This window comes from Ptychodera flava, chromosome 9, assembly GCF_041260155.1.
Source record: "Ptychodera flava strain L36383 chromosome 9, AS_Pfla_20210202, whole genome shotgun sequence".
Classification (NCBI taxonomy): domain Eukaryota; kingdom Metazoa; phylum Hemichordata; class Enteropneusta; family Ptychoderidae; genus Ptychodera; species Ptychodera flava.
In genome coordinates, this window is record NC_091936.1 from 12018610 (window position 1) to 12083801 (window position 65192).

The window sequence follows — 65192 nt, forward strand, 5'->3', positions numbered from 1 at the left end:
ATCATTCTCTTTCAAAATCAAGAATAAAAATACGGGGTCACCGTGCAAATTTTGGTACTAGAGAAACAAATTACCCAAGATTTACCGATATTAGAAATTCAAAATGGCCGTCATCCCTGTGTTAATCTACGGAGAAAAATAAAAACATTCGAATTTCGAAAAACTAAGCCTGTGAAAAGTTTTCTTTCACCAAGAGCTTTAAAATGAACCCCCACATGTGGTATATCAGAAGAGAATTGTAAAAGTTTGAGAGTCCGAATGTCTGTCCCCGAGGTGCGTCTTCTGGCGATTTTTCCGTTAGTTTTGATTGAAATGATCACTGGCTCATGTTGAATAGCCTGTCAAATAACAGAGAATCGCATATTATTCGGAAACATTACGTGCCTACAACTAAAAACATGTGATTTTACAAGAAAATTTCAATTTTGTCCGGACAGAAATACAAACTCTGTTGACACGCGGATTGCAACGTAGGCATTCTTCTGCACCTGCGCGAGCCATTTACAGCAATTTCAAAATAAATATTCATTACTTATGCCCGGTACTTACGTCGTAGTCCATTGTCCGAGCAGGTTGCGTAGCCAGATATCTGGCAATCCACGACGCGAAGTTGTTTTGATCCCGCAATAAACGTGAACTTGTACATCTCGCATTCTCCCCAGCACGCTGAGCATGCCAGACGTCAACAAACGAGCTCGGAAGGGCAACACGTTTGAACAAAAATTAGCAGTTTTATAACATCACTAATCATCACTATCATTTTTTTTTTCTTCGTAAAATACCATTTTGCAACAAATATGAGCCTCCAACATGGAATTTTCCGAGGTAAAAAATGGTCAAAAGTTACAAATAATGGCCCTTTATGGTGATCTCCATCGCTATTCACAATTTTCGTTCGTACTCTGACAGTATGTCAAGTGAAGGCTGTGTAACTGAAATTGACTGCCTGACATTGTTGACTTTCGCCTGCGTTGCTTATGGAAAGTTGTTTGCCGTCTTGTTTGTTCACTCCAAGAAAACTCTTGTTGCTCGGGGTTGTGTAAGCTGTGCCTTTTACATACTTGTGAATTTTCCTGTCCACTAACATTCTGAAGCGAACTCTCTCCTTGCTTACCCACACCTTGGCGACTTCTGATTTCAGATCGGGAAGACGCTTGCTGTGGTGTGTGTCTGGCGTTGACGTTTCTCCGCTTTGGTATGGCTCCCTGAAGACCCACTTCTTGCCGTTGGCTTCCTGCTAGACCGTTCGGGGATTGTTGTGGAGCAGACCCGACGCGTGGATCGTTGTCACTGCCTGGGAAAATATTCGTCTTTTCTCGCCTGTTTTTCGAAACGTCGAATCCTTGTCGAAGATTAAACCAGCCGTAAATGTTGTCGCTAAGCAAACCCTGGTTTTCCTGAACGCACTGCAAGGAGAGCTGAGAATTCATTGGCGGATGCCATGGTAACTGGTATATTTCTTCCTCCGCACCATAGAAAGTTTCTCTTTGACTTTGACGAAAGTGCGATCTTAAAAGCCTTGAGTCTTCAGTTGCTGCTGATAAATCACGTGGTGCCCTTTCTCGTCTCCGTCTCTGCGGATCAGCCTGTTTCTTGAGATCATCTTCAATAATGGTAGCAGCATCATCTCTTCTCTTCTTTCTTAACAACGTGGCAAGGTCTTGAAGTGATCTCCCATCTTCTTTCCAAAGCTGTATGACGATTTTCGTCGGGCTGCCATTGTTCTGTTGCGCTTGGTGTCGAATCCAGTCCAGTTGAGTAGGCTTCAAATCCAGTTCCGCTGCAACTTGCTGCCAATCATTCGACATTGCATTTGGTACATCAAGTAGCATTTGAACAGCAGCAAGAGCACCATACGTCAGTTCATCACCGCAGTAACTTGCTGGTGTTTCAAATTCTGCGGGACGCGTCACGACTGCAGTACAGCCCTGTAAAGCCAGACTGGCGCATTCATTCTCCAATGTTTGGTGCCAGGAGGGTTGTAGGGAAGATGATTGAATACAGTGTACGTTAACACTTTTCTGCATCAGCTGACGATTGTACACAGGAACATCTGGCACCAATGCTGGCATCGGCAACAGCTTTTTACTGTAATTTTCCTGCAAGTGCTAAAAAGGGAAAACATGTTGAATTCCTCTATATACTATGGTAAATAGCAAAACTAAGTATGTTCTCCTTTGTCGATATTTTTCGAGTTACATGTAGATCACAGTTCCGAGAACTTCTAAGTAGGCAAATACGAGAACAGTGTTTTTGGATTTTTGAAGGGTATGCGATTCTCACTGTTATTCTGTTTCATCCTCCAACTTACCTGTCACTGTTACCTTCGGGTTATCTCATTTCCTGCCTTCCAGAACGAGGCAAAATTTTAAATATACGTGATCTCATCCCAGGCGGAAACCGCCATGAGATTCCATATTCAAACAGTTCTCATTTGCCTACTCGGTATGTGTAAACACACCGGTTTTCAGCCTTCCAGTATATGGTATTTTGACGTCCGGGTTTTGCTCTACTGTTCCTTCCTGGGAGTCTATTATTGTTCATTTATTCTTTTTTAGCAGTCACTTTGGTTTGACGGTAGTTTTTCAGGCCGTTTGAAGTACTGCTTTGAGTTTATGTAGCACGTGTGTTGCTATTGACAATTGTTTGCTTTGCACGTTTTTGAATGCAGTGACGTCTTCATGAAGGCGCGACATAGGCTTTTTCTTTATTATCGGATAATATCGTCTAAAATGTCTAAGTTAGAGAGTTCCAGGAACATGAGACAGAAGTGATCTAACATGGATAATATAATCGACATTATCCGATAAAACAGCGTTTTTAGAATTTTCCACCCATCCGCTTCTAATATTAGACGCTAACTTAGAAGTTAGACGATATTATCGATTTCATCGGATATTATCCGATAAAACAGCATGTCGGGCATCTGCCACTTCACCACTCGTCTAATATTAGACTCTAACTTAGACGTTAGACGATATTGTTGATTTTATCCGATACTATCCGATAAAACAGCATGTCGAGCATCTGCCTCTTCCCCATCCTTCTAATCTTAAACTCTAACTTAGATAACTTAGATAATATTATCTGATAATGCCTATAGTGCCAATGTCGCGGTATCTTCGACGTCTTTGGTCAGTCTACAGCTCGTGCATCGTGTATTGTAGTTTATGGTATTTATCGCGTTGGTTTTTGTGTACTGTAGGTTTACCGGTTCTGCTTGTATCATGGACCTCCTGTGAGTGACAGTTCTAAGGTTTGCACTGCACCAAGATGTAAGTAAGTTTATTCCTGCTGACAGCCATGACAAGTGTCTTGCATGTCGTAAGTGTTCAAAGGTTATAGGCCTTGTGATATTTGCAAGGATTGGTCATATGAACTATGGCGCATTTTTACTAATCCTGAGTTGCCGCAAAGTAAGCAAACTTCAAAAGGAAGAAGAAGGACAAGTCCAGGAAGTCGGCTAGTACTAGTAGTGCAGCTGTTAGTTTGCCCTCTGACGAGTCGTAAATGTTCCCAAGGACGAGATTGAGGGTATTCTTGACACTAGATTTGAGCAATTTTCGGAGGTTTCTTCTTTGTTGGCTGGTTTTCTTGCTCAATCTCAGAGTGCTATGGTAACAGAGGGCAATCATGTGGAGCCCCAACACCAAAAGCACAGTCTGAATAGGGATTTACATGTAAACCCTACAGAGGTGATAAGTAATCAGGAGACGGCAGCTTTGTCGGGAGTTGTTCCACAGCTGCCTTACAAGTATAGAGTTCCTGATTCTGTTTCTTTGTTTGCTCCGAGTCTTCTTGATGAGAGCACAGATGGAGACAGTCATTCTATGTCTAGGTCACAGGATTATATGCGAAGTGACATTGCTCATTCCGATACTCATTCAGAAATTTCTACTACTGATGCTGACATGTCAGAAGCTTTGTCTGGGAAATGGCATGACATTATTAAGCCATATTTGGTATACCAATGTGAGGTTATCGTATAAGCTGAAGTCGGTGGCGTCTGTATGTATGTATGTATGTATGTATGTATGTCTGTCTGTCTGTCTGTATGTATGTCTGTCTGTCTGTCTGTCTGTATGTATGGATGTCTGTCTGTATGTATGTATGTCTGTATGTCTGTATGTATGTATGTATGTATGTATGTATGTATGTATGTATGTATGTATGTCTGTATGTCTGTATGTATGTATGTATGTATGTATGTATGTATGTATGTATGTATGTATGTATGTATGTATGTATGTATGTATGTACAGTATGTCCATCAACATCAAAAACACGCAAACCGCTACACGTTTCAGCTTGGTATTTGGTGTGTGGATGCATCCTGGGCTAGAATTTATTCAAATGAAGTCTCCATTGCCAAAATTCTGCAAATGAGCTTATAAAATGTGAAAATGGTCAAAAATTAACAACTCAAGAACCGCTGTTTTGATTGCTTTGAAAATTTTTGTGCAAGTACCTTAGGGGAACCTTATACAGTTTTATGAATATTGTGAAGATATCTTTAATTTTGTATTTTTCCTGAATTTTTTGGTGATTTTTCTCATTTTAAGTAAAAATTCTTCTTCTCTGAAACCACCTGCTCAATCGCTCTCAAATGTGGGTTGGATGTTTGCGAGGGTGTCACTCTTCTAATTTGTTGAAATTATGACAAAATTGGGATAATTGCTATTTTGGGGCAATTTTTGTCATTTTTGGTCAAACAAGTCATCGTTGATGACCCAGTCCCCGCTTGCTAATGGGTACTTTGATTACAGGTTCTGTGATAAAAATACTTTGATACAGATGGCACTCAATGGCCAAGAATGAGTTCCATGGTGATGAAAAACATAAAACCAATGTAGGCCACTATCCTAAAGGTCATTAAATGAGTCAACTGGGAATTAGTTGACAGGATGTTGCAAAACATTTTTTCATTCTATCCTAACACTAATAGATAACCGGTACCATATTTCATAAAGTTTAATGTAGTATTTACAACACTATGAGATCAACATCTGTATCAAGTTTCATCAAATTTGACGTTGTATTTGTGGATATATCACTCTAATTAGGAAAGTTCATTACATATGCAATTACAAATTAATTAAAATGACACTGATAAATGTCTTTTTCACTGTTAAAGCAATGTGAGCTTAACATCTGTACAAAGTTTCATGAAATTTGATGCAGTATTTCTGACATATCAACCTAATTATGAAACTTCAATAATTGACATGATACTGCTACATGACGTGAAACAACTGACGAGCATGTATGAAATAGGTCAATGTCCTTGTACCAACTTTGAATGATACTGGTGGAAATACCGGTATGTCTGAGTTATGGCTCAGTACATGAGAAAATCGTAACAAATTTGCCGCCACGCAGCGATATTTGATCTTACTGTTTAAAAAATCAACACATATATTAAAGTCAATGTCCAGGTACAAACTTTGAATAAAATCAGTTGAGACTTGCTAGAGTTATGGCTCTCGACATGAAAAAAATCATAACAAAATTGCTACCATGTGGCCATATCAGACCATATCGAGAAACAAATCAATGTACTTATGTATACTATAAGTCAATGTCCTTGTACCAACTTTGAATAAATTTGCTTGATACATGTCTGAGTTATTGTTCAGGACATGGAAAGTCGTAAAAAAAAATGGCCACAAGGCGGCCATATTGGATCGTATCACAAAACAATTCAATGTGCATAAGTATAACATAGGTCAATGTCCTTGTACCAACTTTGAATAAAATCAGTTGAGATATGCCTGAATTATGGCTTTGTACACGAAAAATCATAACAAAATGGCCGCCTGGCGGCCATATTGGATCATATCACAAAACAAATCCACATGCATATATATGACATTGGTCAATGTCCTTGTACCAACTTTGAATAAAATCTGTTGAAACATGTCTGAGTTATGGCGCTGTACATGAAAAAATCGTAATAAAATGGCCGCCTGGTGGCCATATTGGATCGTATCACAAAACAAATCGACATGCATATATATGACATAGGTCAATGTCCTTGTACCAAATTTGAATAAAATCGGTTGAGATATGCCTGAGTTATGGCACTGTACATGAAAAAATCGAAACTAAATGGCCGCCTGGCGGCCATATTGGATCGTATCACAAAACAAATCAATGTGCATATGTATAACATTGGTCATTGTCCTTGTACCAACTTTGAATAAAATCGGTTGAAACATGCCTGAGTTATGGCGCTGTACATGAAAAAAATCGTAATAAAATGGCCGCCTGGTGGCCATATTGGATCGTATCACAAAACAAATCGACATGCATATATATGACATAGGTCAATGTCCTTGTACCAAGTTTGAATAAAATCGGTTGAGATATGCCTGAGTTATGGCACTGTACATGAAAAAATCGAAACTAAATGGCCGCCTGGCGGCCATATTGGATCGTATCACAAAACAAATCAATGTGCATATGTATGACATTGGTCATTGTCCTTGTACCAACTTTGAATAAAATCGGTTGAAACATGCCTGAGTTATGGCTCTGTACATGAAAAAATCGTAATAAAATGGCCGCCTGGCGGCCATATTGGATCATATCACAAAACAAATTGACATGCATATCTATGACATTGGTCAATGTCCTTGTACCAACTTTGAATAAAATCGGTTGAAACATGTCTGAGTTATGGCTCCGTACATGAAAAAATTGTAATAAAATGGCCGCCTGGCGGCCATATTGGATCGTATCGCATAATAAATCGATGTGCATCTGTAGGTCATAGTGCTATGCCTTTGTGCCAAGTTTGAACAAAATTGGTTTGGCAGTGTCTGAGAAACTGTTGATGACGGACGGACGGACGGACGGACGGACGGACGGACACACGGACGGGACCCAATCTATAAGTCTCCGCCGGACTTCGTCCGCGGGGACTAAAAATCTTAAAAAGTATTCTCTTTTTAAAGCCCCTGGACAGACAGCTTTTATATTTGGTACACAGATGTCCAGAGATGACAAGCTAGATATGTGGAAATTGTCCTGAAATATACAAATTTGTATTTTTCAGACAATTTTGTCATTTTTGGCCAAGAAAACTTGTTCTCAAAATTACTTGTCTGATAGCTTTGTAATTTGGTATAAAAGTCCCGAGGGATGTTATAAGATAAATTTTCTGCTCAAAGTGTTGAGAAGATGCCAATTTGTATATTTTGAGGTAATTTTCTCAGTTTGTGACCTTAAATGACCCACACAACCCAGGATATGTTGTGAGACAGTTTCGAAGACTGTGAACATAATTTTGTCATATATGGTATCAATTTGTAGGAAAATTGGATCCAGAAAACAAAGCTGAGGTGAATTTTTTCATTGCGGACCAATTTTTGCAACTTTTCTATGTAAGACACACAAGAACTGATCAGAAATTTGGATCCAGGATAATTCCAGATGTCGTAATCACCCCCCCAGGCATTTCACTATCTGTAACTAACTTAAGTGCTGTTTACATTAGAATGATAGCACTCATAGCATTAATTAAAAAATCCCCAAGGTTGTAAACACATTTCCTGCCATCTGGCCTTATGTAATACCAAGGGGTGGAACATTTGATATTCAGGAGGGGGTAAGGTCTAGTAGATTGCTGAGGTAGCATTGCTTTTTTACCAGATCCCTTGTACATTTTCCCCACTCCAACCTTTTCTTTTTATCAAGCCTTCTCTTGCTATTTTTTGTTGTTGGCATTTGCTTATGTATTTAGGATCTGCTTGTCCCATTGCTATAAAAGTTGATATGCATGTTCCTAAAGATGACCTCCGGTACCTAAGTTGGAGACCTTATTTGCTTTTGTCATTCTTGTTTTTCTGGTTTAAATATTTCTCGAATGGACCAATTCAAACCGAATCTGAGCACATAGTGTCCTTGACGGCATTTTTAACATTATTGGCAATGTACTTTGCTGTACAAAAGATGACAGCAATCATAGTCAACGTCAGTCTTTTTACTCGGTGGAGATAGTACAGTTACAGGTGCTCCTAGTTTGCCCATTGAGGGACTGATTGCACAAAGATGGACAGCTATTGAGAAGAGTTTGCCCAGAGTGTCCAAGTACACAAAGTCTGTAGACAAGAATTTCAGGTTCCTTGAAAAAGACTGAGAGAAGTTTGCTAGAGCGCCTAGTGTAGAAAGGTTTGTCCACACTAAATTGGTAGCTGATAAGAAACATTTTTCAGCTAAGGATTTGAGAATTTTTACTCATAAGGCTGATCTTGGACATCTTATGGTAGATAAAGCTCTCAGAGTTTTACTGAGATGCATTTCACATTCATTTTTGGCAACCGCTTTTGTACATACGGCAGTTTCGCCAGGTTCTAATATTCTTGATGACCAATTGTCTGAGGGTTTGGAATTTTTGCAGTTTTTTCTAACTTCTTCAGCAGATCAACAGAAGGGAATTATTCCTTGACCAGATGGATTTTCCTACAAGATCAACTAGAAATCAGTTTACTAAGCTTCCTATTTGTGGTGATAAACTTTTCCATGGAGAAGTCTCAGATATTTTTCTCCAGGAAGCTGAAGCAGCTAGAGATGTTAGAGAAATAGTCTCCCTTTCTACACCACGTCAGGGAGTTAAGCGACCTGCTTCATTTCAGCCCAAGTCGCAGCCGTCCGCTAAACTTAACATACTGTCTGTAAAGAGTTCTGTTTCTGCTACACTTAGTAATTACTTTAAGGGTAAAAGGGATAAGAGATTTAGATTACCAGTGCCGCCCTTTCCGGATAAGCCCAGAGACCGTTCTTTTAAACAATGACGGTTTACCAAGGGCTCAGTGTGTATATGTAGCACAATTAAATATTCAGGTTCCTTTTCCAGAGGTGCCAGGAGGGAGAAGATTATCTCTTTTCAGTCAGCACTGGGCCAAGATAACCAACGACCCGTGGGTTTTAGGGGTGGTTTCAGAAGGTTATCGCTTGGATTTTCTTCAAGTTCCCCCACTTACAAGCAAGGTTATGAATTTTCCTCTTCCGGGGGATTTAGGGAAGAGAAATGCAATCCTCCAGGAAATAGAACCATAGATCTCATAGAGGGCCATAGAACCTGTCATGGGCAGATCAAATTTTTTTTTACAGCTCAATGTTTCTAATTCCAAAGAGATCAGGGGGCTGGAGACCAATTTTAAATCTCCGCCCGTTAAACCATTTTCTCAAAAAGAAACACTTCAAGATGGAAACTCTACGTTCAGTTTTATCAGATCTGTCAAAAGGGGATTATGCAGTTTAAATTGATCTAACAGACGCTTATCAACATATCCTTATATACCCAGACTGCAGACATTTTCTCAGGTTTGCAGAGCAGGGCAGGGTATTTCAGTTTCGGACACTGCCTTTTGGTCTGTCGTCAGCACCCGGTGTGTTACCAAGGTCACAGCAGTTTTGGGTGCCTTTCTTCGAAAGCAACAAATTTATGTCAACATGTATCTGGACAATTAGCTAGCCAGGCAGACGCAGATCAGGTTATTGCAGCAGGATACAGCACATTAAGGACAGCTGTCAGTCTAGGCTGGCTACCAAATGAAAAGAAGTCAGATCTTTGCCCCAGTCAGAGTATTCATTATATAGGGGCGAAAACAGATTTGGAGGAAGGGATTGCTACTCCAATGCCAGAGGGTTTTCAAGCTATTTGCAAAATGGTAAATCACCTCTTGCCCGGGAGTTTTCAGACGGCTGAGTATTTTCTTCGCCTCCTAGGTCTTATGGCATCGTGCGTTCAGATCATACTGTGGGGAATATTTAGTGTAGAGATATTGGCCGCCGATCATTCCCAGTGACACTGAAGAAACTCACAGTTCTCGATGAACAAAAACATTGGTTTATTACGTTTAAACTCACGGTACAGAGCAGCACGCCGCATCCATGTGCGTTGCCGTTGTAGGTTTTAAAAAGCATGATGGGAAATCTGGTAGTAATGAGAATTTAACCCCAGAATCACGACAAAATAACACGAATAAATTAAACTATGAAGCAACTGTTGCCGGAAACTTTGTGACAAATATGTCCATGTTAACACAGTCCGCGCAAATAAATCATTGTACATGCACGGTGATGAGTGTCCTGAAAAATGTGCATTTCGGTCAAAGTTCAGCCATCGCCTGTACATAGATTCTCAAAGCTGTGTCCAAGCTCTAGAAAAGTCTCTGTTGAGCAAAGTTTTTATGTCATGCGCAGTATGTGTTCAAAGCATCGACTGTAGTATGTCATATTTTGCCAAATTTCTGGAATCATGATAAACACGGTAAACAACAATAAACAAAATTAAGTTTTGGTCTAAACAACAACAAATACAAATAATAAAGTTGGGAGGTTTTCCACACCCTCCCCCTATTAAAGTTACTTAAACTTTAATATAGAGGTTTCCTAATCATCCTCATTCTCTTTAGCAATGACACCAACTAGGCGATCTACCGCAGCAGTCTTTGCTCTCCTAGTACGGCGTCTAAAATCTTGGTTGGTTTGATCTCTTTCCTCTTCGTCAGCTGAAGTGCGTGTCTGGTTAATCACAGGGTCAGCTTCTGGTTCAGCTATAGTGCCAACCCCTGTTGCGTCGTTAGTTCCGCTAACTTCCAGATCACACACCAACTGGAGTGGCCTCTCAACAACATAGCCACTGCCTGTCCGGATCTTGTATCCTCTTATCACTCCATCCTTACCCACTATGTTGTCTACAATCCGTCCTATCTTCCAATTTGCTCGATTCTTGGTCGTGTCCTTGAGTAGAACAACCGAGTTCTTTCTTGGTAACTCCTGATCCTTGTCCTCAGCTCTCTTACTGCAACGTTCCTGCAAGGCGTGAAGGTACTCATTCAACCAACGTTTACGAACGTTCTCTCTGCACGATTGTAAGTACTTCAGCCGCTTACTCATCACATCTCTCGAGTCATCCATGTCATCGATATTCTCCTCCAGAAACCGTGCTGGTTGTCCACGCAACAGCAGGTTTGGGGTGATCACTACTTGCTCGAAGTCTTCTTCCATATAGCACAATGGTATGTTGTTCATGAACGTCTCTACATCGAGTAGAACTTCCTCGAGCTCTTCAAATTTCAGTAGTGCTCTTCCTATAGCTTTCGACAGACTTCTCTTCATGATGCCGATGAGTCGTTCAAAGAATCCACCCCACCATGGAGAACGTGTCATGTTGAACTTCCACTCTATGTTATGTGAAGTCAAATAGTTGAACAAATCTTCATCCTTTTGCAACGTCGACAACCACCGTTTGGTCGCGATGAAGGTCTTGGCATTGTCGCTCACCATGACACTTGGTGATCCTCTCCGTGAAACAAACTCCTTCAACTGTCGCTTGAATTCATTCACAGACAGGTCTCTGCAAAGTTTGAGATGCACAGCTCTGGTGCTGGCACATGTGAAGAGGGCAATATAAGCCTTTCTGGTCTCATGCTTTTCTGATTTGTACATGAGTGGCCCTGCAAAGTCACACTCACATCGAATGGCTCAGTGAATTCCGTTCTGTAGGAGGGCAAGGCCAATGTAGCTGGAGCATCCAACACCTTTGCACGATACTTCGCACAGTAGCTGCATTCATGTCGTATAGATTTGACTATGGATCGTAGCTTTGGGATCCAGTATTTCTCTCTGACCTTACTCATTGTTGTTGCAACTCCCCCGTGCAATGTCTGAAGATGGCAGTGCTCAATGATACGTCTTGCCAGGGCAGATCTTCTTGGGATGAAGATAGGGTTGTAACCTGGAACTCTGCCATGACACCTCAGTATTCCATCTTCATCTGCTGCTAATGTGACATCTGAAGTCATGTCGTTTGTTTGCTGTGTTATGTGGATCCATATCTTCTCTGATGCTGTGATCTCTGATTTAGTGAGTGGGCCAACTCGTCTCATCCCCTTACAGCCATCTATGAAACGCTTCATATATGACGTTATGCGTAGAAGCTTCCAGAATTTGAACTTGCTCAGAAGCTCTTGTGACCATGCTTTCATCTCATTCTGAGTTGCATCTTCCAGTAGAAGCATCACTTCTCTTTTCTTCATTGATTTTTTCTCTGACTTGGCTCCCTCTGACTCGGAAATCTCTGGTTGAACTGGTCTGTCACCTTCACTTGAGAGCAAGCTAGGCCCTTGAAACCGCATCGTCCCGAGTCGACTTGGTGCTGACCCTCTAGTTCCCAGGTCGCTTGGATTTTCTGCTGTTGGCACATATCTCCACTTAGACTCTGTCAGCTCGCCAATCTTCTTGACCCGATTGCGCACAAATGTTGACCATTCTCCACGGTTAGACAGCCAGTATAAAACAGTGGTGCTGTCTACCCAACTGTGACAAGCTGTGATGGGGAAATTGGCCAAGGCTTTGCTGACGTTATTCTGTAGTTTGGCTAGGGTATGTGCAGCAATCAACTCCAACCTTGGAATGCTCATGTGTTTAGGAGCTATTCTTGCTTTAGCTGTGAGTAGATTCTGGCTGACCGGTGTTGAGTTCTCATACGCAACGATGTATATTGCAGCACAAACCGCAGTCTTGCTTGCGTCAGCAAATCCATGCATCTCATAATGTGTTGGGTTGTCAGTGAACACACAGCGTGGTACAGTTATGGTTGGTGTACGCTGCAAGCTGTTTAATATCCACATCTGCCATTTCCGTTGAATTTCATCTGGAATTTCCTCATCCCAATGTAGCTGAAGAAGGCACACTTCACTGAAGATCAACTTCGCAGTGATAGTAACTGGAGAACTCCATCCAAGTATGTCAAAGATGCTGTTGATATCAGCTAACATCTTCCGTTTAGTGATTAGTTCACTGCTCTTCTGACATGATTCAAAACTGATCGTCAATGTGTCCTCCTCCTTGTTCCATGGAATACCTAAAATCTTTGTCTCGTCGCTAGATGTGTTGTCAAGAAACCTTGTTGTGTAAGTATCTTCTTCCTGCTTGTCGTTCTCTGCGCTGAGGTGATCGATGTTGTTATGCCATTTGTGAAGATTGAAACCACCCTCTGACAGTATTTTGGTGGACTCCGCCTTGAAAGTCGCAACATCATCTTCTTGATCTCCACCTCCTTGAATATCATCAACATATGTATCTTCCAGCAAGCTGTGTACTGTTGCTGGATATTCCTGTTCATAGTCCTCAATGTGCTTCTGCAATGTTACACCAAGAATATATGGACTTGACGTCGCTCCAAAAATCACCCGTGTGAATCTGTACTCCATCACCTCACGATCTTGTAGATTGTTGTACAACAAAACTCGCAGTGCATCCCTGTCTTGTTCATGCACTCTAATTTGCAGGAAAGCTTTCTGAATATCTCCTGTGATGCAAAACTTTCGCATGCGATTTCTTGCAATGATGTCAAACAAAAGTGGTTGCAGTGGTGGCCCCGTATCTAGGCAGTCGTTGAGTGAAGGGCTTCTCACATTGGCTCTCGCTGAGCAGTCATATACTATTCTCATCTTCGTTGTTTCTGCTTATCTCGAATGACGGCTTGATGTGGGACATAAAGTACTGTCTCCCCTGTTTGATTGGCTGGTACAGGCTCAATCACTCCCATGTTGATTTGTTCTCTCATGATTTTGTCGTACTCTTCTAATCTCCCGATTCTCTCTAGTCTCTTTGTTGTGCTGTATAGTCGAGCTGTTACTACACAAGCTCTTATTTGTAGGAAGTGGAACATGATCTTCTTTCCAGGGTAGTTTTGTTTCATAGTATCCACTCTCTGCCCTAGTCAACTGTTTCTTGAACTCTTTGTGAATTGCTGCACTTTCCTTTATATCTACGTCTTCGATTCCAAGAACATCCAGTGAGCACAGCTTCTCAAATTCTTCTTGGCTGGATCTCAGAAAGAACTGTTTCTCTGTCTGACTCTCTCTCCCTGACTGCCGTCCAGAAATTGTCCAACCAAGCATCGTGAACTCTGCTCCTGGATCCTTATCTGGGTGGGTTCCAAGGACTAGAGGTTCTGTTGTGCGAATCCTCTGGTAGTCTGCGACTCCCAATATAATGTGAACTGGCATTGAAACATTCGCTGTCTCTTCGTCGCTGAAATGTAACCGGCTGAGTCGTCTGTGTTGTTTCTTCAATGCAGGAATGCCTGGGTTAGGTAGGTGGGTTAATATACCTTTCTCAGCATTCACACACTCCACATTGAATGAGAAACCATCAACTGCTAAGGACTGTAATGTGATACTGTAAACCTCAACAATCTTCCTTACAGTGCCATACATCTGTTCAATACAACGCTGTTCTGTCTTCGCTGGCTTCACACGAAATTTTGTGATCAAGTCTGAGCATATGTATGAACTCCATGCACCCGTGTCAAACATGACTCGAACTTTCTCTTTTCCCACTTTGGCGATAACAGTGGCATGTAATGATGAGGCATGATCCATCACTGAGCTCAATCCCTTTTCCACTTTGGTATTGTCTGACACATCGAGAGTTGATTTCCCTTTGTCACAAATTGATGTATGATGCTTTCCTTTAGGGACTGGTCAGTTTCTTCGGCCTGGGGGGGGGCCGGTGGATTATTTTTTGCCGACGTCAAAAAGTGGCTGACCCCCCCTATTCCAAATTTTGAAAACAGGGTGACCCCCCCTATTCCAAATTTCGAAAACAGGGTGACCCCCCCCCCCCGGGGCGCGACATAGGTAAAATAAAAGGTGGACATAACGTCATATATATATATATATATATATATATATATATATATATATATATATATATATGTATTATATTTTACATTTTACATACCGGTATATTTATATTTTAAATAGTCATTCTATGTTTTAATGAAATTGTTGACATGTCAGTTGTAAGATAGGACTTTCAAAGTGTCAATCTTAAAGTTTGAATACAGTACATTTTGAATGAGCTGTATTTTGAATGAGCTGTGAATGTATTTCACACTTTCTATGCTTAACCAGATGTCCTGAACTGTTGTACAGAAATGGATGTCAATCATTAATATCAAAGAGGAAAAAGCAGTGAATCAAAACTTTGATGGGTGTTAAGACTTGCCAACCATCCAATTAGATTTCCTGAGGAGCCATAGAGAGCTTTTTTAGCCAAATCTGATGTGTACAGTGTCTGAGAGGATCTTTTCTTGTAACATTGAAACCATAAAAGCACAGCTAATAATGACAAAAGCCTGCCTTTTTTAACTGTTATTTTGTTCATAAAAAAGCATTTTTCTACAGAAAACCTGTGAAACAAAGGAAAATAATTGTATCAATGAGAAGGAAAGATATCTTGTCATTTTTCTATCTCTAAAATAAGTCACTGTATCAAATATATATATTGTGAAATATTTGTGCAAGTTGCTTTCTCATACTGAATTCTCATAGAGAAAACAGAATTTGTCATCCTTTTCATATGAAATGCAGATTTCATAATGGTACACTTTCACTTAGCAAACATCAAGATATCTCTGATTTATTCAAGTATGGCGCCCGAAGGGCGCGCCGAAAAATATGAAACATCCTGATATCTCTGATATATATGCCTGGTATATTAAAGTCATGTACCTGAAGGGCATGCTGAAAATGTCTGATATATTAAAGTAATGCGCTTGAAGAGCACGGTGAAAAATATTGAACATACAGATATCTCTGATGTATGTATGCTTGATATGTTAAAGTTGGGGGTGCTGAAAAATATGACTGATTATTATAGTTACGCGCCCGAAGGGCGCGCCGAAAAATACAACTGAATGATGAAATTTGTGGCTGACACTAGCATTTTAGGCCATGATGAGCCTGTGTCAAAATTCAAAAACACACTGACCCCCCCCCTATTGGGCATTTCAAAAACATGGTGACCCCCCCTATCACCAAAGTCAAAAACAGGGTGACCCCCCCCCCCCATGAATCCACCGGCCCCCCCAGGCTGAAGAAACTGACCAGTCCTTTACAGTTCTTGCATCCCCGGGATCTACAGTTGACTGCAAGATGACCAAATCCTGTACAGTTGAAACACATCCTGTTTCTTCTCTTGGTGGCCACATCCAGTACTTTGTAGGGCTCTTAAGGTGACTGCACAACTTCGTGGTAATACAGAACAGTTGTTCATTAAGGTGTCCCCATGTCAACATGGACCAGCGTCCAAGGACACTATTTCTAGATGGTTAAGGGATACAATCCAACTTGCCTATGATTCTTCCTATGGCATTGTAGACTTGTGCATGAATTCCAGCAGAGCACATATGATACGCGAGCTATGGCTACCTCGTGGGTATCGTGTAAAGGTGTGTCAGTTGATGACATTTGTAAAGCTGGTATTTGGGTTTCTCCTAATACCTTTATTAACTTTACCTCAAGGATGTGCCTATGGAAGCTGGTTTTGCTTTAGGTTCTTTGAGGTTTGACATACCCTCCATCATTTAAGCTTTGGATTCTGTGTAACCCAAAAGTATCAGTGACAGGTAAGTAGGAGGATGAAGCAGAATGAAAGTTTCCCCCCTTAGGAAACATCTTTCTGCGAGAACTCCTACTTACCTGTCACTTCTCCCCCCCTCCTCCCCAGTGTTTTTATAGTCTATTATGGAGGTTGAGAACTGTTTGAATATAGAATCTCATGGCCGTTTCCGCCTGGGATGAGATCACGTGTATTTAAAATGTTTGCATCGTTCTGGAAGGCAGCAAATGAGATAACCCAAAGCTAACAGTGACAGGTTAGTAGTAGTTCTCACAGAAAGATGTTTCCTGGGGGAAAATTTTCAAAAAACAAATAAGATCACGCTGTAAAAAATCCACGCCGCGTCACTAAACTTCTTAAAGGGGTGAAATAGTGAAATGAGCGTGTGGGCGCTCGGTGAAACAACATACCATTGTGACGGATAGTTCAATTGGAATGCTATTTTCTTGCTTCACTTCTATCGTTGCCCAGATATCTTCAACTGTCTGATCTGTTTTCAAGATGACAAAACAACAGTTCGCTACGTTGGAGTTTCCATCAGCCCACAGAACCTCTGGATCAACAACCTGGCATGACAACAATAGAAATTCTTCAGAATGCAGCAAAATTACTCGGACATAGATAATGATATGCCGATCACTGAAAGAAGTTTGTGTATCACATGAAGTTAAATTAGCAATTTCCCTATGTATATTCTTCACTATCATTCAGTGTATTCAAATTTGATACCAATACCGTCAATACATCCTGATTATCATGCTGAATGCTGCTTTTCAACTCTGAAAAACATTGACCAAATTTAAAGTACTGGGTGTATGTTTTTCACCAATAAGCACCAACTTTGTGCTTTTCATGCAGAATCATGAGGCTATCCTCACGCCTCCTAGAGTATCTTATGTCAAAGAAATACAAAGTGATTTTTAAACAAAGAAATACCTAGTTATATTTATTATTAGCTACTATTATTATACTGTAATACTTTATCTTTATTGAAGAAATTTTAACTTATTTTTGTATCACACTTTTATTGCCACAAATGTGATGTAAATCCTATATTTACAAGTAAGCAATAAAATATATTATATTATTTATTATGTCATGTTATGTTTTATGGTATGTTGTATTCAAAATGCATTATTTTTCTACAGTAAATGAAAAAATGTTGATTGAAAATGTCTTATTTTCGAGGCAGTCAGTGTAGTCCAGTTAAAATGATGACGTTATATATACTGACTTAAACCAGGATACAAGATCACTGGGGTCCATGAAGTGAATGGGCACCTGTTGAATTTCTTTGTACTTACTGTATATTATGAAACGAATATTCTAGACGATAATTCTCAAAATCAATGCTCTGCTTCACGTCCAAAGTGATCAAACGTGGAAACATGCTTTGACCCATCTTACAGGAAGTACATAGGTGACGAGTCACAGCCTTACATACTGAATTTAATCTACGCATAAGTTTCAATCACCTTCTCATTGCGTCCAATGACCTTCCACTTCTCCACAGGTTCAAAACTACCAAGCACTATCTTGACCGGACCACCACTCCTTTTGACCATGATCTGTCGGGGTCCATCGCATCGGGATCCGGGCTGTCTAACTTTCTTTTCCAATGCGGACATGAGCTGGAAAATAGTAGAGAATTGCACGTTACATGTCACTATTAGCGAAAAATGACTTTGTACATTTCGTGCAACGACAATTTTTTATACAGGAATGTTCTTAAATATTCCATATAAAAGATTGGATATTTCCAGAGATGATAAGATATCGTGTTCTGCTTACTTCGTCAGAGTCCTGGGCATCACTATGTAGCAGGTACAATCTCATTGTTATTTCCTTTGCCGATGATAAGAGCGGGGAGCAGTAGGTGAATGCATTACAACAAACGCTACTCGGTTTAATGCAACCATCGAAGTGCATTTCTCGTACTTTTAGGATTTGCGCCTTTCGTTCCCTTTCCGTTATGTCTGCGTAGATCATAGAGCTTGATGAGCTTATTCCACTTGTTGACGACGAGAGGTAAGGATAGGGATAGTACAGATCATCGTCTTGATCAGTTTCATTGTCAAAGTCTTTCGATGAACGAAGACATTTGTTGCTTCCTGCGGCGGGAACATACGTATTTCAAGTTATGAAAATTTAGTTAATGTACTACCAATCCATCTGGGGTATGTGTGGACAAATGTAAAATATATGACAGATAAATAATCAATTTCCATACTTGAACAAGAATATGATTTAGTTTTTGTTATTTTATGCTTTTTTGTGTGATGAATCAAGTATAGTATTTTAGCATTAGCCACAACCAAACGCTATATAGAGGAACATAATTCATTGATGAGCAAAATTAATGATTACTGATTTGTAATCTTAACATTTTGCGAAGGCTGCTACTGCCGTTAAATAAATTATTATTATTATTATTATTATTATTATTATTATTATCTTCTACAGCTAATTTCATTTTATTTCGTCGATAACAACAGTACGTACACGCAGCCACTTCAAGATAAGCTGATCAGTCAAAATAATCTGATCAAAACGACAAACAAAAGAGAAAAAAGTATTACACTACAGTATAAGTTTACTAAAATCACAGCGATAAAAAACTAAAGATGCAAATTTCGAAAAGGTCAGTGGTCATAAAAGGTTAGTATTCTTGTCATGAAAATAGGATCGGTGGGAAATGCGTACTGACACAAAAAGAGATTGGTACTACAAACCTCGTGATATGCACACTGGTGGTATGCGCCTCGAAAGTAAAAGAGTCAGTATTGCTCAAACTTTCCTCAACGAAACGTTCAATCATTTTCATACCAAATTAAGACTAAAAATCATTTCCACTTAGTATTGTCATTGTCATCGTCATTGTCATTGTCACTTCAATAACTGTAGCCCTTGTGTTGGCTGTTATTCGCCGGTCAAAAGGCACAGCACAACCAAGAAGATCCAACGAACGGCCGAAGGCAGCGAAGGGCTACAATTATTGTAGATAGGGTCACCTTGCTTAGAGAAACAGATTAGCTAACATTTACCGATATTTATAATTCAAAATGGTGGCCATCTCTGTTTTTACCCTTTTGAGATAATGAAAATTTTCGATTTTCAAAAGAGGAAGACTGATTTCTTTCGCTCCAAAAGCACCAAAATGAGCTCCCTTCCCAAAGCGGCTGACCAGAAAAGTATTTTAAAATTTGAGCTCCTGAACATCTGTCCCCGGGGCGCATTCTGCCTTAAATCCCTATTCCTTGCACGCAAAATGAGATGTATTCTAAAATTTAACGAAATTTAATGAAACAAAAGTCTTCACACCTAAAACTGCAATGAAATAAGTTGGTTAAGTAACACAAGAACAGAAACGCTGAACAGACATGTTTTGCACATAAGGTGTAAAAGCTATTATTTCGTAAAGTTTGCTCGTAAATAATTTAGAAACAAAGAATAACCCATAATGTCTATAAAGTCGTCTGTAAATATGACATCACCTTTGAATCCACTGTACCAAACAACAGTATTCCCGCGATCACTCGCACCTTTAAGTCTGTTTTCTTCACCAAGATCGTCATTGTTCCTACCAGTGTCACCGGACATTTGATCGCCCCCACCGGCATCTTCTTTCTCGTCATAACCACTGCTCTTGTCATCCTCTGTCTCCTCCGTGCATTCTTCATCTTCCGAGTTGTCTGGACTAGGTGTTGTTTCCATAGTAACGGTATACCAGGTAAAGTGCTGCATGAGCAGCAAGGTGTACGCAGGTTTTATCACACAGAGTAAATTGTCAGACACCAAAGGCATCTTCTTCCAAGATTTCGGTTGTCCTTGGTTTCCAAAAACAAGGGAAAGCAACATATATTACCTGTTTTAAATTTTGTGTGTAAAAAGTGGACAACACGATGAAAGATACCAGCACACAGAGATATACGCACACACAGGGCCGGAGAGTGACAGGAGAATTTAAGCTTGTGCACATTCTTAGTGGTTGATAAATGATTCGTGAATGTGACTTGATGAATCGAGCATTGTACCAAAGTCGTAACGTTGATTGTAAACCTTTTGATCTACGTGTATTACCTGGAGGTTATCTGAGTATATATCGCACAGTGAGTGAGCCTACCCACAATTCCCCTTGATTTGTTCACTCAGACATTTTTTGCTAAAGGCTTTTTCAATTTTATCAGTTTCTTAACAATTTTTAAGTTACAATTTAAGTTCAGGATTATTTGTTAAAACTATGTTCCAAAATTATTGATTATGTTTAAAATTCAAGAGTAAATTGAATGAGAAGTCGATGTTTAGAGGTGCTAAAAATTGTACACTTGTCAAGGTAAAGATATCAGCAACTAAGATGGTCTCATCATACCACCTGTCATACATGCAAATTTCCTTTGTTACGAACATTAAAAAAAATCAATATCCTTTCTTTTGCCAACACAGATGCAACTTATTCCCTTAGTTTCCTTGAAAATATTATGTATGGCTGTCAAAAATCTATGTCGACAAAATTACAAAATTACTATCTCCTCCGCGAAAAAGGGGTTGATCTTCTCATTATTCACAGTGAGTAATCAAAAAATTATGATTATCAGAACAATGTTGCCAGAATTTTGAAATATGGACCGAGTTGTTCAGTGTACAGAAGAAATTTGCTTCAGTTCAGTGAGTGATCTCCGTGTGTACAGATCATGGAGAATTGTGGGTAGCCTCACTTACTGTGTATCGGCCCGAGGCGGGTAAACCGTGAGATTTGGACCAATCCATATCGTCCCGTATTAATAGCTTTTGCAAATTTCATCGTGGGCAACATTGTAGATGAAGAGCAACGGCTGTGTTGTTGTTTAGTTTACAACTACCAAGTGTAATTGGGAACTTGCTTAAGGTAGAACGCGCCTCGGGGACAGATATTCGGACTCTCAAACTTTTTCAATTCTTTTCTGATCTACCACTTGTGGGGATTCATTTAAAGGTCTTGGTGTAAGAAAACTTCACCAGCTTAGTTTTTTGAACTCAAAATCAAAACTTTTATTTTTTCCTCCATAGAGTTAACACAGGGATGGCGGCCATTTTGAATTTCAAATATACGTAAATCTTGAGTAATTGGTTTCTCTAGTTCCAAAATTTGCACGGTAACCCCCGATTTTTATTCTTGATTTTGAAAGAGAAAGATTGAAATATTCTTTGAGGAAAGTTTGAGCAAAAGTTTAAGTATATCACTTTCGAGACACATACTACCTTAAAGGGAGGCTTCGTTGGAACTGTGCCTGTGCAATTTCTTGTTCATTAACCATGAATCCCATGCATGATATCCAGATGCATCACGTCAACATAGCCGCAACATTTAAATTTTACGATATTCATTGTTAACATGCATTAACTATAGGTAAGCGGACGAGTAGGAGGCGGTTTACGGAATTTAACGGTACAGTTTGCCAGTAAAACTCCGAGGCCCGCAGGGCCGAGGAGTTTTATGGAAAACTGTACCGTTAAATTCCGTAAACCGCCTCCTACGAGTTCGCTGACCGTGTTATACCACGAATTTGCCGAGTTTTAGAGCCTTGTTTGCACGCCGAAAGTTTTTATTTGTAATTTTAGTGCAGTGCAAGTTGAAACTTTGGCAGGAAAACATTGACGCGTTTTGACACCTTGTTGAACGAAAGTATAAAAAAATAACCCATGATTGAAAGAACAAATAAAGTTGACATGTGTTGCTATTGTAGTGCGATGACGTGGTTGAGCACCTGGTTTGATTTGAATTGTATGAATAAGTTTGATTGATTGGTTGGTTGAATGAAGTGAAAAGGTGTTTGCAGATCGACGTTAGAGTCACGCTTTGCTCATTTGGGTCGAAAACTTTGAGCAGCATACACGCAATTGCCGAGTCGCTCTACCTATATCGATATGGCGGATGAAGTTGTACAAATGAAAGCTGTATCCGGTGCACTTCAACTACCAAAGCCAAAGATGGAAAAGAAAAGTCCCCCTGTCATGCCAGTGCTAACGGCCACAATCGGAAGACCAAGCTACACAGCCACGTCAGAGAAAGGCGCAACAGAAACTGCAAGTACAAAAAACAAGTCATCGTTGATGACACAGTCCCCGCTTGTCCATTTTGTTATAATCTTTGGTGTCTAGGTAGCTGTGGTCTAGGTAGCTGTGGAATGACATTGATGCAACGGGTGCATCAGGCCTGTGACTTGCATAATAAAGTAATCTGAGGAACGTTCAATAAATGACTCATCTCTGCCGGTAATGACCACTCAAGGAACTTTTGATTACATCACACATAACGATGCCCTTACTGCCTCCAGTGTCATGATGGCACATACTATACACATGGTTTGGTGGAATTTTTGAAATCGTATGGGATCGGGTGTGTTGTTGTAATCAGCCATTTCGGATCATATAATGAAACAAATTATATGCACAAAAATGCAGCCATAGTATTTTATCTTCTTATCACGTTTGAACAAAATCAGTCCTTCGAGGGACAGTGACCTATGTTTATGTTTCAAAGGCATAAAAAAATCACACCAAAATTGAAATCAAATGGCTGTCTATTGACCATATGGATCATAGCACAAAATTAGTAGACATGCATATGTATGCCATAGTACTTTATCTTTGTACCAAGTCTCAACAACATTGGTTAAAGAATACTTGCATATGATTAAGCCTCAAAGACATGAAAAAATCCAAAAATGACCATCTGACAGCGATATTGGAAGAAAATGACAATCTGGCAGCCATATTGGAACATGTCACAAAGTAAATTGACATGTATATGTATGCCATAGTGCTTGATCTTTGTGCCAAGTTTGGACAAAATGGGTGTAATGACCTTTGAATTACAATTCAAAGACATGCAAAATTCCAACAAAATGGCAGTTCTGCAGCCATATTGGATCCTATCGCAAGCTTAATTGATACATGCATATGTATGCCATAGTGCTTTGCCTTTGTACCAAGTTTGAACCAAATCGGTTCAAGGATGTTTGAGTTATGGTTCAAAGACATGAAAAAATCGCAAAAAAATGGCCGCCTGTCGGCCATATTGGATCATATCACGAAATAAATTGGTGTTCATATGAAGGGCATAATGTTTTGCTTTTGTGCCAAATTTGAACAGAATCGGTTCAAGGATGTCTGAGTTATGGTTCAAAGACATAAAAAATCGCAACAAAATGGCTGCCTCACGCCCATATTGGATTGTATCGTAATATAATTCGACATGCATATGTGGGCCATAGTGTTATACCTTTGTGTCAAGTTTGAACAGAATCGGTTTAAGGATCTTTGAGTTATAGTTCAAAGACACGAAAAATTGCAAACAAAATGGCCGCCTCGTGGCCGTATTGGATTGTATCACAAAATAATTTGACATGCATATGTAAGCCATAGTGTTATACCTTTGTGGCAAGTTTGAACAGAATCGGTTTAAGGATCTTTGAGTTATAGTTCAAAGACACGAAAAATCGCAAACAAAATGGCCGCCTCGTGGCCGTATTGGATTGTATCACAAAATAATTTGACATGCATATGTAAGCCATAGTATTATACCTTTGTGGCAAGTTTGAACAGAATTTATTCAAGGATGTCTGAGTTATGGTCCAAAAACATGAAAAATCGCAACAAAATGGCCGCCACGTGCCCTTATTGAAACATATCGCGAAATAATTTGACATGGCTATGAAAGCCATAGTGTTATGCCTTTGTGCCAAGTTTGAGCAGAATGTGCTCAAGGATGTCTGAGTTATGGTCCAAAGACATGAAAAATCGCAACAAAATGGCCGCCACGCGCCCATATTGAAACATATCGCGAAATAATTTGACATGGATATGAAAGCCATAGTGTTATGCCTTTGTGCCAAGTTTGAGCAGAATGTGCTCAAGGATGTCTGAGTTATGGTCTAAAGACATGAAAAATCGCAACAAAATGGCCGCCACGCGCCCATATTGAAACATATCGTGAAATAATTTGACATGGATATGAAAGCCATTATGTTATGCCTTTGTGCCAAGTTTGAGCAGAATGTGCTCAAGGATGTCTGAGTTATGGTCCAAAGACATGAAAAATCGCAATAAAATGGCCGCCTCGCGCCCATATTGGATCGTATCACAAAATAAATCGACGTGCATCTGTAGGACCTGGTCATAGTGCTATGCCTTTGTGCCAAGTTTGAACAAAATTAGTTTAGCAGTGTCTGAGAAACTGTTGATGACGGACGGACGGACGGACGGACGGACGGACACACGGACGGGACCCAATCTATAAGTCCCCGCCGGACTTCGTCCGCGGGGACTAAAAAATACGTGTAGATCCACAATGACTGTGGTACTGCCTGTGTTTTTGCCTGTAGCTAGATTTAACTTTACCAAAGGCGACTGAAACCTCTACATTCAGTGTTGATAACTGACTTTTACAGTACATTTACCAATGATTTTGACGATGAGATACAGCTGGATATTGATACACTACCTAATTAGGTTTGTCAGTTTGCTCGCGAATTTACCCTTTTAGTGTCAACTTTTACAACTTTGCGCCAACATCAGACAGACTAAAACAGCAGGTGACGCAGCAAGATGTCTGTAAACTAATTTACTATGTAGTATGTTTATATCTTTACAGCAGCTATCAGTTTCAATGGTGACACACACAGAGACTGGTTGCCAAGTTTTACAAGCAGTTCTAAGTAAGTTTGTTCATTTTACACATCACTCTATTATTTTTGAAGTCATGAACTTTATTGATATTCAACTACAAAGAACACTGTCCTCTGAGTCTAAATTTGCAGTAACATCGTTCTTTTACCACCTCTCCGTAAATTAGCAATCAGCAAACTGACAACCTAATTAGGTAGTGTATCAGCTGTATCTCATCGTCAAAATCATTGGTAAATGTACTGTAAGTCTTAAATTTCAGCTTCGAATGATCGTGATAACAATAACCTTAACACTGAAGTGATATTTGCAATCAATACCGTTATTTCAAGGTGACCTGTAATTGATTTTGAGATGTACAGTCGTGCAAAATTTATTCAGTCCGGTGATTCTTTTAAAGTGTCTTTACTCTGTACTTAATGGTGAAATAAATTTCTTTTGGTACAATGTCTCGCATTTGGTTTTTTTACTCGTCGCCACGTGACTTTCTTTTGTTTAAAAAGTGCCCATTTTACAAGTTCTTTTGTTTAAAAGTGTCCGATTTACTAGTAAACCGGACAGTTTTTAACAAAAGAACTGTACTAGTAAATCGGACACTTTTAAACAAAAGAACTTGTAAATCGGACACTTTTTAAACAAAAGAAAGCCAGGTGGTATATAATAAAATATTCGGTTATGGAAATTAGAGAGCATGGTTAGAACAATGGGCACGAGGCGGAGAGTGGTATAACTTTCATTAATCGCCAACGTACTCTAGATACAGTGTTTTCATCGGTCGTAGGGGTCCCTTGCAACCTTCGAGCAGAGTTCCGACGACAGCCTCCCTTTTACTACGAAATATCAATGCTGGTTTCTATGGTGAACGTCGCCACATGGAGCGATGCGTGGGCATGGGTACATGCGCAGACTTACCTAACCCAGTCTCGCTACAGTACACTGTAACCTTGGTAACACCATGGTGACCGGTATGGCAGTGTGGTAGTCGTAAGAAGACAGGTTGCTGGAATTGTAAACCGTGGGGACCTACACAAACTATCCACGTTGCTAACTGCTCCGTTGGCGCGAGAAGTGGTACATCGTCCTTTTCACCACTTACTGCTAAAACTATTTCCTGTGATTTCTCAGGTTGAAGTGCGTATTCAGGGACAGAAAGCGTTAAACCAGTCGGCGGCAAGAACAACTGCCCACCTAAATGGTCGAAACTATTCCAAACCTTGTACTTGTGTGGAAGGTAGCTGTAAAACGGACGCGAGACAAAGTCACTGTGACTGCGTTCTTTAAACTTTCCTTCTCCAGCAAGGCCAACTGTTGTCTTGAGCTGTCTATTTTTCTTGAATATTCTGACATTCTCTGCGGGGATATAAGCAGGGCTGTTCGTACAACTGAAGCCGTTCGGGTAAGGAGTGTCGACACTGTTGTAGTTCGTGTTGTTTTGCGAGTCTTCAACATCTGATGATGAAACTAGCCCAACACGACAAGAACACTTTGACTTGTGTTCAGATCGCGAAAGTTTTACTTTTTCGGCATCGCTGACATTCTCCCGAAGTGGTAATGAGTTCTTGCTTTGATCGATATATGGGATACTATCACTTTTTGTGCACGAGGATAGGTCCTCACTCGAACGAATGAATGAAAGAGTTCTGTTTCTTTGTGAGTGTTTTCTGTCTTCGCACAAATGAATTCCGCTGTCTCTACTTTCGGGATAAGTAGATTCATCATATAGGTTACCCTTAAAATTTTCTTCTCTACCCATGAAAGTTAAGTTTTCAATACTCATATAATCACTGCTGATACTCGATGTATCTTGGAAATGATACAATGCCTGGTACGTGGGCGCTGGACCCTTGTTCTCGCTCAGTTCCGTATAATCAGTATGTATGCCATCTGGTTTGGATTTTGCGGCTTTTGAGATCTGAAATACAGAAAAGCGAAAGTATTTGTGCATGAGGAGGGATACCAAAATCAATTATATCGACAAGGTTCCTGCACACGTTAATAAGTTGGAATATTGTCACTAGGCTGAAATAGGGAGAGAGAGTATGGGATGGCCTTGTCTGTACCTATGTTGGATTTCAGATAAAGACCTAACTGGCAGAAAATCCAAAAACTAAACTTAAGACTCCATAAGGTCAAGGGTCATGCGATTTGAGGGAGAGCAGAGATTGAACGGCTCCCCGGGCGGCACAACTTTTAGCACATTCCTGGAGGGCGGTGGTGTATTCGGTTGGTGTACCTATATATAAACAATAAGACGATCTACTGACGAAATTATGGCACCGAAACAAGACAGAAAGAAAGGAATCTATGGAAATCCGGTCACGACATGCGACCTGCGACTTCAAAACTGCGACCTGCGTCCTACGAGTGCTCTTGTCAGTAATTTCGCATTCTGGACCCAGTGTGACTGACAAAACTGCTAAAAGAAATACATGAGCAAATAAAATCATAAAAGTGACGACGATATTAGCATAGCGTGAAACCTGCAGGTTTACTGACCCGGGTTCACTGACTACGGAGCGCCACTCTACATGCTCTATGGACGAGCTTGATTTACTCGGTGCGACTTCAGCCTGCTTTGTAGTCTGCAGGCCCGAGGTAGAGTGAAGTCTCCACAACCGGCCTGAGTGTCCAATTTGCCTATATAACTATAAATGTAGCCACTGTGGCAAGGGTCCGGGAATAAGACTTTCCCGACAACCGAGAGCCCCGGCCAGCCGAGAGCTAGTAATGGCCTGAGGGCGAGTGTCGAAGACGCGAGTCTCGCCTGTACGACCGGGCAGCGATTTATCACCCTTGTTCTTCACTGTATCTGCACACAACACGATTGGAACCAATTTGGGATAATTGAATGGTGAAGTAATGCCTGTTTCATCTGCAAATGTAAGCTCATCTGCTTTCCTTTATAAGTTACACACTTGTTTTCATGAGTAATTTGTAATATTGCGACAATCAGCCAAAGAGCACCTAACACTTTTGAGAAAATCCAATTATCCCAATTATCCCAAGAGTTTCAATCGTGTTACACAGGGAATCCAGAGATTCGGTTCTTGTTGTTGTTGTTGTTTGTATTGTTGTTGATGTTGATTAGTCGTGTTGTTGTTGTTGTTGTTGTCATTGACCAATAAAATTCAATGGACATAACTGTGTTGTTGTTGTTGTTGTTTCAACAGCATTGCGGCGGGAGTTGCACTGAGTCAAATAATGATAGTGTCCTTGTAATGTTTCTTATGACATCTACATTACGTTTGAAACAACATAACAATTATGTTCGTTGAATTTTATTGGTCAACAACAACACTAATAAACATAAACAACAATGCAAACAACAACAACCAGATCTCTGGATCCCCTGTCATGTGCCTTCGACACTCGCTCTCGGCCATTAACTCTCGGTCGTCGGGCAAGTGTTTTGCCCGCACCCTTGCCACAGTGGCTCCGTTTATAGTGTGATACGCAAATGGGGCACTTGAGATGGCTGCTGAGACTGTGTTGACACTCTACCTCGGGCGTAATGCAAGTAATATTCGTCTAGAAGTTATGAATATGATAAATAAATATCATATATTAAGCTTTTTTCATTATACAAACCTTACCTGTGGCTAGTGTGTGTCTATTACTTTACCCTAGCTATCTGTGTATAGTGTTTCAAAGAAAACAGTCCCTTGCCCTCCCTTATTTAATTTTTTCTGCCGACCACCGACCGGGGGGGGGGGGGTTATCCCCCTGACCAAATAACTCATAAGGTAGTAGTCGGTGATCAGCAGAACAAATTAATGACGGGGATTAGGGAGGGCAATTGACAGATATAAACTGTTTTCTTTGAAATACTATACACAGCTAGCTAGGGTAAAGTAATACGCACAAACTACTATAGACACAGGTAAGGTTTGTATAATGAAAAAAAGTTTATTACATGATATTTATTGATCATATTCATAACTTCTAAACGAATATTGCTCGCGATGCCCTGTGCTCGGGCAAGCAGACTACACAGCTAGCTTGCAGTTGCTCCGACCGACCTCCATGTTCGGCCAAGTAAATGTAAATCAAGCCCAACCATACTAAGACAAGAGTGACACCTCCGTAATAGTAAGCTTAACCCTGCAGTTTTCACACTATACTAATGGCGTCGTCTCTTTTATGATTTAATTTGCTCATTTATTTCTTTTAGCACTTTTGTCAGTCACACTGGGTCCAGAATGCAAAATTACTGACAAGAGCTTCGGCCTCAGCGAACTTTTATGTCCACTTGTTGCGGATATATCGGCCGGTCAGTATAACAGCGTAGGACTGTGTGTTTAGTACTGTTACCGGCCTCCCACCACAGCTGGCGCCTTGGACTTGCGGCGCGCGATTTCTCCACCGAAAACAGTCGATTTGGAATCCAGAACTTGCTTTGGTCTGCGTTTTCGAGCACACTGACCTCGTCTAGGTACATGATATGCTAAGCTGCGCTTGTAAACTTATGCAATGCCATATGCGAGGGAATCGTTCGTATCCGCCGCCATTGTGGATCTCCTTCCCGAAAAGCATGCTGGTATACTATGACAATCCTCGGCCATCGCCAAATTCTGATCTTTTTCTTTTTGAAAATGCGCGCGATTTCTCCACCGAAAACAGTCGATTTGGAATCCAGAACTTGCTTTGGTCTGCGTTTTCGAGCACACTGACCTCGTCTAGGTACATGATATGCTAAGCTGCGCTTGTAAACTTATGCAATGCCATATGCGAGGGAATCGTTCGTATCCGCCGCCATTGTGGATCTCCTTCCCGAAAAGCATGCTGGTATACTATGACAATCCTCGGCCATCGCCAAATTCTGATCTTTTTCTTTTTGAAAATTTTTGCTTGTGACACGACGGCCGAGGATTGTCATTCGACTGCATGTTCCTAACTCTATAGGAACCGAAAAGGATTCTGGTCTACTGTGACAACTGTCGGCCATAGTTGAAATACATTTCATTTCGTTTTCATTTTACTTTGAATTTAATTTTCATTTTACTTTGAATTTTATTTTCAACTTTACTTTAATTTTTTTCATTTAACTTTTAATTTCTTTATTTCACTTGAAATGTATTTCATATTAATTTCACTTTATTATATTTTCATTTGAATTATGATTTTATTTTTTTGTTTATCAAAAAATGTTTCGAATGAAATGTTCCTACTTTTTTAATCAAAATAAAATCATAAACAAACAATTTTTGTTTCCAATGTCTAATGTTTGATTTTTTCCTTTTCAAGAAACAAAAAAAAAAATTTTTTTTCAAATTTATTTTGACTTATTTGCGATGGTTTTTCGTTTTTGTTTCGATATTACTTATTACGCACGAATTCGTTTGTTAAAAAATCGCTTTTAAAATAATATTTTACATAAAAACAAAATACACTAATAATTTAGACGTATTTTTATTAGTGACAACTCCAGGCCACAATAGTGGTGAACGCTAAGGCCCAGCCTAGCATGCATGGCCGAGGGAGGCGCTCTAACTTTGCAACACTGCACGCCTTGGTGCCTAATAGGTCTGTCTCACAATCGAGCGGCGTTTGACCCTGCTACACTGCGGATCAGCTACTGGATGGCCCCTTTTATTAGCTCACATTTGGTTATACCAATGTGAGTTTATCGTATAGGCTGAAGTCGATGGCGTCTGTATGTATGTATGTATGTATGTATGTATGTATGTATGTATGTATGTATGTATGTATGTATGTATGTACAGTATGTCCGTCAACATCAAAAACACGCAAACCGCTGCACGTTTCAGCTTGGTATTTGGTGTGTGGATGCATCCTGGGCTATAGATGGGATTTTGTTCAAATGAAGTCTGCATTGCCAAAATTATGCAAATGAGCTTACAAAATGTGAAAATGGTCAAGAATTGATATCTCGAGAACCGCTGTTTTGATTGCTTTGAAAATTTGTGTGCAAGTACCTTAGGTGAACCTTATACAGTTTTATGAATATTGTGAAGATATCCTTAATTTTGTATTTTTGCTGACTTTTTTGGTGATTTTTCTCATTTTCAGTAAAAATTCTTCTTCTCTGAAACCGCCAGCCCAATCGCTCTCAAATTTGGGTTGGATCTTTGCGAAGGTGTTACTCTGCTAATTTGTTGAAATTATGACTAAAATTGGGAAAATTACTATTTTGGAGCAATTTTGTCATTTTTGGTCAAAAAATCTTAATCAGTATTTTCTTTTTAAAACCCCTGGACAGACAGCTTTTATATTTTGTACACAGACGTACAGAGATGACAATAGTTAGATATATGCGGATTTTGTCCTGAAATATACAAATTTGTATTTTTAAGACAATATTGTCATTTTTGGTCAAGAAAACTTGTTCTCAAAATTACTTGTTTGATAGCTTTGTAATTTGGTATAAAGTCCGGAGGGATGTTATTAGATAAATTTTCTGCTCAAAGTGTTGGGAAACCCCCAAATTTGTATATTTTAGGTAATTTTCTCTGTTCGTGACCTTAAATGACCTACACCAACCCAGGATATGTTGTGAGACAGTTTCGAAGGCTGTGAACATAATTTTGTCATATTTGGTATCAATTTGTAGGAAAATTTGATCCAGAAAACAAAGCTGAGGTGAATTTTTTTCATTGCGGACCAATTTTTGCAACTTTTCTATGTAAGACATACAAGAACTGATGAAAAATTTGGATCCAAGATAATTCCAGATGTTGTAATCACCACCCACAGTGGAAGGCATTTCACTATCTGTAACTAACTTAAGTGCTGTTTACATTAGAATGATAACACTCGTGGCATTAATTAAAAACTGCCCAAGGTTGTAAATATATTTCCTGTCATCTGTTGTTATGTAATACCAAGGGATGGAACATTTGATGGTGTTATGTAATACCAAGGGATGGAACATTTGATGGTGTTATGTAATACCAAGGGATGGAACATTTAATATTCAGGAGGGGGTAGGGTCTAGAAGATTGATGAGTCAGCATTACTTTTTTGCCAGATCCCTTGTAGATTTTTTTACCCACTCCCACCTTTTCTTTTTATCAAACCTTCTCTGTATATTTTTTGTTGTTGACATTTGCTTATGTATTTAGGATCTGCTTGTCCCATTGCTATAGAAGTTGATATGCATGTTCCTAAAGATGACCTCCAGTACCAAAGTTGGAGACCTTATTTGCTTTTGTCATTCTTGTTTTTCCTGGTTTAAATATTTCTCGAATGGACCAATTCAAACCGAATGTGAGCACACTGTCCTTGACGGTATTTTTTCTTTTGCCACGGAACCCCAGTCAGACGGTTTGGAGTTGATCACAGCCAAAATTAATAAAATCAAATGAAGTAAACAGTTGCACAAAAACATCCCTCCCCACCCCTCCCCCACCCCAGGGGACTTACTGCTGTACCCTGTGTTCTGGGTAACAATCTTAACACCCTTCTTCACTCCATTTTTGTGAAGTATGCCTTCTGTGCATGAAATGAGTGAAACGGTCTCATGTTAATGGACAATGTAATATATCGGGAAAGTAGCAAGCCCTGTAAGGACAACTTGTACACACACACAAACACACATGCACACAAACTCCCGTAGGAACAATTCCAGCCTTCCTTTATGGGATCAAATTGTTTATTTTTCTTTCACCTGCCAACAACTTTCCCCCAAAACCATAGACCCCTCGCTCCAGGGTCTATGCCAACACCCTCAATCTCCGGACTGCCTTTGTGCATTAAATGCGTCAACGTATACCTACACCAGTGGAATTTGTATACAGCTCACCCGGTCCAAACTGCAGTGGTATGCCACGGGTTCGTTCCAGGAAATTGAAATACCGCGATGCTATTTTCGGAAAATTACTGCCACCGAAAAAAAATGAATATTAATGGTTCAAAACTATGGAAATCCGGTCACGACATGCGACATGCGACCTGCGACTTCAAAACTGCGACCTGAGCTGCGTCCTGCGTGTAAACTTGTCAAACTGCGACCTGCTACTTCCGGGTGCTCTGGTATGGGGGCCCGTTCTGTTTTATAAATTTTAGTATGTTAGAATTAATTTTATGTAGACTGGAATTAATTTACTAGCACCTCGAATTAATTGTATATTTCTTTTAATTAATTTTTATATGCTTTAATTAATTTTGTGTAGTCATGCCGAATTAATTTTATGTGTTCCAATTAATTATTTCTGCTTATCTTTGCTGTAATTAATTTTATGTAGTCTAGAATTAATTTTGCTAATATTTCAAATTATTTATATGTTTTTTATGTGCCGGAATTCATTTTATGTAGTCTAGATTTAATATATTAATTCCTTCAATTAATTCTGGGTTCAAAATGTCTTCACGTGCTGCAATTAATTTAATGTGTGCTAGAATTAATTTCTACTAGTGTCTTGAATTAATTTTGTGTTCGCTCGAATTAATTATGTGTTTGCTCGAATTAATTATATGTGTTCGCTCGAATTAATTATATGTGTTTGCTCGAATTATTTTCGGCCGATCCCACAGTCCTTTGCGCACGCTTTCTTAAATCAATATGGCGGCTCCCGACTGTGGTACTATTCAGGCGCTCGAACCGTGATCTGTGAAAATGGAAACTTATAAACTGATCACAAAAACTTTTGTAGTGTCTCCTGTCCGAGGGATCGTGTATGTGATTGCCGATAGAGCGAAGCCCGACCAATTTTATGTTTACGTCAGATGCGAACGTTCACCCTGTAGTAAACTACACCAAGGAGCCTACAAGTACGCCTTAAAGCATACTTACCAGGCCACTACCTAGTGCTGTTATCATTAAAAAGTGACAACATCGGAGCACCATGGTGACAAATTATTTGTCACCTTGTGCTTTGACTACATTCCACTGCATCAAGCACAGCACAGCCAAACAAGAAAGACATTCATCGCCAAACAATAAACAGAGATTGACAGTTGTCAAGATCCCACAACACGAAAGACAACCAAATGCCTCCAGAGCCGATATAATTTATTGGCCAAACGAAAGGCTATACACAACCCAAAACACAAACGTCCAGAGGGACGAACAGAATCGGGTCTGTCTTTGAAACCCATAGCAGACGGCCTTTTTCAAGGCCAGCAAATTCTCCAAACAAGAACTACCGTAACACAAATGCATAATACAAGTTTACACAGGTTTACACAATACTGTGTCACCAAACACAGAAACAGGAAAAACAACAAAATTGCCAGAAAAAGACGGTACAAGAGGAGACACCATATTATCTCAAACACAATGAAACTCCGTACACATATGCCGAACATAGCAGGGAAAAACTAAAACGAAGGGGGAAGGGGGAAGGGGGAATACGAAGGGTTACGATATTCTCTCTGTAAGTAGATAAAATTTTGATAACACTATGCAAAATTGGAATATTGTCCTGGCTTTGATAAAAATACGCAAAAATGAAATATTATCCTCACGCTAAGGGGACTTTTGTCGGTAGAAGAAGGACGGGGGCTGGGGCTTTATGCACAATGCAATAGGCCTATATACCAGCACAAACCTGATGGGGACCTATAACTGTCACTGATATCATTTAGGGGCTATGATATGATATGCACTGTGTTAGTAGAGAACATATATAAAAATTTGCAAAAATGAAAAATTGTCCTTACGTTTAAGGTACTTATCTTATTGGACGAAAGCGGAGGGCTTTGTGCATAGTGCACTATACACAAGCACTAGCATCATACTGATCCGGCCCATTACAGTCCCTGATGCAAAAAAGGGGGACATGATATTCACAGTGTCAGTACAGACCAGTTTGATAGAAACATGCAAAGTTAAATTATTGCCCTCACGCTTAAGGAATTTATGTTATAGGACGAAGGGGAGGGCTTAGTGTATAATGTATAATATGGAGGCACCACCACAATGCTGAAGACAGGGCCTATAAGTTTCACCGATGCGACGAAGGGGACATGATATTCTCAGTGTCAGAAGAAAACATATTGATAACAAGATTAAAAAATGAAATATTGTGCTCACACTTAAGGGACTTGTCTCACAGGACGAAGGGGGAGGGCGTTGTGTATAATGTATAATATAGAGGCAGCACATCCATACTGAGGCAGGACCTATAACTTTCACTTATGCCAAGAACGGGGACATGATACTCTCAGTGTCAGAAGAGAACATATTGATAACAAGATTCAAAAATGAAATATTGTGCTCACGCTTAAGGGACTTATCTTATAGGACGAAGGGGGAGGGCTATGTGTATAATGTATAATATAGAGGAAGTACATCCATACTGAAGGCAGGACCTATAACTTTCAGTAATGCCATGAAGGGGGACATGATATTCTCATGTCAGAAGAAAACATATTGATAACAAGATTCAAAAATGAAATATTGTGCTCACGCTTAAGGGACTTATCTTACGTGACGAAGGGGGAGGGCTAAGTGCATAATGTGTAATATACTGGCTCCACTGCAATGCTGGAGACAGGACCTATAACTTTAAATTATACCACGAAGGGAGACATGAATTCTCAGTGTCAGTACGGAACTGTTTGATAGAAATATTCAAAGTTAAGATATTTTCTGTCCTCAGGCTTAATGCACTTATGTTGTCAGGCGAAAGGGGAGGGCTTAGTGCACAATGTATAATCTACAGGCACCACCACAATGCTAAGGATGGGACCTATAACTTTCATTTATGCCACGAAGGGGGACCTCATATTCACAGTTTCAATAGGGAACTGTGCAAAGTTTAATTATTGTCATCAGGCTGAAGGGACTTATCTTGTGGGACAAAGGTGGAGGTCTTCGTGTATTATGTCTAATATTTAGGCACCACCACCATGCTAATTGCAGGGACATAAACTATAAATTATGCCAAGAAGAAGAAAATGATATTGACAGTGTCAGTAAAGAAAAGGTTGATTCCAACTTGCAAAAGAAAAATTTTGTCCTCGTGCTTAATGGACTTATGGTGTAGGACGAAAGAGGTGGGGCTACATACAATGCAATATGTAAAAGTTCTAGCACCATACAGATCGTGGGGCCTATAACAATCATTGATGCGATGACGGGGAAAATGATCTTTAATGTTTAAGTAGAGAACACTTTAATAACAATATTCGAAAACGAAATATTGTCCTCTGATGTGAGGGACAATGCATGTTATAAAATCGCCAGACTAAAGAGAGCAATTACTTTCTATCAATACCCTGAAGAACATGATATTCAAAGTTATGTTGGAGATTGTGTTGATAACAATAGGCAGGAATGAAATATTGTGCTCACACTTCATATATTTATTTTATTAAACACATGGCGAGGGCTATGCGCACAATGCACCATATACAAGCAAGACTGTAGGTGGCAAATGACTTGCAGTTATAATCTGACGGATAAGATGGTATATACAGAGGTATTAGAGATCAATATGTGGAATTTACAGAATGCCGAAGTATGGTTTTTTACGAATTTGGGATATATGTTCTTGGCAAAAGGTTGTCACCTTCTCTATGTGTTCGTGCATAGGATCGTGTAAAGTGACCTAAATGAAGGGACTTATAAATTTTATGTATGCGCATACAAAGATGTACATTATTTGTACTTAATATAAATAACAGTCACAACATTGTTCACAATGTTGTGGTCTCTCGTTTGTATGAAAAATACAGATGTACACATAGTGCATACATGTAATGCACAGAAATTTATACGGACATCAGTTTAATGTATGTTTTCATGCTCTCACAGGGAGGCTGGCTACAGTACTCTAACTAATGTAATAAGATTGATTACGCTGCTCTATATGCTATAGCCCCCCCCTCCCCCAAGCAATACTTTGCAGCTTCATACCTTGGGATATTTACATTTGCTACATCAAAAATATTTACAAGTACATAAATTTGTAATACACTGTGAATTGTTGAGATTCAGCGAAACACAACTAATATGACATCTTAGCTTCTCTGCATGAACAACATATGATCTCCTCCGCATATGATAACTTCCCTGGACATATTGTTGCATGACAAACAGACAAATTTCTATTCAGCATAAGGTCTTCTTTACAACAGGTGAATCATTTCCTTATGGCCTATTTATAATTCTAGGCTCTTCTCCTACACGAAATAGCTCCGTCAGTATCGTGTACATATCGCATAATTTATTGGTTGTGGTATGGCTCTTTGGATATAGATTAAGGGACTTAAAAATATGATCATATTGACGTATTGCTAGCGTCGACACCCATCTTCTAACTGTAATACTGTCAATAATGTCATACAGTTTTCCTGTGATGACACTACATGCATTTTAAATGGTGTATATTCGACAATCATTACCATTTGCCTGTATATTATACATTAGACACAAAGCCCCCCCCCTTCGTGCTATAACATAACTCCCGTAACCCTGACGACGATAATTTATTTTTTGCATATTATTATCAAAGTGTTCTCTACTGACACTGAGAATATCATGTCCCCCTTTGTGGCATCAGTGAAAGTTGTAAGCCCAATTTTAAGTATGGTGGTGGTGCCTGTATATTATACATTATACACAAAGCCCTCCCCCTTCGCCCTATAACATCAGTCCCTTAAGGCTGACTATAATATTTTTTTGCATCTTTTTATCAAAGTGTTCTCTACTGACACTGAGAATATCATGTCCCCTTCGTGGCATCATTTAAAGTTATAAGCCATGTCTTCAGTATGGTGGAGGTGCCTGTATATTATACATTGTACACAGAACCCCTTCCCCCTTCGTCTTATAACATCATTCCCTTAAGCCTGAGGACAATATTTCTTTTTTTATATATTATTATGAAAGTGATCCCTACTGACACTAAGAATATCATGATCCCCTTCCTGACATTAGTTAAAGTTATAGGCCCCGTCTTTAGTATGTGGTGGTGGTGGCTGTATATTATGCATTATACACAAAGCCTCCTCCTCGTCCTATAACATCAGTCCCTTGAGCTGGAGGACAATATTTCATTGTTGCATCTTGCAATCAATATGTTCTCTACTGACACTGAGAATATCATGTCCCCCTTCGTGGTATGATTTCAAGTTATAGGCCCTATTTATAGTATGGTTCTGGTGCCTACGTATTATACATTATACGCAAAGCCCCCTCCCCAGTCCTATAGCATAAGTCCCTTATTCCCGATGACAATAATTTAACTTTGCGTGTTTCTATCAAACTTTTCGCTACTCACGCTGAAAATATCATGTCCAATCAATGTGTTCTTTACTGACACTGAGAATATCATGTCCCCCTTCGTGGCATTATTTAAAGTTATTGGTCCCGTCTTCAGGGTGGGGTTAGTGTCTGTACATTGTACATCATATACAAGACCTCCCACCATTTTATATATAACATAAGTGCCCTATGCCTGAGGACAATATTTCATTTTTGAATCTTGTTGTCAATGTGTTCAATATTAAATCTTAGAATATCATGCTCCCTTCGTGGCATCAGTGATAGTTATAGGGCCCCTATCTGTATGATGTAGTATTTTTACAGGTTGCATTGTATGTAAACCCCCTCGGACAAAAAGATACGTCTCTTAAGAGTGAGAATAATATTTCATTTTTCAATTTTTATCAAACTTTTTTCTACTTACACTGTGAATATCATGTCCCTCTTCATGACTTCAGTGATAGTTATTGGTTCTGCCTTAAGCATGGCGTGAGTGCCTGTATATATTGTATTGTACATAAACCCCGGGGTCACCAAATAACATAAGTTCCTTAATTGTTAGGACAATATTTCATTTTTGCATATCGCTATCAATGTATTTTCTTCTATTACTGTCAATATCATATCCCACTTCACTGCATCAGTGATAGTTATTGATCATGCATATGGTTATTTTATATTGCATTGTACATAAAGCCACCCCCATCTTGTCCACTAACATAAGTCCCTTAAGTGTGAGGATAATATTTCTTTATTTTCATATTTATCATGGTTAGACAATATTTTATTTTTGCATAGTTTTACCCAAGTTTTATCTACTTAGAATGTGAATATCATGATCCCATCGTAATCCCCCTTCCCCCTTCGTTTTAGGGTCATAAGCCCTTCGTAGCTCCCCCTTCCCCCTTCCCCCTTCGTTTTAGGGCAACCCAACATAGCATAAACATAAATAACAACACGAATCTTAGATTCATCAAAATCTATCATTACACAAGTTAACAACAGCAAAAATCAATGCACTGGGTAAGGGTTGAAATTCATCCCAACACCAAATCGTCCTCACAGAGTTCATCTCATACAAGACGCAAACATTAGGAGAAGGAAAATCTAATACATTATGCGACACAAATTGACCAAAAAAAGACAAATTCAAACACAAGTCTCGATGGACTCCACATACAACTAAGAACACAAATCGACAGATTTGAATTCTTACATAAAACATCAGGCCACCTGAAATCTACGCTTTAAAAGCCTGATCAAAGGCGAAACACTAAGATACATCAGAACTTGCAACACAAAAATGACTTTGTTTCAAAGGTCAATACACTTTATGCAAGATTAATCGAACATGGCTAAAACAACAGGAAATCTCCAGACACATCGCAAGCACAGTTCGCCGCACGAGTTACGCAACTAGAACACAAGCGAACAAACGAAGAAACAAAGAAACACTAGTCTTCACAACGAAAATTATAGCAACAATATATATAAGAACACAAGCTATAAGGGACCGTTCAGTTTTTACGGCCGGGGGGGGGGGGGCGGCAAAATCCAGGGTGGGGGGTCATCGTAATTTTGGAATCCGCAAAGGGGGGGTCATCGCTTTTTCACTGGTAGGAAAGGGGGGGTCACCACATTTTCAAAAACATAATACCAACAATAAAGTTCACTTTATGCCATGGCCATGATCGACCCTCTTTACTGGCGGGCCGCCTTCGGCGGCCCACTACAATAAATATACATTATGTATTACCCATGACCCTCTTAACGGGCAGACGCCTTTGGCGGCCCACTCCAATTAGGTTTACTTCATGCAATGGCCATGATCCGACCCTCTTTACCGGTGGGCCGCCTATGGCGGCCCACTACAATAAATTGACTTTATGTAATACCCCACAGCAATCTTACTGTAAAATTCCCAATTGAAGCCGCGGCTTGTATTAGAAACATTTTTGAGGGACCCCTGGGATCACGCACTGAATAATGGTAATGGCCGCGTGCCTTCAGCGGCCCTGTCCAGTAAAGTCTACTTTATGCAATAGCCATGATCGACCCGCTTTACCGGCGGGCCACCTTTGGTGGCCCACTAGAATAAAGTTGACTTTACGTAATGGCCCATGACCCTCTTAACCGGAGGGCTGCCTTTGGCGAACCACTCCAATAAAGTTTACTTTATACAATGTCCATGGACATGAGTTGTTTATGGAAATGAAGTTAAAAATTGCCTTACAGTCGTCCTAATTAACAGACGTTTCAATGGATGTGGCTGAGAAGTTTGTGCACTGGCATCTCTGCTACACGAATAAAGTGTGCCGCGTACCGGAGTTCAAATCCAAACCATGCGGGTAAATTTGACATATGGGTTTGGTTATTTTTCAGGGGGGGGGGTCATCAATTTTTTTCGTCTGACAAAGGGGGGGTCATCTTTTTTCACAAAAAATGCAGGGGGGTCTATATTTTTTTGAACACCGGCGACAAGATTTTGCCGGCCCCCCCCGGCCGTAAAAACTGAACGCTCCCTAAAAAGCAGCAATGTGCGAAAACTTGGAACACATAGATAAATACGAAACACTTAGCCTGAAGGAAATAATTCCCACAATAACAGATTATCGCATACAAAAGAAACCCAAACATTAGCGATATACTGATACAGGCCAAAGTCCACGGCATTTTTGTATTAGGAACAAGTCAATGAACGAACGAACGAACACATGACGATCAAACATAAATATTCTGGCTTCATTGCTAGAAGAACAGGAGATCAACAATATCGACGTGACATAAAACAATAAAGATATACATATATCTTAGGCGACTGAGGAAGAGACCGCTCCGTCGTCAACGTTGACAGTGTGCAGTAATTGTGGGAATGTGTTTGTGTATAAGTTTGTGCGTCCTTTGTTGGTATGTATCATGACCTTCCACCTCGGTCCTCAAGGAGGGACTGTGCTTCCACCAATGTCTTCTTTATGTCCTGTACTGAATGTATATGTGCTTGTATTCTCACAGATACCGTGTGTACGTTAACTCGTATATTTATGTATGTCCGTATGTGTCTACATATACAGACATGTATATGTATGTTTGTGTGTATGTATATGTATGTATGTATGTGTGATATTAGCCCTGCGTACGATGCTGTGTGTTCCGCTACAGCTAATAGCCCCGCTCGTGTGGTGAGCGGGGCTATTATAGCTGTAGCGGAACACACAGCATCGTACGCAGGGCTAGTGTGATATGTACATATGAACGTACGTATATGTATGTATGTATGTATGTATGTATGTATGTATGTATGTATGTATGTATGTATGTATGTATGTATGTATGTATGTATGTATGTATGTATGTATGTATGTATGTATGTATGTATGTATGTATGTATGTATGTATGTATGTATGTATGTATGTATGTATGTATGTATGTATGTATGTATGTATGTATCTATGTATGTATGTATGTATGTATGTATGTATCTATGTATGTATCTATGTATGTATCTATGTATGTATCTATGTATGTATCTATGTATGTATCTATGTATGTATCTATCTATGTATCTATCTATGTATCTATCTATGTATCTATCTATCTATCTATCTATCTATCTATCTATCTATCTATCTATCTATCTATCTATCTATCTATCTATCTATCTATCTATCTATCTATCTATCTATCTATCTATGTGTGTGTGTATCTATCCAGGCAGAGACTATGATGTGATGTGTAATGAATGCATGATGTTTTGAATGTGTAAACTAATTATTTTACATTCGGCGCCCCATAGTGCAAGACGAAAATACCCAAGTTTGGTAGAATAAAACTTTATTAGCAATACAACAAAACACCTACCCACCCCTGGGGACGGACACATAGGCTATCCCCTATGGTTTGACAAACACGCAGGACGCAGGTCGCTGTTGTGAAGTCGCAGGTTACACATACGTCTAAATGCCGAAGTCGCAGGTCGCATGTTTCAAACTCGCAGGACGCAGGCCGCAGTTTTGAAGTCGCATGTCGCATGTCGTGACCGGATTTCCATACAAAACAATGCCTACTTTCGCTGTTTTGACTTCTAGGCAATCCGATCGTTTGTAATGGGGGAAACCCCCGGGAGCCATATAACGCCGGGAACACAAAGCATCGTACGCAGGGTTAGGGGAAAACCTGATCGCTCAGCTGCCATCAGCTAGCTGGTCGCAGGAAAAACAGAGCAAACAGGGAAGGGTAGGCTACTACGAATAAGTCATCGTAGATGACACAGTCCCCACTTGTTAATGGGTACTTTGATTACAAGTCCTCAGAGAGGATAGAGTCCTCTTCATGAATTTGGTCTGTGATGTCCTTTTACTAAGTTTGAATAAATTGGTAAATAAAATCGGTTGAGACGTGCCCTAGTTTTGGCTAAGGACATGAAAAAATTGTAACAAAATGGCTGCCATGCAGCCATATTGGATCATATCATGAAACAAATTAACTTACATATGTATGACATAGGTTAATGTCCTTGTACCAACTTTGAATAAAATCGGTTGAGATATGCCCGAGTTATGGCTCTGTACATGAAAAAATCATAACAAAATGGCCACACGGCAGCCATATTGGATCGTATCACAAACCAAATTGACGTGCATGTCTATGACATTGGTCAATGTCCTTGTACCAACTTTGAATAAAATCGGTTGAAACATGTCTGAGTTATGGCTCTGTACATGAAAAAATCATAACAAAATGGCCGCCTGGCGGCCATATTGGATCGTATCACAAAACAGATTACCGTGCATATGTATTACATAGGTCAATGTCCTTGTACCAACTTTGAATAAAATCAGTTGAGATATGCCTGAGTTATGGCTCTGTACATGAAAAAATCGTAATAAAATGGCCGCCTGGCGGCCATATTGGATCGTATCACAAAACAAATCGACGTGCATATGTATGACATAGGTTAATGTCCTTGTACCGACTTTGAATAAAATCAGTTGAGATATGCCTGAGTTATGGCTCTGTACATGAAAAAATCGTAATAAAATGGCCGCCTGGCGGCCATATTGGATCATATCACAAAACAAATCGACGTGCATATGTATGACATAGGTCAATGTCCTTGTACCAAATTTGAATAAAATCGGTTTAGATATGCCTGAGTAATGGCTCTGTACATGAAAAAATCGTAATAAAATGGCCGCCTGGCGGCCATATTGGATCGTATCAAAAAACAAATCGACGTGCATATGTATGACATATGAAGTAATCTATGTACCAAGTTTGAATGAAATCGCTCGAGGCGTATCTGAGATATCTGCGTGAACGGACGGACGGACGCACAGACGGACGCACGCACGCACGCACGGACATGACCAAACCTATAAGTCAATGTCCTTGTACCAACTTTGAATAAAATCGGTTGAAACATGTCTGAGTTATGGCTCTGTACATGAAAAAATCATAACAAAATGGCCGCCTGGCGGCCATATTGGATCGTATCACAAAACAGATTACCGTGCATATGTATTACATAGGTCAATGTCCTTGTACCAACTTTGAATAAAATCAGTTGAGATATGCCTGAGTTATGGCTCTGTACATGAAAAAATCATAACAAAATGGCCGCCTGGCGGCCATATTGGATCGTATCACAAAACAGATTACCGTGCATATGTATTACATAGGTCAATGTCCTTGTACCAACTTTGAATAAAATCAGTTGAGATATGCCTGAGTTATGGCTCTGTACATGAAAAAATCGTAATAAAATGGCCGCCTGGCGGCCATATTGGATCGTATCACAAAACAAATCGACGTGCATATGTATGACATAGGTTAATGTCCTTGTACCGACTTTGAATAAAATCAGTTGAGATATGCCTGAGTTATGGCTCTGTACATGAAAAAATCGTAATAAAATGGCCGCCTGGCGGCCATATTGGATCATATCACAAAACAAATCGACGTGCATATGTATGACATAGGTCAATGTCCTTGTACCAAATTTGAATAAAATCGGTTTAGATATGCCTGAGTAATGGCTCTGTACATGAAAAAATCGTAATAAAATGGCCGCCTGGCGGCCATATTTGATCGTATCAAAAAACAAATCGACGTGCATATGTATGACATATGAAGTAATCTATGTACCAAGTTTGAATGAAATCGCTCGAGGCGTATCTGAGATATCTGCGTGAACGGACGGACGGACGCACAGACGGACGCACGCACGCACGCACGAACATGGCCAAACCTATAAGTCCCCCCGGACGGTGTCCGTGGGGACTAATAAGTACTTTTCAAATTCTTTTCTGATCTACCACTTGTGGGGGTTCATCTTAAAGCTCTTGGTGTAAGAAAACTTTTTACCGCCTTAGTTTTTTCCAAATCAAAAAAAAATTTTCTCCATAGAGTCAACAGAGGAATTGCGGCCATTTTGAGTTTCAAATATCGGCAAATCTTGGGTAATTTGCTTCTCCAGTATGCCCACCAACAGTTGCACGGTGACTCTCGATTTTTATTATTGATTTTTAAAAAAGAATTGTCGAAACATTCGAAAAGAAACGGAAGTTTGAGCAAAATTTTCACTTTCGAGGCTCATATCACCTTAATACGTAGTGCAACTGATAAGTTTTAAAGGGAATATAGTCGTCGGAACTGCGCTCAAAGGTCGTATGGGACCCATACGACCCATGGCAACAATGTATCCAAGGCACAATGGTGATTGATGACAGTTAAAACATGCCTGTCATAATCTATCATCGTGTAATTAAAATGTTGCAGCTATGATGATGAGGTGCATCTTGATATCGTGCACGAAATACATTGTTTGTAAACAAGAAACTCGCATATGCACAGTTCCGACGACTATATCCCTTTAAGCTTCAACATTTTCGCAGTGGTTCAACCCCGACCAACAGCGTTTTGTTCATTTCGAGGTTCCCTCTTGAAAGAGTTTCGAATAAACCACTTCATATCGATAATCTTCCATACAGATCCCCATTACCTAACACAGTAGAAGCAGTAGCTCTGAAAAAGCGTCTGGTCAGTTGCTAATCACCGCAGTGTGTGAAGGTTCTCTTTCGTTTGTGTCGTTTTACTTTGTTACCTGCAAAGAAGACGTTTGGCCTGTGGAATCCATGAATGCTGTCTCCATTTCCACCAATACCAAAGCAACTGACAGATACAGATCATTTTCCCGTGATGTATAGCATACAGAGACACTGTGGTGTGTCTCAGCTCGGGTTTATACTCAGAGTAGCAAATACTTGATATGACCTCATAAAATACTTACACAGCTTCGCAGTAACTTCGATAGACCCATTTTCAGCCGTGGCACATTCACCAGTTTTTGTCCTTCTTCGACGCTTTATATCATCAGCTGACGTACGAGTCTCCTTGGCCGACTGGCGAGAGAAACAGTTAATCTCGTTTCTCCTTTCCTCTCTGAAAGGATTGTTTTCCATGGATTGATGAATAAAAATATAATTGTTTTCGGTACATTAGGAGGAAGGGAGTGAACGGTTACTGTCGCAAAAGTAGTATCCGCTTTATCGTTATAATACTTTTTCGATATTTCCGGTTCGCACTTAACTATCCAGTCAAGAAAACTCTGTCAAACTTGGCACAACGCGCAGAATGAACTTATATCTTACCAACTGCTGCATTCAAAACTTCAAACTACCTATAGCCGTGACATCAGAGGTGAAAATAGAGCCAAGTCGCACTCTTGTAATAGAGTACACTCCAGGCAATGATGTAAAATCGCAGAAAGTCCCTATTACTCACGGTTCACAATGGAACGGTGTATTGTTGTATGAGCTTACTGGGTTACGCCCAATATGACTGTAAACAGAAATGTCGGGTAGTGGATCACGTGATTCTAAATATTTGAGCCCCAGATTCAACTGAAGCATGTCGTTTGGCCAATAAACAATGTAAACAGAGTGGATGAGTAAGTCTTTTTCCAACCTGCCGAGAATCAACTCGCTCGAAAATTGGCTATTAAAAAGCGGGACGTTTTTTCGCCGAAATTCACCGCATTTTAGCGAAATAAATTGCTCTTCTTCCACTTAAATGAAGAAAACATTGTTCTACTGTGGTATGTAAAATCACAAAATAAGTTCCAATTCGTCACAAATTCAACATTTTGTACGCAGTAGCGAAAGCCGTCATCGCGCGGTACGGTATCACCCGAGCAATAGCATTGCATTAGCCACGTCCTTCTAATGTTCTGCACGTGACGTGTATTTTGGCCGATTGTGCTTTCTATTTAAAGTATCTTGCGTATTGAATATCGCGTCTGACAGACAACATGGAGACTGGTAGGACTTTATTGGGAGTCGATAATCAGTTAGGACGAGGTAGTCATCAAAATTACAAATTGGTTTCCGCGAGTTGTATCAGGCGTGTTGGAACACGTTGCGAGTTAAGGCAGCCTTCAGCAATTACAAGGGGGTGGGCCGGGGGAATTCCGCGCACACCTGTACCGTAAAATGTGACACTCCCCTATCCTCCTGTCTAAAATGTGGCCCTCCCGGCCCCCTTGTCCGACATTCTAAAACTTGCCCCCCCCCCCAACCACTGCAGTATTCTCCCCAGGAATAACTGAAACAATATCAGCTAATTTACATAGCAATTGGTTCAATTGTTCTGTAAGTTAGGGACAAAGTACGGAGTGGAGGGCTAGGGCTGGTGTTTTCGGAGGGATAGTCGCAATTATAACGCAAGAATTTTTGAAGAGATGTGGTATTTCATACATTTAAGGGAGGGTCATCACCATGTGGCTGATACAGTGCTTCATCCAAAATTATATTATATCATGCTACCATGCGCCATTCTGATTGGGCGGGAGCTCATTCCACCGATGCTAAAATACTGTTTTAGCAGTGGTAAAACGGGTCCCCAGCATTTTTGAGTCGGTGCATTTGAACGTACCGATCGCGATCTAAACTTAATCCGAAACAGTCCGCTTTGTTTCAAAGGACGAAGTCCGAATTTCGAGACACAGATAAAAGTATGGGTCTGTAACTCACCTCTTGGTGAAAATAAGTTGGGGTCAATGATGAAAGACACCCCTGAAGCGGCACATTTTGGTTTGATGTACACAAATCATTGCATATTAGGGCAACGGCGCACCGTGCACTTTTACTTGATTCAGCGGGAGTCGAGAGGCGACACACAGCTCTTTAAAATGAAGCTAGTATTCGTTCATACACAAATAAATTGACACTATAACTTCCTCACCGTAATGGTATATCAGACATTCTTTGCCAAAGTTTGGGCTTTAGGGACTGGACACAAATTACAGTGGGGGTGGGCCGGTGTTTTTTGGGGGTGGGTCGCCATTTTTCGTGCAAGCATTTTTGAAGGGTCATAAAATTTTGTGCAAGCCTATGGGGGAGGGTCACCTTTTTTTATGCATCAAAGCTGAAATTGCATGTGCACGCATTAAAGAATATGGAATACTGAAAAAAGAAAAAATACCTCCTGGCACTTTCATTTTCTGTCATTTCCATTTTCGGCGCGCCCTTCGGGCACAAGTTTAAGGGTATAATGTATTGATGATCCAAGCAGCCACATTGATTTAAGTTGTCATGATTTCTGCTTATCCAACTCCTCCATTGTACATATAACCTGTCCCCTATAATGACGCTTCAAATAACAATGTGGGAGATCACTTATTTGATATCATTCTCCCATTGACAATACATGGGGTATAGGTCGGTGTCAAATGTTCATGAAGCTGTATGTACATTTTTCATTTTTTGAGGACATTGACAGAATGCAAACTATTCAGAATAGTGCAAAATGTCATCAATAACAACTGGAAGCTTCAGGTCGAACAACTTTTGAATAACAATTTAGGCTCAGATAACCTAAGAGATATTTGTAGTTTCCTCTTAGCCTACAATGTATAGTGAATCAACATTTTGGTGAAATTCCAAAATCAAATTTCTTGCACAACCATAGACTTGAAACCACTGTAGTCTAGTCATGAACATTAATACTAATAATTAGGTGTACATAAATGCACAGATTTACTAGTTTTGTATTGGTAAAACAATATTCATAGTTTCATGATAGGTTGCCATGCGTAATGAATGGACATTTCTAGTGAAATTCCAAAATCAAATTTCTTGCACAACCATTGACTTGAAACCACTGTAGTCTAGTCATGAACATTTATACTAATAATTAGATGTACATAAATGCACAGATTTACCTAGTTTTGTATTGGAAAAAAAATATTCATAGTTTCATCATAGGCTGCCATGCACAGTGAATGGACATTTCAGTGAAATTCCAAAATCAAATTTCTTGCACAACCATTGACTTGAAACCACTGTAGTCTAGTCATGAACATTTATACTAATAATTAGATGTACATAAATGCACAGATTTACTTAGTTTTGTATTGGAAAAAAAATATTCATAGTTTCATCATAGGCTGCCATGTATAGTGAATGGACATTTCAGTGAAATTCCAAAATCAAATTTCTTGCACAACCATAGACTTGAAACTACTGTAGTCTAGTCATGAACATTAATACTAATAATTAGGTGTACATAAATGCACAGATTTACTTAGTTTTGTATTGGAAAAAAAATATTCATAGTTTCATCATAGGCTGCAATGCATAGTGAATGGACATTTCAGTGAAATTCCAAAAACAAATTTCTTGCACAACCATTGACCTGAAACCACTGTAGTCTAGTCATGAACATTAATACTAATAATTAGGTGTACATAAATGCACAGATTTATCTAGTTTTGTATTGGAAAAATAATATTCATAGTTTCATCATAGGCTGCCATGCACAGTGAATGGACATTTCAGTGAAATTCCAAAAACAAATTCTTGCACAACCATTGACTTGAAACCACTGTAGTCTAGTCATGAACATTAATACTTATAATTAGGTGTACATAAATGCATAGATTTACCTAGTTTTATATTAGGAAAAAAATATTCATAGTTTCATCATAGGCTGCCATGCATAGTGAATCAACATTATCGATGAAATCTAAAAATTAATTTTTTTGTAAATGCATGCACTTTTTATCTGCCACTTCAAGCAATGTACACTTACATGAATTATCACAAACATATGATTTGATATTTTTTGGACAAAGCGTACCGGCCGCATTTTGCCTTCCTTTTGGGAGGGGACTTCAAAAGTATAGCAAGTCAGAAGGAGGTCTTGAACGCATTGCGGGTTTGTTTGGGGGGTATTGAGTAACAGGGGAGGGTCACTTATTTTCATGCACGGATAAGGGGGAGGGTCACTAATTTTTGTGCATGAACTTTTGAAGGGTCATTATTTTTGACGCAGCGGTGTTTCGAAAAACACCGCCCCCCCCTGTAATTTATGTCCAGTCCCTTAACAGACGAGGATGTTCTGACGATATAGACCAAGATGTTCAAAATAACAATGGAATTATTCCTGGTGACTGCGACGAAAGTTGACATACAGCATTACAAATGCAACAAGCAGTGTCAGCGTCCAACTCTCGCTGAATCGGGCAGCAAAGTTGATCACTAGTTGCTGTCACCCCAAGTCTGGATTGTTTCAAAACTGCTTGTTTACTGGTACAATAACGTCAAAATTATCCATCATTCAAAACAGCGCCAGTAACCTCACTGTATACCAGACTGAATGTTGCGATGGTCACGGCGGCATCGGTACACCAGATATGAACTGTAAATGCTCACGTGTTTCATTATATATTGAAGTTATGTGTAAATTTGAACCGTTGCCACATGTTTGCAACTTCATTGAAATTATTATGATCAACATAATGAACAATAATCACCGCCGATTAATTCTAAAAGGTCATGAAGTATACAAATATGTAATTAGCTGAAATAAAAATATTAAAGTTATTTGACTGCTCTTATTGTATCACCACTTTATATAGCAAGTGTAATTACCGTTGGCCAAGTCCTTCAAGCTATATATGCTGAGCTGTGAAAGCTCATTAGATATGCAAATTATGAATTAGCTGACATGAAAATGTGAAATGACTTTCGATATAGTTTTAACCTAGTACCTGGTATAATCATCAATGTACATAGCATGTTTTGCCAACTTTGATCAAGTAAATCCCGGTATATATCCCTAATAAGCAAAGTTCATTAAATATGTAAATTAGGAATTGGCTTAAGTAAAAATGCTTAATGATTGTCAATAATGTTGTATCATGGTATCTATAATATGTGTAGCAAATTTCGTCAACTTTGGTCAAGTTAATTCAATATATATCTCTAATTAGGAAAGATCATTAAATATGCAAATTAGAAATTGGCTGAAGAGAAAATTCTTAATGACTTTCGATAATGTTGTATTATGGTGTCTATAATGTACATAGCAAGTTTCATCAATTTTGATCAAGTCAATTCAGATAAATATCCCTAATTATGAAAATTCATTTAATATTCAAATTAGGTTTTGGCTGAAGTAAAAATGTCTTTTGAGTTTCAATAATGTTATATCACAGTATCTTTGATGTATATAGCAAGTTTCAACAACTACATTCAAGTTAATTCAGATATTTATCACATGAACTGGCCCGAAATCCCACCTGTGTGACGTAGAACAGGACGGATAAGAAATCCGAATTACCCCTGTTGTTGTATGTCATCAACCGGAACTTTTTTCTTTCATGGTACCGTTCATACATGCAGGCGTCGCGACACGAACAGATTTGTTGTGATAGATGCCGTGCTAGCTCGAACGTTATTTTTACAAAAGGTGACCCGATAAATCCAGACATGGAAACATAGAAGGCATATATGTCCAACGAAATTTCAAGTCGCTAAGGGACTGGACGTAAATTAGCAGGGGGGGAGGGCCGGGGGATTGGGGGAGGGTCACAAATTTTTGAGCCTCTGTTTGGGGGAGGGTCACATTTTTTGAGCTCCTCTAAGGGGGAGGGTCACAAATTTTTGGGCTTGTTGTCGGTGCACTAAAGTTAGAAAGCAAATTGTTTGTATGGACAATTATGCTCACATGACATCACTCGCACTCTGCCTCTTACTTTCTATTAAGTGCTCATTCCCAACTCTCTGTGTATCTCTTCCCCACCATTATCTTAAATAGGATTGTCTCTCTTGTTGCTATTCTTATCGCCATTAAGTTTATAGCAAATCCAATCTATTGTTCCGCAGCTAACCCGTGGCACTCTGGCTGCCCAGTGTACATGTAGTGTGTTTCGACATTGGACAGTGTTTTTGCTAAGATTGGGGAACATTGGGAACCCTGGTAAAATTTATGTTGTCTGCTAGTATGACTGCCCTGATATACCAAGGCTAACCCTGGTAAAATGACTGGGAACCCCGGTAACATTTACCTAGGTACCGCCCTTAACAAAAACACTGCTGGATATTACCACAATATCTTACATTGTTCCACTGATGTAGTCAATCTTGAACCTAACTATTTGACAATATTATTTATCATTCCACTTTTTGTTGATCAACAAAAGTTTCCTCTCTTTCATAAGCCACTTCCCTTTAAAGTATAAGGCCAAGCTCCACCCTGCATCAGTCACTTTTTAGGTTCATGAATTTTAGTTTTTAGAGATACTATTGTTTGAAATTAAGAGTAAGCTTTGGTGTGATGATTAATAATTTTGATTCCAGATAAGTGATTTTAGTATACTTAAATATTTAGGTACAGTCATCTGATTGGTATGGCTACTTGTGGCATTTTCAAGTTTATATTGGCTTTACCACGTGGGTACTATCTTTGGAATGGATAGTGTTCATTTGTGTTGTGAAGGGAGGATATATGACATTTGTTGAAATTTAATGTGGGTAATTTATACATTGAATCAGCCATGTTGATCAGTATTCAGATTGAACTTGATTAAATATGGTGAAATCCCAATGTCCTTTCAGAATATGAAGACTTGATTGATCATGAATAGTGTTTGCCACTTCTGTGTCAAATCAGGATCAGTCTATCCTCTATTATCTAGGCTGCTTTCTGTGATATGTTTAAAATGCAAAGAAACAAGGCACAAAAATAACAAAGTATTGTCAATGTTAAAACACCATAATTTCACACTATAGCATTCAATCCATGACCATACTTTGAATTGTTTGCTTAAATTATTGTTTGAATAGGCATAGCCTTTCTGTTGACCTTTCCCCACATGACCAAAACTTCTAATTGTCTACTGGAACACAATAGTACATTTTGTAAAACTGGATTTGATATGAGTGCAATGAGCACATGTACAGGTATTTTCAGTTCTCTGACTACACAGGTCTATCAGGAATATTATAAAATCCAGTGAATAATGGGGTCATGCACACATGTAGTTCTATATCTGTACCAGGAACACATTTTAAACATACATTGTACTTTCCCATATTTCCTCCCCATGTAGAGATTGAACTGCTCAATACATTGTACATGACCATATATCATTGTTATGGAGATCAGTGTCACATTGTGTTTCAGGTATTCCCTCAATTGTCAATGTGATACATTCCAAAATTTGATAAAATTATGAATTTCACTGATATTTTGATAAATATTAAATTATAATTCCTTAGAAAAAATGGCAGGCACATGCATGTGCATTAATATAAAAGAAAAACATTTGAAGAGCATTACTTATCACAATCACTCTTAATGGAGTATAAGTGTGCTCTATTCCATTATGAGCCAATTTGGGCATTCATTATTGGAATTATTGGACAGTCTGTTGAATCATAACATTCCACATCTGCAGTTCAAAGCCAAAGTGAAAGGGTACATATCTACTGCCTACTTGACATGATATATGCCATTGACTTGGTGTAGCAGTCTAAGCCCTACGAGAACTTGGTAAGAGTATTCAGCTACTGGCTGCTTTGATTGCCTCCAACAACGGCATACTCATCACACAGGTGCAACCACAGTCGCAACGCGAAGGCCTATGCACCCGGTAGAGAGAGAGCTCTTTGGGTAAGTAGTCTTTGCGTAGCGACGGTGGTACACATATCCTCCTAGCGTAGAGCAATATTGCCGGACAGTTGCACTTCAATATTTTGACTGCTGTTTAGGTAGGACCGTAGGACGTCAACTTGATCAAACCCTAAAATCTAAAAGCTTGAACTCGAAAAAAGCAAACCCTTCAGTTTCGGAACTGCAGCTACATAAAGCAATATATGATACCACGGTACTACCAAAAGAGTTTGGTAGCTCCTAGCTTTGCATGGCAGGGCTGTGTGTTACCAGCGGTATACGGCCTTTGGTAGGAGGCCGTATAACGCGCGCTGGTAACACACAGCCCTGCCATGCAGAGCTAGGTAGTTCCATGGTGATACTGATACGCTCCTGCTTGGGAAAACAACAACGAGACTTGTGAATTGCAATATCAACATCCTTCTGATCCTTAATATATTTTTCATAAGCCAATAAGTCAATCATTTAAACATACAGACCTTTATTTCCTGAAAATGATAGGCTAAAATGTACAGTGTACATCCAGAGAACTTCTTGGTACAGCGCGAAACTTGTAAACAAACTACCGGTAGTATGCGTTGAAGGTATTTGAATATTTTTAGAATGATGTTCACAGTCACACTTGGAAGAAGTGACTATTTAATCAAGTTGTAAGTGAAACATATTTGTTAAAATCGTCATTAAATTAAGAACTTTCAATACTTAGACCTCAATCAATTTTGACAGTCAGGAAGAACGGACAGAAATAATTGAGTGAAATATGACGAATCTCTGACTTAAAATGACGTTGAATTTACTGTCATTTTCCAGAATACATGTACGTACCAAGCTTGCAAGTCAAGTGCAGAGGGTCATGTATGATGTGAAATAGGCCCAGCAGAAAGTTTTTAAATAGCTTTGAAATGAGCGGACTGCCAATCTTGTTTAGTGGTCATCTAGTACCAAGACTTTAACTTTTTCACATAATGCTATGCTTGGTGTCTACCTCCATGGTGTACAACATACCGGTACATGATTCGGCACTCAGCAGAGGACTGCACTTTCATATTGGAAATATTTGTGAGTTCACATGGTGGTGTAATCTTACATCCCTGTTCAGAAATGGCTAATATTATTATACTTTGGACAAAGCTATTTTTGTCAACATTTTACAGTACTATCTTGTCAATGCACCAATTATCAAAATATTCATTGCCACCATTTTAATACTTCAGCAGTGCAATCATGCTGCTTGACGCTTGAATTAAAAGAATCTCTACTAGATATGTACTGAGTTAAAGGGACAAAGTTGCTCATTATTGACATTATTTTGCCATTTAAATTTCTTTTGATAGATTATTCTCACTGAAATATGCTCACTCTCTGGTTATTGCAATTCAATTCTCACTTTTTATAAGGCACATTAACATGTGAAATTTACTGTGACAATTTTTGGTACAAATTATTAAGTGACGACATGTTATATCCATGCATGCATATGAGTTGAGCTGTGACAACCAGATATTGCAATAAAGCCCATTTCAGTGAGCAGCAGGAAAGCATATATATTCAACAGAAATTAAAATGACTAAAATTTTGTCAAAAATGAGTGACTTTGTCCCTTTAATGGCCAATGAAAATTGCTAAATTCCATGTTTGCTGTTTTGTTAGTTTTGCCTCTCAGTCACTGTAATTTGAAACAATGGTGTATGGACAAGATGTTGGTTTTGTTGTTTACTTTGCAGGTCAGAGTTATATAAATTCATAAGATTTCAGTATAAGCTGCTGTATTTTAGCCTGATATGCTCTGTATTGATTCAGTTTGTCAGCCTAGCTTGATGACACTTGAGCAGTGGTGTCATTTTTTTGTGTCCAGTGAAGTCTTAAACTGTTTTTTGTGGTTTGTTCCACATTTACAAGTGTGCTGACAAAGTGGTAAATAAAGCATTTCATCAAACTTGTGCAGAAAATCAAACAATGAATAAATGTAATCATAGGGTTTATCCTATGGTGTTCCCCAGAACAATCCACCCATACCACACTGGAAACAAGAATACCAGTACTCCTTTATCTGGTGATTGGTTTACTAAGTTTAAACAGTGTAAGAGTTAAACAGTATATTAAACCATTATCATAACAATCAAAATGCATATTGTGTAGGCAGAGAAATCAGGGGTTTCCCTTTTATTAAAAGTACTGAAAAATCTGTAGCATAGAATCATCGAGATTTTTTCTACAAAATAGTACCCATGCTGGTCAAATGGGACTGACGCTAACCATGTCATTGAAAGTATTCTTAGGTAAGGCTGACATCCATATCTAAACTTGTTCTTGTCACAAGCAGAAGCAAATAAAAAATTTGCAGGCATCCCTTGCTGGTATCCATCTATATTGCTCTGTGTTGTAAATCTCCATCTCAATTTTTGATCGTTGAAGATTCGATCAATTTGTAATATTCTATTTTTTTGAAACTGGGGAGGGTCACAAATTTTTCAGCCTTGCTTTGGGGGAGGGTCATAAATTTTTCAGCCTTGCTTTGGGGGAGGGTCATAAATTTTTGGTCACTCTCTTACGAAATCCCCCCGGCCCTCCCCCCCTGCTAATTTACGTCCAGTCCCTAAAACAATAGCTTTTCCCGAGAATCGAATGGAGATACCGACGATCGTTATTTTAATGGCTCAGTAACGTCTCGGCTCCAGTCGAGTCGCGTCGTACCTGGCGATCCCGGTTGGCGATAAAACCAAAACCTACACCTCAAACTGAATAAATGAGTATAGTATAATCTTCGGGAAAGCGACATAGGAGGCACAAGCCTAAAGTCATTCGACTACCCGACTAACAACCATCAATTTACACAAAACTCCGTAAAGTCTCGCTCGGAATCAAACTTGCAGGGCGGCATAGGCCCCCCTATATAATGCTGTAGCGAAGACATAAGCTGTCGAGCTGTGTGCAGCGCTGTGGAATCCCATGTACTTCGAAAGTTGACTCAGACAACACTCAAAACAGAGTTTCCGTCAACAAAATTAGGATGTATCCGTGGACGAGATATGTGTCAATGCAAACACAAAAGTTCGTAAGACGAAAGCATTGATGACCGAGATCGGGATTGACGAGTTGACACCGGCAGAGACCGGTGACGGCAACGTTGTGGGCACAGACATGCAATGAGTGTGTCATCGAACGGAATCTTTCGCGCTCGCAAAGGTCGTAAACTTGTGTGATATTTTGAAAGCCACGGCATCCCTGAGAATGAGAATTACTGTTTCGATCGTGTCGTCTCATTTACTTCATAAATATAATTGTAAATATTCTAAGTAACTCTGAATACTATGGTTATCCGTCGCTAGCACGCCCGGTGAAAGCTATGTCCGCCGATGGCCAACTTAGTCCAGTCAATCTAAGCCAAAAAAGGGGTCAACCTAGGACTAATTGCAACAGAAATTATTTCTTCACCATGCATTTTGGAAAGGTCCTAGAAATAACATACTAAAAGTATAATAAAATATAAGGGGTGCAACAGTGCCTAATTTGCATAAATGTAAAGGGGGCTCATGGGTATAAAATTGTCTGTGATAGATGGTTTCTGCTTAAAATAGGCGGCTTAACATGATTTTTATACAGATTGTTTGGCTTATTTGCCTCGTTTTTGGTCTAGGTAATGTTGATGGAAATATTTTGATGTCATAGAAATATTTCTCATTTGCATAAATCCAATATGGCCGCCACAACACTTCACTTTTCTTTGTTTTTCTCTAATTAATAACTATATTTAAGCTACTACTGACAGCAATAGAATAATTTTTTTCACATTTTATTTTAGAGAAGTCCTAGGATAACATACTTAAAGCCTAGTACAATCTAGAATTGTAAACAGTGCCTAATTTGCATAATTGTAAAACGATTATGGCTACAAACTTAGTGCTGATAGAATGTTTCTGCTAAAAATAATTGGCGAAACATGATATGTATACATTTTTTGGCTTACTTGGCTTGTTTTTGGTTTAGGTAATGTCAATGGAAATATTCCATCGTCATAGAAATATTCCTCATTTGCATAAATCCAATATGGCCGCCACAACCTTCACTTTTCTTTGTATTTTTCCCAATTAATAACTATTTTTAAGCTACTTCTGACAGCAATAGAATTATTTATTCACTGTGTATTTCAGAGAAGTCCTACAATGACATACTAAAAGCCTAGTACAATCTAGAAATGTAAACAATGTGTAATTTGCATAAATGTAAAGACATTATGGTTACAAACTAGTTGCTGATAGAATATTTCTACTAAAAATATTTGGCTAAACATGATATATGCAGGTTTTGGGCTTATTTGCCTTGTTTTTGATTTAGGCAATGTTAATGGAAATATTTAGGCGTCATAGAAATATTCCTCATTTGCATAAATCCAATATGGCCGCCACAACACTTCGCTTTTCTTTGTATATCCCCAATTAATAACTTTTGAAAGCTACGTCTGACAGCAATAGAATTATTTTGTCTTTGTGTAATTTAGAGAGGTCCTAGAATGACATACTTAAAGTCAAATACAATCTAATGTGAATAGATATAAACGGATAATGGGTGCAATACATTCACTGATAAAAGAAATATGCAGTTTGAACTGAGAAAAATGCGACATTATGTTCAAGTAGTGTACGCAATTATCTTATTTATTGTCCAGGCAACATTTTTTGAATACATTTTATCACTTGAGAAATATTCCTTATTTGCGTAAATCAAGTATGGCTGCCACTGTGTTTCACTTTTCACTGCATTTCACTTAAAAATTATATTTTATCTATACGACAAGTAGTTTTTGTTTCAACCCCGTATTGAATGTATAGAATGACAAACAATATGACTAGTAAACTCTAAGAGGAAGAGGTGAGACAGTGCATAATTTGAATAAATATAAAACTTAGTAATGTGAACAAAATCGTTGCTGTTAATAGATTTCTTAAAAATATATTGAGCAAATTGACATTTTATTCAAGCAATATGATCATTTAATGTATTTTTTGTGTGTGGAGGCAATGCATCATATGATATCATTTAAGATTCCTCATTTTACATAACTGCAATGTGCCCCGCCCACCACTTAACTTTTCCCTTTCTTTGACCTATAAATGACAAATTATAATGTTAAACAACAACAGAGATCATTAGAACTATTCATGGTAAAGTTTAGTAGGGTAATGGAAATTACATACCGCAAGTTTAAAGGCCTTTGTTGGCACCAAATTGTCTCATCAGAAAATTTACCCACAAGATTACACTTTCAATGGAAAACAAAAGGCTATCACACCTCCATAATCCTCTTACAGACTAGAACAAAGGCGATCCCAGGGATCGTGAAAAGTGCCTTTAATGAAGTTGTGCATAAGACAGCTAATTTACCCAAATGCTAAATGGATCATAGATGCTATACAAACTGGTGCTGATAATCTATTTACGAAAGTGATTTCAGAGATAAGCTGACATTGTATGACTATGTAACATTGTTTTTTTGTTTTTAGTTTAGGCAATGTTTTCAAATATATCTTACAGCAATAAAAAAGTTCTTATTTCCATTAGTCCAATAAGTCAACCATTTCACTTCCTTTTTCTAATTGGAACATGAATTATTTCTCACCTTAAATACTTTAAAGGTCCAAGAAAAGGTATATTCAAAATCTTATACAATCTACATTGTGCAACAGAGCTAATTGTAAAATATTTTATAGGAAATGCCTACGCTCTATTAAATTTAATACTTGAAACTTGAAATGTTATACAATATTGTAAAGAGAGGTTGGAATTTTTTACTGACATTGCTAAATAAATTTACCTAATTTTGAACGATTCCTCATGTGTATAAATCCTATATGATGATCATTTAATAATTTTCTTTAATTTTTCAAATTGACGTCAAATTATTTTAATTAATGATATAATCAGTAAAATGAGCAGTTACATTGAGAGACACTACTTGTTTAAGTTATTTATTACTTTAAGTACTTCCTATCGAAAGATGATCATTTTATAACTTGAATGAACATTTTGCTCAGTACAAAGAAATTGACATGATTATTTATATTTTGTGTCTTTTAACTCATTGTAAGTATTATATACTAATAGGGCATACAAACTGAAAAGCCCTGAAAAATAAACAATGGTTGATTCGTATGGTTCGTTTCAATTATCTAGAGAATTTGCATAATGTCATAATATTTGGAACTTACTGGCGGATTTGGATTATCTTAATGCATACCAAAATGCTTGGCCAAATAACCAACGCTTTGTATTAAGGGAGGCTGAAGAAAATTTGTGTTTCAGCTCTATTTTCTTCTATTTTCACCCTTACCGGTATTACTAATAGATTAAGCGTTGGTAAAATATAATTAAAGACCAGATGTGGTCACTGGTAAATCAGATATTCTTTTGACTGTGTGCAACTTGCCTGTTAATGTCACGTACAGAAATTTATGATAATAATGGTATAGAAATATAATTATAATGATCATGATGATATAGAGGTACAATCACTATACTAAACTGCCAATTATCATGAAATATGTGATAAGCAAAGATGTCCCTTAAACAGCTGAAAGACATTACGATAATCAAAGGACACTGCATTTCTCAAAATTTTGAAATTTCTTGAAGACAACAATTGAAAATTAATATTAAGTCATATAATGGACAGAAGAGAGAGATTTCCTGTTTAATCTTACAGTACACAGCCATCGCATTTAGGAAAAACTGAAAAAATCTGTTGATTTATCATGATAATCTACATCACTGGTAAAAGCAAATCTAGATACTTTACATAATGTTACATGGTCTAGCTGCTAATTTTTATGACCGTGAAACAAGAAAACCAAAATGTGAAGGAATTTGCATTACAGAAGCTGCCGTTAACTAGTTTATCAAATAAGATATCAAATTTTGACATTAAATTATCATATAATTGGTCATCCTGTATTTTTAACCTTATGGACGTCTCACCTCAGATTGGCCAGACTGTCAATTCCTTGAATGATCGATCTTATTGGTAATGATACAAAAGTCTAATAATCTGCAAATGGAAAGTCCATTACATAAACAGCCCCATGAGTGATACTTGCACGTCTAAGATCTGATATGATCCGCGGTACAATTATATCATCCCTTGCTTCACATCTTTTCATTGAGTTACCCTTCCCCATTCTTATGGGTTCTACAATGAACTGCAGCAGCATGAATAACCCCGGCAGAAAGCAAAATCTAGACTTTCTGTTGTTAACGAAAGGATTCTGGCTGTAAACAAATGAACCACCTAGAGGAAGATATGTACAGGGAGGAAGAGGAAGAAATTTATGATATGATAATGATAATCATAACTATTGTCATCACCACCACCATCATGGTGATTCATGAGATGTTCGTATTTATACTAATGATAGTTCAATAATGAGAAAAATTATTCACAGGCACAACTGTTAAGTGTTGTGAATCATTTATAAGTAACTGAATATTTACATCGTCATTGAAAATAGTGATGAAAAGCATTAACAATTTCTTAAAAAAATTTACTGCAATCGAACATGTAGGAGAAAATGACTGAACTATTGCCAATGGATGTCAAAAACTTGAACACGTCCAATGATTTTTCATGAATAACCTTAACGTCGTAAAAGAAAGAAGAATATCCAAAGAAAGAATTCTGATTCCTTTTATTTAAACAGTAATGCTCTGAAACTCTTCTCTTTATTCATTGCATTTCTGAATAACCAGAAAATGTCAATGGAAGCTATTGTAGTCGTATTGTATTCAGAAGACCGTTTGTGTCAAATTATGCAAATTAGGCCTTTTATATTAAAATAATTAGAATGCAAATTAGGTCAACCCGATAATTTTTTTGGTATGGAATTGATAGTTCTTGCAAAACCTTAACAATTTCATAGAGAAAGAATTTGTTTATATATGAGCTTAAACATTCATTTTGACTGAAAAAATGGAAAAACTGCGAATATATGCAAATTAGTTAATTTGCATGATATTTATTGTTCAAGACATTTAGAAAATAACTTGTTGAATTTTTCTAAATTGTGTCGCAATGAAAAAAAGTCACTTGAATTCAGTTTACATGCCCAAAATGTGAGTATAGCAGTCATTTTAAAGGCGATATATAGCTAATTTGAATATATGCAAATTTAACCAAGTTGCACCCCTTAGATTTTCCTATACTTTTAATATGTCATTAGTGAGGTCTTTCCAAAGGTCATGGTGAAGAAATAATTTCTGTTGCAATTAGTCCTAGGTTAAACCCTAAATTGACTGGACTAACTTGCCTTGGCATCGGTACAGCGCGAGACAATGATTGACACGTTCACGTGACCGAATCCGTACGTCTGGTTGGTGGAGATACCCTTTAATGTAGCAAATTCCAGCTTGATGTGATTTATGAATGAAATTATCTCCTGGGTGACGGGCCGCTTTACTCTTAAATGAAAGTAATCCGCGTAAGTAAAACACAAATCATGCAATTTGTTACGATAATTTTGATCCATCTACGTCAAAAGAAAAATAAGAAGACTGTTCATGTGATAAATATATAATCCCATGGTATTTTTCTCTGTTTGACGTCATCGTATACTCGTGTTTTTCGCGGAGCCGCACAACTTCTCGCCTTCGGCTCGAAGTTGTACGGCTCCGCAAAAAACACTCGTATACGATGACGTCAAACAGAGAAAAATACCATGGGATTATATATAAATATCCCTAATTAGTGAAGTTCATTAAAAATGTAAATAAGGAATTGGCTGAAGTAAAACTGCTTAATGATTTTCAATAATGTTATATCACAGTATCTTTAATGTATACAGCAAGTTTCATCTATTTTGGTCCAGTCATTTCAAATATATATCCCTAATTAACAAAGTTCATGAAATATGCAAATTAGGAATTGGCTGAAGTTAAAACGCTTAATGACTTTCAATAATGTTAAATTATAGTATCTTTAATATACATACCAAGTTTGGTGAATTTTGATCTAGTCAAATCAGACATATATCCCTAGTTAGGAAAGTTCATTAAATATGCAAATTAGCATTTATCTTTCATGTCACCCCTTAATGGTTCCCACTGCTGATATATCTTGGTGTGATCAACATTTGTAGCAAATCTCATCAAATTGTGTGTAGTCGTTTTTAATGTATATCCGTTTTTTCTAAAATCATTAATTATGCAAATGAGCAAAAATATGCAAGCCACACCCACCAAAAACTAATCAGTTCTTGCCATTTACTAACTGAATATATGTACCAGATTTGATTCTGATCTGATGAGCCGTTTTTGAGATATCGGACCAACAGACAGACAGACAGACAGACAGACAGACAGACAGACAGACAGACAGACAGACAGACAGACATCGCTGCGACATATGCTCACGTGTGTAAACACGTGAGCAAAAAATGAGACAAATCTATTTTTAGTATGCCAAAACAGCCAGGGGTATTGCAGCCAGGGGTATTGTTCCTATTGTTCCTATGTAAATTTACGAAAAATTGTTACTTTTTCTTGCGATTTGAACTCTTGACCCATTTTTACCTCGCGTGCGCATGCGCGCAGCGAGGTTATGGTTTAGGCGTTTCTGTGTGTCTGTCTGTTAGCACGATATCTCAAAAACGGCTTGGCAGATTCCGATCACATTTCGCACACAATTTGTTCTTCAAATTTGCAAGAACTGATTAGTTTTTGGTGGTTGTGCTTTGCGAATTTATCAAGTTATGAGTAAAAGAAAATTTGTGGCCTGTATAAGTCTATGGGAGGCTAAATAAGTATGTTTGAGGGCGCTATACTAAAACATTTTACACAAAGTGATTTCTGAATTCAGTCACTCGGCCGCGCTGATCGCTAATCTTGAGTTTTGACTGTTGATGTCGTCGTGTCGACGTTTGACTTTAAGAATCGTGTGGGTTACTCTGGACATAGCGAACCAAAAGCTCCATTTTTCTCTGAGAATGAGATGTAGAGTGACACTTTTCAATCTTGTGTGTGTGTCAGCGAATTTATATTCCGGCATGGTTCCGCTGAGATCAGCATAATATTATGGCGACGTATTGACAGTCTGTGTCTTTTAAGTTGCTTTTCAAGATTGTATTAGCTACAGAACCAACAATGACAAATTTTTCATGAGATTTCCATGTTGGCATTGATGTAAATCAGCAGCAGTAGGCTAGCTCCTGCGTACAATAGGTCTGCGTTTCCCGGCGGTACGGTGGTAGGCCGACGGCTTGTACCACACTGTCCACAGGACACCACGTGGTAGAGGCCGTGTGCACAACCTGTACGCAGAGCTTCGAATACACTAGACAGAGTTCGTGTTTCCGTAAATTAGGCATTGAACTTGACAATATAGGCAATAACCAGAATCATCGACCATCGCCTGACAAGTGCACCATAGTCAGCTGTACATGAGTTGCGTGGCGTGGTGAGCATGTTCCCATGGGTATTTATTTTTTGAAACGCGTACTTCAAAGGTCACGAACTCATTTTGCTGCTACACGGCGCGGCACAGATGATTTTGAGAAATTCGGGAACAAATTTTGTCATCTATTGACACATTTCCTTCTTCATAAAGCCAATACCCCAAGAAGTACTTTACAAAATGTGCACGCGAGGCCATTCAGTTCATATCTGGTCTGTGCGTTGTGGCTATAGACGATGATCGTGTCGGTAAGCAAGAATAAAAAGCAACTTAGCGACACGATCATGATAATTTGCGATCAAATGCAAATTGTACACATGTCACCATTTTGCGTTATCAAGTGGTCTCAAATGTACGGCTTTCGAGTTGAAATAAAGTTTCCTTCGTGTGACAAAAAGTGTGTTCTCCATAATTTAGCCTTGGGCCCACGTGTTCAAATGATCGTGCAAATAAGCGGAAAATACTTCTTATAGACACGATCATCGTGTGGATTATCCGTTTGTTTTTCTTATCTACACGATGATCGTGTCGGTATGTGTTGTTCTTTATCAAAACGATGATCGTGTCTTTAAGAAGCATTTTCCGCTTATTTGCACGATGATCGTGTAAATAGGCGTAAAATGCGTCTTATAGACACGATCATCGTGCAAATAAGTAAGAAAAACTGCGTATTTGCACGATCATCGTGCAAATAAGCGGGAAATGCGTCTTATAGACACGATCATCGTGCAAATAAGTAAGAAAACTGTGTATTTGCGCGATCATCGTGCAAATAAGCGGAAAATGCGTCTTATTGACACGACCATCGTGTGGATAGGTAAGAAAAACCACGTTATCCACACGATCATCGTGTCGGTAAGCATTTTTTTTTTGGTCTCTTCACACGATCATCGTGTCGGTAAGCATTTTTTTTGTCTATTCACACGATGATCGTGTCGATAGGCGCCACCTTTTCTGTGTCTACAGCTAGCAGGTCGCGTTGCATGTGAATAAAATGCAATGTTGATGAACGTAATCCAAACTTACAAAAATGCTCGATCTCGGGCGCTGAATTTCCGACGTTCGATCTCCCATACGTCCGTTTTCTGCATTTGGGGCTTAAAGTGACGAAAATACCCAAACAAGACACACAAGTTGATATAATATGATAGCAATAACCCCCGCCGCAGGAGGGTATACACTCGATTTTGGTACAATTCGCTCCATATAGCACGCGCTTGTCGGCTCGTGCTATATGTCGTGCATTGTACCAAAATCTCGTGTATACCCCCCTGCGGCGGGGGTTAATGCTTAATTTGTGCACAAGAAATTGATTTTGGGATGTCATCAAAAATGTTGATTCATTATACATGGCAATCTATGATGAAATTATGAACAATTTTTTCCCAATACAAAATTAGGTAAATCTGTGCATTTATGTATGCTTGATTATTGATATAATGTTCTTGATTAGACTAGAGTGGTTATAAGTCCATGATTGTGCAAGAAATGTGATTTTGGAATTCCACTGTAGGCCTACATGGCAGTCTATGAGAGAACTA

The 65192-nt window shown here is 38.8% G+C and overlaps 1 protein-coding gene across 1 annotated transcript; it reads right to left on the bottom strand.

The window, feature by feature from the left end:
* Positions 1–433: 433 nt before the first annotated feature.
* Positions 434–46049, bottom strand: LOC139140015 (uncharacterized). The gene is made up of 8 exons (XM_070709003.1): positions 45908–46049; positions 45547–45658; positions 25999–26998; positions 19917–20249; positions 18214–18533; positions 17898–18053; positions 16833–16988; positions 434–2108 (listed from the first exon to the last, which is right to left on the bottom strand). The coding sequence occupies exons 2-8, from the start codon at positions 45574–45576 to the stop codon at positions 879–881; spliced, it is 3225 nt and encodes a 1074-aa protein (XP_070565104.1). The 5' UTR covers positions 45577–45658; positions 45908–46049; the 3' UTR covers positions 434–878.
* Positions 46050–65192: the final 19143 nt, after the last annotated feature.

What these genes read in the sequence shown, in the direction of transcription:
- LOC139140015 (XM_070709003.1), bottom strand. Translation starts at nt 45,576, where the DNA reads ATGGGTCTATCGAAGTTACTGCGAAGCTGT. An exon ending in TTGGTACAGTGGATTCAAAG is followed by an intron (nt 18,534 to 19,916) that starts GTGATGTCATAT and finishes TTCCCGCCGCAG; the next exon opens with GAAGCAACAAATGTCTTCGT. An exon ending in TCATTGGACGCAATGAGAAG is followed by an intron (nt 16,989 to 17,897) that starts GTGATTGAAACT and finishes TTGTCATGCCAG; the next exon opens with GTTGTTGATCCAGAGGTTCT.